The 72,089-nt window shown below is 29.9% G+C and overlaps 5 protein-coding genes, 1 long non-coding RNA gene and 1 pseudogene across 6 annotated transcripts in view; 5 read left to right on the top strand and 2 right to left on the bottom strand.

Moving 5' to 3' along the window:
• Positions 1 to 3,334, top strand: part of LOC114409968 (mitochondrial import inner membrane translocase subunit TIM8-like) — a 3,763-nt gene extending 429 nt beyond the window's left edge. The window contains exon 2 of the mRNA XM_028373664.1: positions 2,888 to 3,334. Within this exon, the coding sequence (XP_028229465.1) occupies positions 2,888 to 3,076 (189 nt within the window). The 3' untranslated portion in view covers positions 3,077 to 3,334. The remainder of the gene's footprint in view (positions 1 to 2,887) is intronic.
• A 2,320-nt stretch (positions 3,335 to 5,654) lies between these two features.
• Positions 5,655 to 8,002, bottom strand: LOC114410887 (annotated as a pseudogene).
• A 1,386-nt stretch (positions 8,003 to 9,388) lies between these two features.
• Positions 9,389 to 11,221, bottom strand: LOC114409967 (probable protein S-acyltransferase 5; the record flags this gene model as incomplete). The annotated part of the gene is made up of 3 exons (XM_028373663.1): positions 9,389 to 9,601; positions 10,546 to 10,726; positions 11,096 to 11,221. Coding segments are annotated over 3 exons (375 nt in total), but the record flags the coding sequence as incomplete, so codon positions are not given.
• Positions 11,222 to 28,849: 17,628 nt separating this feature from the next.
• Positions 28,850 to 31,071, top strand: LOC114409966 (bidirectional sugar transporter SWEET12-like). The gene is made up of 6 exons (XM_028373662.1): positions 28,850 to 29,078; positions 29,201 to 29,237; positions 29,342 to 29,552; positions 29,678 to 29,839; positions 30,131 to 30,250; positions 30,371 to 31,071. Exons 1-6 carry the CDS (start codon positions 29,036 to 29,038, stop codon positions 30,746 to 30,748), a joined length of 951 nt encoding a protein of 316 aa, XP_028229463.1. The 5' UTR covers positions 28,850 to 29,035; the 3' UTR covers positions 30,749 to 31,071.
• Positions 31,072 to 39,672: 8,601 nt separating this feature from the next.
• Positions 39,673 to 42,595, top strand: LOC114409965 (bidirectional sugar transporter SWEET14-like). Its single transcript, XM_028373661.1, has 6 exons — positions 39,673 to 39,828; positions 40,497 to 40,533; positions 40,643 to 40,856; positions 40,972 to 41,133; positions 41,471 to 41,590; positions 42,001 to 42,595. Exons 1-6 carry the CDS (start codon positions 39,783 to 39,785, stop codon positions 42,268 to 42,270), a joined length of 849 nt encoding a protein of 282 aa, XP_028229462.1. The 5' UTR covers positions 39,673 to 39,782; the 3' UTR covers positions 42,271 to 42,595.
• A 7,583-nt stretch (positions 42,596 to 50,178) lies between these two features.
• LOC114409964 (bidirectional sugar transporter SWEET14-like) lies at positions 50,179 to 53,034 on the top strand. The gene is made up of 6 exons (XM_028373660.1): positions 50,179 to 50,363; positions 50,943 to 50,979; positions 51,081 to 51,294; positions 51,413 to 51,574; positions 51,800 to 51,919; positions 52,419 to 53,034. The coding sequence occupies exons 1-6, from the start codon at positions 50,318 to 50,320 to the stop codon at positions 52,614 to 52,616; spliced, it is 777 nt and encodes a 258-aa protein (XP_028229461.1). The 5' UTR covers positions 50,179 to 50,317; the 3' UTR covers positions 52,617 to 53,034.
• A 16,947-nt stretch (positions 53,035 to 69,981) lies between these two features.
• Positions 69,982 to 70,670, top strand: LOC114408214. Its single transcript, XR_003665856.1, has 2 exons — positions 69,982 to 70,172; positions 70,275 to 70,670. It is a non-coding gene; the product is annotated as an uncharacterized LOC114408214 (long non-coding RNA).
• Positions 70,671 to 72,089: the final 1,419 nt, after the last annotated feature.

Genomic DNA, 72,089 nt, shown 5'->3' with positions numbered 1-72,089 from the left:
TTTCTTCATTGACATCAGTGTATGCTTATGCTTGTTTTCTGACTTTAACTTTGGATTTGAGTGGTCATCGTTGTTAGTTATAAATTACATGAAATTTGATTATGTTTATTATAGCTACAAAATTCATATGAATTGTCATCCAAATTGCAAAATGAACAAACATTCTTATATAGATTGTGGAGGCACCTATTAGTTAGGTAATAGGTGATGAAGTTATGACAGTGCTATTTAATCATCCGTTAGTTTTCAGAATTTAAGAAAGTTAAGATGATTAGCTGTTTCAGCCTTGGCGATTTTTTTTCTTGACTGTGGCTTTTGGGAGTTATGCTTGACTATAATTTCAGTTGGTTAAATCCTCGCTTTACCTAAAATCGGATTCTACTTAGAGTTTGAAGAAATCGGAAGATAGATGGAAAATTTTGCATTTATAAGCTACACCTTTCATCTTCTTGTGTTGTGTTTAGTGGTGACAAATGAATCCATTTATCCATTATCCATCCACAATAAATTCATCCAATTCATCCATTACAAAAAAACAAAACAAAACAAATGGATGGATCCAAATTCATCCATTTAATTTTATGGATGGTTAATGATTCATCCGTTAATTTTCAAAATCCAACGGATCTTTTAATCAATACTTAATGGATTAAAATTGATCCAAATTAATAATAAAATAATTTGTGGATAATATTCGACCAACGTCGACTAGGATTTTTTTCGGTCGTAGTTGACTGGGACAATTTTTTGGCAGACATTGGCCTAAATTTTTTGGCCAATAATGTTTTTTGCTTGATATCGGTCAAGATTATCTTTCAGCTGACTTTGATTGAGGTTATTTTTCGATAGACATTGGCTGATGATGTTTTTCAATTGACGTCAATTGATGCTATTTTTCAGACGATGTTAGCTATGGTTTTTTTGGTCGACTTTGGGTAAGACTATTTTTTGGCTGACTTTGGCTGCTGATGTTTTTTCAGCCAACGTTGGTCGATGCTATCGTTCGGGCGATGTTGGTTAGGTTTTTTTGGCTGATTTTGGTCTATGTTATTTTTTGGCCGATGTCGTCCAGAGTTTTTTTTGTCGACTTTGGCTGATGATGTTTTTTAGTCGACGTCAACCAATGCTATTTTTTAGACGATGTCTGCTAGGGTATTATTTAGCCAACTTTGTTTGGGACTATTTTTTGGCCTATGTCGTCCAAAGTTTTTTGGCTAACATCAATTAATGATGTTTTTCAATTGACATCAATCGATGCTATTTTTCGGAAGATGCCGCCTAGGATTCTTTCGATCTTCTTTGGTCAGGGATATTTTTTAGCTGACGTCTTCTAGAGCTTTTTTGGGCTAATGTCGGTTGATGAATTTTTCGATCGACATTGGTCGAGGCTATTTTTGGATGATGCCAGCTAGGGTTTTATTTCGGTAGATGTCTTGCGAGGCCATTTTTTGGCCGACGTTGACTAGGGTTTTTGGTAGACATGGATCATGGTTATTTTTTTGCTGACATTGGTTAGGGTTTTTGGTTGACATCGATCATGTCTATTTTTTGTTGTCATCAACTAGGTTTTTTTTTTTGTTGATGTCGGTTAAGGCTTTTTAATGGCTGACATCAACCAATGTTTTTTTGATCAACGTTAGTTGGAGTTATTTTTTGGTTGAAGTTGACTAAAAAATATCACTGACTGACATCGTCCAAAAAAACCCTATGTCGACCATAAAATTGTCTCATCTGACAATCAATCAAATAAACCCTAGTTGATGTTAGTAAAAAAATAGCCTTGGTCAATCCCGACCAAAAAAAATCCTAGTCAATATCAACCAAAAAATGTTGTGTGCCAAAAATCATCATCAGTCGATGTGGGTAAAAAAGTAGCCTCAGTGGATGTCGACTGCAAAAACCCAGTTGATGCCAGCAAAAAATAATCCCGACCAATGCCGGAAAAAAAAAACCTAGTCGACATCGGCCAAAAACATAGCCTTGGTCTGATGTCGGCCTAAAAATAGCCTTAGCTGACGTCAATAAGAAAATCTTAGTCGATGCCAGCAAAACCAAGTCCTGGCTAATGTCAGCAATAAAACCTAGCTGATGTCGGCCAAAAAATAGTTTTGGCTGTTGTCGACCATAAAACCCTAACTAATGTCCGCCCAAAAACATTAACGACCAACATTAACCAGAAAAACCTAGCCGACCATGACCAAAAAAATATTTATGGCTGACATCAGTGGAAAAATAGCACAAGTCGACATCGGCAAAAAAACTTAGTTGATGTCAAACAAAAAAACATCGATCAACGTTAGATGAAAAATAGTCCCGACCGATGTTGACAAAAAATTAATCTCGATCGAGGTTAGCCAAAACAATTAAGTTTTAAATTTTTATTAAAAATAATTAAGTTTAAATTTTATATTCGTAGATGGATTGAATGGATTTTTTTTATTAAATGGATCAAATTGGATCGGATCCATGAAATATTTTTTAATGGATTATTTTAATCCAATCCATTAGGATATGAATTATTAGGATTTATCCTATCCCTCCATTTACCACCCCTAGTTCTGCTCTGTGTTTAATTTTTATTTTCGCTATTGTTGTATGTATACCTTACAATAATGAAAGTTTTAAACAAATCTGATTTAGTACTTCTATCCTTCCTTCGTTTTTGTGAGGATCATGATGCTTAAGTTTCATTAGTTGGCCACAGTCAGTTTATTATTATTATTATTGTTATTGCTTGGAGGATTATAATGGTACTCCTGTACGTACCACTTATTAGTAGGCAATCCCTTCTCTTAGTTTTTTTTTTCTCCTGCTTTCAGTATAAACAAAATTTTTTCCCTGCACCCCATTGAAGTATAATGCCCTTAATTATGCATCCAAATTGCAGGAAGAACAGCAAAGAGCCATGGTTAATGAAATGGTGGCAAAGCTAACGAGTGAATGCTGGGATAAATGCATCACGGGTACACCTGGGAATAAATTCAGTTCCAGTGAATCTAATTGTCTTTCAAACTGTGCTCACCGTTACTTGGAAATGAGCATGCTTATCATGAAAAGGTTTCAGAGTATGCAATGAAGATCGAGGGATATCAACGCGCTTTGTCAGTTAACAAATGTAATATTGAATTTCTCTTTTGCATGATCATTCATATTGGAATCTTATTATTTGGCAGCTTTTATTTCTTTGGATTAATATATATTTGTTGAGACTGTTGGGTCAAAATATTTAGTTTGCTTTTTGGCGTTCCTGAAATTTAGAGACAAATAATGCTGTGCCTATGGTTATGGCGGATAACGTATAGCTTATGTGACTGAAATCTATAGCTTTTTGCAATTTCAAATTGTCAGTCAAGCAAGCAAAAACAAATAATTTATACTACATGCATATACTTTTAAATTATAGAAAGTTTATATCATGATGAAATTTAAATTAGAAAATCTTGTTAGGCTTCTACAGTAGTTTTGTTGCTTCACAGATAAATGAGGAGTTTGGGTGGTTCCGCAAATGCAGTCATGATATTATTTTTGTTATCAAGCACTGGGTTAAAAGTAGTTCATGAAACCTGTAAAATAGAAAATTAGTGAACTGAAATTGGTGTTTCCTTTTTCCCTTTTCGTGCGAAAGGGGTCAAAGATCCTGATTATGCCGTGTGGCGAACTCTTATTTGGTTTTTCAGTGCAATCGAATTTTATTGATTTTTATGAATCTTCAAAGTGGTGTAGTTTGATCAAAATGGTAAATTCCATAAATGAAACTTCTGAATCGTATACTACAATAATCGAGCAATCAAACACTTTCTCTTCCTACCTCGCAGCCCGCAAAACTTTGCTTCCTACTGCTTGAATAGCAATTTCGTTGTATTCCCTGGATATTAACACTTTGCTTATGAATCTTGACAACATTCGGTTCCATGTAATAGTACTGAAGCATGGGACATGCCCATTGGAGGAACCCAGTGTAGGAACTGGACTGGAACCGGAAGGAAATCGAAAGTGAGGGACCTTTGAATCATCATGGAACAAACTCTTGTTCAAGTCCAACCTTTTTAATAATATTCGATTGTTAAGGCACGCTCCTCCGTTTGGTCAACTTACGCTGGAAATACACAATACCACAAAGACGAGGGAGGCCAAGCGTTTGTGTCCAATACGTTGTTTGGAACAAAGGGCTGTTGATGATTTCATTGGATTGTTTGTTGAGGGTGCTGAAACGTGGTAGCACTTCTGGAGGAAGCCGCAGAAAGATTTCGAACAGAGCATCGTTGCACAGCTCCACTGGTGGCGGTGGAGGAGAGGCACAAGGAGAAGAAGTTTTGAAGAAGGATTGCATGAATTTTAATATCCATTTCCAGCATTTGGAAAATGGCATTCTTTCTCTGCTATTTTGTATTTGTCAATTGGAGGATTCTCTGCTATGAGAAAAAACTTGGACATGAATCTGGAAAATTGTTGAAACCGAGGGTTCTGTCTTTCAATTTCGTGCTTTTTGTATGACCATTTGAGCTTAGTGCGATGTGGAGGTCAAACGTTTGGCAGGGAGACTAATAAGGCATACCTTTTATAATTTGTAGCATGAACATGACCCAAAATGTTATTATAATTTACAGATTATTACGCAAAATCATTAGATATGAAGATTCATATTTTATCTCGGTCAATCAACTTAAAATACATTCAAAATTTTAACCGTTCGATCTTCATTCAACAGTTATAAATAATGCATGGTGGTGTGACTACACTGAATCCATTTTCATGTAGGTGGCAATAGACTATAACCTCTATAGACAAACTTTGTTATCTTTGTAAGTATATATATATATATATATATATATATATATATATATATATATATAAAAACTTTTTTTAATAAATTGAAACAATAAGCTACTTGTTTCGTAGAGATTGATTGAGATTTTTTTTGCTGGATAGAGATTGATTGAAATCATGATTATGTGTGGCTTTCAAATCACACATTTCATTCAATTATTTTTATAAAATCTAATTAACTAATTTATCAAGATTATATAAACTAATTAATTTAGTTAGTAGTATTAAGGTCTACGAGTTTTTGAATTCTAATCACCACTTGTTTCCTTCGTAATTCTACCATCCAAAGAATAAAAATATTTTATTTCTTCTTCATTTTTCTCTTTAATATTTTTCATCATAATTCATCGTATCCAAACAAAGAGTTATGAAATAAGACTTATGTTGCTTACATAATTAAAACATAAAATAAAGTAAACCAAACTAACAAACACAATCAAGTTATGCTATCAATGAAATTCTCAAATAATAAAAGAAAAAAGCAAAAAAAATAAAAAATAAAATAAAATGCACATGTTGAAACTTGGCAGGATCACTTTCCACTACTTCTATTATTCTTCAATTGTACACAACTTCCACTTTCAAAAGAACTATATTATATCACCACATTAACTCCAAAGAATCCAATACCTAACAATCAATCAATGCTACAAGGTCCAGTTAAATCTCATATTTAACCAAAACACATGCATTACCTCCCATTTTTCCACCCAAAATTCTTGTAGTTTTAATTTGAGATGTGACATACAATCATTCACACATTATTTTTTATATTTATCTTTCTCCATCACATCATTTATTACATCTCAAATTTTTTTCTTTCTCTCTTTTAGTTATACAAATAATATTTCTCTTATAATTTACATTTTGAATTTTTCTGACATTAACATTATGGAGTCCCTTCTGTTGAGTTGCCACTAGACTCACTACTACCATCACTGGTGATCCTGTCTTAAACATCAGGACTTATGTCCCATTTTCTTTGCTGCTTCTGTCCCACAACGATAGCCTTAGAAATGAAGCAACTTCTGTTTGCCCCCCTTCTGTGTGAAGCATCCTGCTCAAATCCACAGACATATTATCACCTATTCCACTGCCCTTTCCATGTTCCTCATCATTGGTAAACTCATCTGCATAATCACTTTCCTCCTCCTCTTCCTCAAATTCATTGTACACTCGGGTGGTCCCTAGTTAAAGGTCTCCTGCTGTTTTTCTCATCATAGGGCTCAGGGATTTAACAACTCTTCTTCTAGATGAATCTGATGGTTCCTTTGGAATTGGAATCTTGGACCTGACGTTGTTCTTGGATGGAGGAATGCAGGAGCAAAATATTTCTCTGAAGTTTGCAGCTACTCCTTTGTTATAAGGGTTGGATTGTTGATCATACCGGTATCTAAAATTTTCATAAGTAGACTGCATATGAAACAAAAGGAACAGTCATTAAGTGTGTAAGAAAACTGTACTAGAAATGCACATTAGTTTTTCATAGATAAAGCATGCAAACCATTACATATATTATGTTTGAGAAATGCTAGCAATTCATTTTTTATCACACTCTTTGTTATTGGCTGAAATTTGTTGAAAAATATTAATTTTGTGGGTCTCACATCTTATTTAACGAGTTTCACTTATCATTTTGTAGTTTCTAATAAGTTTTAACCAATTGTAAAGAGTATGTTATAAGGAGTGTGATAGAGAGTGTGTTACTAGCACTCTTCATTATATTAAGGTTTCCAAATGTGGAACGCAGGAGGTGATCAGAATTATTCGGAAACAACCAGAAAAAAAGTAAAAACTAAAAGGGGTTGTTAGTTAAATGATGTCCGAACCTGGTTTTTGCTAATTAGATATGTGTGGAAAACAGTGAGGCCACCAACAAACCAGACAGAAATGAAGGAGTATATTATTAGTGCAATGGAAGCAGGAGTTTTGATCATTGCTTTCCAAATTGATATCTCCTCTGAGTCCATGATTCTCTTAATGTAGACCCAGCAAAAGCCATGAACATATAAACAAAGAAGGGTTGCAGAGAAAACAAACATGTAGTAGAATCTGTAATTTCTCTGCCACCATACATAAAAGCAAAGAAGCAAAAAATAATTCTGAATTAGCAACTTCTTGATCATATCGACTACAAATATAATTGTGTATTATTAACTATACATGTATGAAATCAGACAATACCAGCTTACATGTAAAGAACACTCCATTGCTAATTTTTTACAAACTAGAAGAAAAGTGTATTCAGGAATATGATACAAAGCAATAGTAAGAATTTAAATAGAAACACAAAACTTAGAGGGAGCTGAAGCTATGATGATTCTACAATCTATGAGCCGTTTCTATCCCTAGTTCGGTAGCAATTTCTGTTGTTTGTAAATCACATGTAGTTTTAAGAACTACTTGATGCTTTCCATCAACGTACTACAATATTCTCGGCTTTCTGCCTCCAAGTACTAAAGACATCTCTACAAGTAGTATATTCATTTAATTGCATACCCCTTTTCAATAGCAATTTTGAATCTATTCATATCTATTTTTATGCAATAGTTGCAATGAAAAACAGAAACACAGACCAAAGAATGAACATTATAGATAAAATGAACATTAAAAGGAAAAAACACAAGAATTGTTCTTCTAGATCATAATATAATGATAGAAAAAGACTGTGAGATTGGGATATGTAAACATTAGTCCCTTACCAATCCAATGCAATGACCAACCCAAGGGCAGTGAAGATCAAATCGCTCCACGCAGTTATCACATACTGAACAATGAGAACAACGGGGAGATCTATACAGCATGCAGGTGTCAATATTTTATCTTCACAGATACTTCATTGACAACTACTTCCTTTGCTCGCGGCAAATGTGGCCGTAGGGTTTGTTCATTGTTGACATTGGCACCCCCTTCATATTCATTCAGAATTGGAGGATTAGCATTACGGGGCACTATGCCAGGATCTCTTCCTGAGGTCACTAGAAGGGTGATCAGAACCTGGGAATACGTTTTTAAGACTTTAGGAGTACAGGGGTGAATGAAAAAGATTAGAATAATTGTATTCAAAATGTAATCTACATCAAAATCAGAAGCATTGCACTAGATTAGAATACTGTGTAAAATTATGTACCAGAGTTGCAAACAAGGAACTATATTGGTGCAACTGCTTAATCATTTTTTTCTCTAAAAGCCAATTCTATAGAATTCACTAAATAGACACCACAAATTATCTCTTATTTTAATTCTCTTTTTTAATTTGGTTTTGATCCATAACCCTATTCCTTCACTATACATGGCAAACTACATAAAAAGTAATATTTTCACTATTCATGCTAATAAATAAATCAAATCCGAATTACATTACATGTTTTAATAAAAGCAGAGTCTCATTAGAGTAGTTCCACAATCTTGTTCCAGAGAGTAATGAGAATGACTGTACAATTTTGGACCATCTTTTATGACATGCAACGATTTCTTCTACAATATAATATTATTGCTTAAATGAAATGTTAGGTCGACCATGTATGAAATGGTTGCTCAGCTGAAAAAAATAAGTTATGTAATCCTCTTTGTTAAGACTTCCCACGTTAATTAAAAATATGGTCAAAAGACTTCTTAAAGGACTTGGGTAATTCTTCTTCTTTGAACTAGTTTTTAAGAATGGGTTAAGCCAACCAGCTAGGTTCGTTTTTAATATAGTAATTTATCCATCTATTTTTAATGTTGGGCTATTTGCAAATGTCTATTCCGAAAGCACCAAAATATCCGATCTTGGACATAAGGGGGATGTATAAAGATATCTCACCTTGGTTAGGATTACGGGTAGAATGCTCTTAAAAAGATTTAGGCCATCTTATGTTACCCTTAGTTGTTTTCTAGTATTTCTTTTTTCTTTTTTATGCGTATGATTGGAAGGAGTAAAATATTATCTTAAATATTATTAAGACTGATATTTTTTATGAGATTCGAAGAGACTTAAAGTTAAAGGTGGTTTTTTTTTCTTCTAATAAGATTTTTTTTTATATACAAAATTCAAATTCTTGACTCCTTCCTTGATTCAAGTCTATTATTATTTGGACCATAGAACATTATATTAAAATTATTAAGAATAATTTCTTTCAAAAGATCTAAAGACACTTAAAGGTAAACTATTCAAGTCTATTATTATTCTTGAACCCTTCACTACTTGCTTAATTAAGGGACTCCAACCCATCACCACCTGGTATAGGGGTGTTTAAAAAAAACTAGTTTTGAAAAAAATAACCATAACTAACAATAACTAGTTATATAAAAAAGTAATTATAAAATCATAATCAATTTTATAAAAATAATTATTTTAAATAATTTTTTTTATTTAAAAAATAATTGTAATTATGAAACTTTAACTAGTTTTATAAAAATAGTCATTTCAAATAACTTAATTTTATTCATCCATAATTATAACTAGTTATAACTAGTTGTATTAAATCGATCTTTAAAAATAATAATCAATTATATCAAATTATAATTAGTTATATAAAATTAGATATGGTTATAGTTATAATTATTATAACCATTTATAATCTAGTTATTTATTAATTATGGTTATTTAAATAATCAAACCATGAGCATCCCAACTTATCCAACCACTTGGATTTTCTACTGCCCTTTTAAGTTGGTATAACTTTATTCAACTATGATTATATCAGAACCCAACAGGTTTTGCTTCACTTCAAATTGGCTCCCTCCTCCGGCCTCCCATTCCTTTTCCTTCCAATTCCCACCCTCCTTCCGTCTACCTCACAAATAAATACCAAATTCTGTCAGCAATTGGTATTTATATGACAGGGCAGCAGTATAATTTTAATATAAGAAATTCACAAAGTTTATAAAATCATTTAGGACTCTTAGCATAATCCAGATATACAACAACAACGCCTTATCCCACTAGGTGGGGTCGGCTACATGGATCAACTTCCGCCATAATGTTCTATCACGTACCATACTTCTATCCAGATATAATGCCTATAAATATTATTTATATAGAGAAAATATGGAAGCTGTCAATGTCAGAACCATACGTGATAACAATTGGAATTCAACGCTGCAATTCCAATATAAAATTAAGCAATGATTAGTTCATTAGGCCTCTTCAGCCATTCTCTTGTATAAAATATTTGAAATAGCTATAAATGACAATGTCCAATGATGACAAGTTAATCGACAAGGTTAGAACAAAAATTCTCATGATGGCAAGCACTACAATAATCCGATGCAGGCTTTGTAAAATATACAGTGTGATAGTGGTAATGTAAACATAGTACTAATGGATGAAGATGGCAAAATGAGTCTTTCTGGATGGTTTCAAGCCTATTTCTAAATGTCAAGTCATCCAAGATTCGTTGTAGGATTTTCAAGAGAGAAGCTATTTCTAAATGTGAAAGTCTTGAAGTTCTGCTTCTGTATTTTGTAGGTTAAAGTTTAGGTAGGCCTATGAGGTCTAAGTCTAAAAACAGTTACCAAAAATTGTGAAATTGTGCAAGGTTTTCCCTTCAACAATTTGCATCTCGAAGCAAGACATGTAGCAATAGCGCTTCACATGTAAAACCAGAAACATTATGATTCTGCAAAACTTAAATGGAAAAGCTAGGCCATGGAAAACCTCTTCTATTAGGGGACAAGAACAATTAATGAGTGGGCATATTAAACAAATCACGGTTACAGAATAGAAGGACTTACAAACACTGTGAAGAATAACAACGATCAATATTGAATATCCCCAGTGATGAGGAAAATCATCCAACAAATTCCTCGCCACAAAAGCAGAGAAAACAGCAACAGGGGCAACGATAAGAAATATTGTCAAAAATATAGATTTCCCATCAGGTCCAAATATAAGCCTCCCCCTAAGACAAAATTCCTGAAAAAAAATTCAGCAGCCACAAAAATTCAAGACACAAATAATAACACTTAACTGCATTCAAACAGTACAAAAGCTTATCTTTGAATATAATAGATAAGTAAGTTTTAAGATGTGAGTTTTCTAGTTATGAGACCCTCAAAAGTAAATATCTAAATTATCAACACACCAAGGGAAACTTGACAATCAATAATACCCTTTAGTTTATTACTAAAACATGGTCTAATAGAATAAGAATCCAGGCACAAGCACACACATAAATCAATTCAGAATTGAATTTGTACACAGGTAGAAGAAACTTAAAAAGGGTAATTGAGCTTAAAACTGGTGGTGGAATAGAAACAGTGATAGAATATCACGTAAACTTACATTATTGCCTTTCCAAGCACAGTAAGTTCTGACCAGAGGAGTATCTCCGGCAACCGCCGCAGTTGGAGTTCGCCGGCACCAGAGGCTGCACTGCAAGCATTGGTTTTGAGATTTGCATGTGAATGATTGAATGAATAATCACGATTATTACTATGTTAATTCAAAGAACAAGATAAAAGTCTACCTTTTGATTTAGGATGATACATAAGTTATTATAAATTTGATATTATATTTTATTTTCGCCTATAAAAAAAAGGAAAGGTCAAAGTCGGTTTTTTTGTGTGTCATCTTTATTTTATTTAATTTGGAAAAAAATGTGATTTATTGCAACTGCCAAAAGGAACAGTTGTGTTAGTTGGGTTGGATAGGTTAATTAGTTGACTTTCTTGAAACAATGTGGCTTACTTGTTAGATTGCGAACCCACCAATAATTTGGCAGATCCACCGTCCTTGTTGAACCGCCAGTCAATTAATACTACAAAACACAAAACTCTACTCATTTCAAAACAAATTAGCAAATGGTTAAGAATTGTTTAATCGTGGCGTAGTAAAATAATAGCAGTAATAATTAAATATATTATAAATCATATCTTTATAACATTAAAAATAAAAATTAAATTATTGTTTTATTGATTCTTCACATTCAAAATATATACAAATGTCTAAATGAAATATATTATAATACTTAGATCTAAGTTTTATTAATGTAGTACATATAATAATATCAAAGTTTACATCTAAATAAATAAAAAAAACAATGTCCTATTAAGAGCATGTAGTGAGTTTTTTTTTTCTCTAATTTTTATAAGTTTTACTTGTTTTTGACTCATTTTTTTAGTTTTTTTTTACCATTTTTCTCTTTCTCAAGTGGTTTATTCAAACTAAATTCTAGATTGGTTCACAAAATTCTCGGTCCAACCAACTGGTTTGGTTCGATTTTTAAATCATAGGGTTTTAGCTTTTCGTTATTTTCATAAATAAAATAGTTTTATCTTTTTTTTATCGTTATTAAATAATATAATTGTTATTTTTTAAACTTATATCATTAAAAGGAGAGTAAAATACTAAATAATAAAGAAAATAATAAATAAACTAAACAAAGAATAACGAATTAACTATCATCTTTTATGTACCGGGGGGAGAATGTTGTAATAGAATAAGGATAAAGTTTAATATTGACTAAAATATTTTTTAATTCCTCTAAAATTTTAATAGTTAAGTTCTAGTTCTCTAAAATCTTTTGTCCATTTTTATTCCTTTTAATTTTAAACTCTATCATTTTTTGTCCTTTAGACCGTATCTGAATCAACTTTTGTCTCTATTAAAGCACTTTTTAAATCAATTGGGGTATTAAAAGTGGTTCATTTCAAAATTAGAGAGACCAAAAATGGGAAAGAAAAATTTAGAGGGACTAAAACTGAACTTTTAAAATTTTATAGAGACAAAAAATATATTTTATCTCTTAATTTTTAAATACTATTACGGTAAAAGCTTTTATACTATCAACCAATTGAAAATGAAGGCAATATGACTTTTAATAAGTTATTGTTAAAATGGATAAACTTATCATATGTAGCAATTTGTAATAACAATATAAGAACTTATAAGGTTAACTTGGTAGTGAAGAGAGAAGAAAAGAGTAAAAGTGGTGAATAAAGACAAATGAAGAAGGGGGCGATTAGGAGTCATGACTGGAGAGCATTCTCTCTTCTTGCATCTCAAAACTCTCTAGTATCTAAAACACTTTTTGTTTCCTTTAAGCCTTTTTTCTCCTTGTGTCCCTTTTCCATTCCATCAAATAAAACTAATTCATTTCCTTCCTTCTCCTAAACTTAAACCACCATATGGCCGGCGAAGTAAAAACCAAAGGCAATGCAACTTACTCCTTCGACAACTACGTCACGACCATCTTGCATTTGCCATGGCTCTGGCCCTTATCCCATGTCAGAATACTAGCGGATGGCGGTGGCATAGTCGTTGTTGGAGTAAGTTACGTTGCCTTTGGCTTTGACTTCATCGGCCATAGGGTGATTTGAGTTTAGAAGAGGAAAGGAGAGAATTAGTTTGATTTGATGAAATGGAAAGAGGAGGTGAGTGATCCTTGCTTCTATGTATCTCTAGGTCCAATGGAAAAATCAAAGTTACATAGTTCTTTTGTAGAAAATATTTGTGTATTGATATTTTTAATTTTGTTATTAGTTTTATGTTTTTTTTAATTGTGATTTTTTTTAGTAATTTAAATTTGATTTAATAGTTTCAATTTAGAGATAAGTTTTAAAATTAAAACATCAAGTCATCATGTCTTGTGTTCTAAAATTTTAGGATTAAGAAGATGTAACATCCAATTAATCATTCCTCTAATAATCATTTTGGTTATCATTATGATTAAAAAAGTAAAAAGATTTTAATAGTTATGAATTATGTATTATTTGTGTAGGAAATTTTTACATTAATTATGATTGAAATTGATTAAGGGAGAAATTTGAATACACAAAGTTGTCATAACTTATCTCCAAAATTTTGGAAGGTAAAAAAGATATAAAATAAAATGTGTTTTTAGTCCCTAAATTATTTACCGTTTTTATTTTTTGTCCTTCAACTAAATATTGACTGGTCTTGATCCTCAAACCATTTTTTTGTTTCATTTTTGTTTATATCGTTAAATTTTTCTATCAAATGATGGTGTGATAATCAATTTGTAACATTTTTCTAATGATTTTTAACTATTAGAAATTACGTACAGAATCATTCTAATTATCATTTTCTAGCACCACTAAAAATCATCAGAAATTACTTCCATAACAATAGCACTAAAAGTTTCAAATTTAACCTCAATCCTCTATGCAAAACAGCTTACAAATTTTAATTATTTCCTATTTTATTTTATTATACGTATATTCAGAATTTTATGGAAATGTGTAAAAAAAAAAAGTCTGATTCTTTTTAAGATATTGAAAGAGAAAAGAACCAAAAAGAAAACATCCGAAAGTAACTGCTTTCTCATAACTAGATATGTTTTGTTTTTCAACTCACAACAAGAATGATAACAATGATAAAAACAAAATAAAAATGGTTGAAGTGGTGGAATGACCTGACAGTTTCACTTTCGTTGCAATCCCAAGAAAAAAATTAGATGAGATTGTGGCTAATTGAAGAAATTTGGGTACGTTGATGATGGGATTGAGAATTAGAAAGAAAAAAAAAAAGAAGGAAGGGAGAGAATGATAGAAAATGGGTTAGTGGAAGATTGGCATTACAAACAAGCGACGGCTACTTGAGGATCTCTTCTCCGGTGACATCGTGGAGTCTGAGGCGGCGGAGCGTGACGACCTCACAGAAGAAGAGGAAGAAGGAAAGGACCCTGCTTCATGTTTTCCAGATCTCATGGGACTGAAATTTGAGGACAAAGGAGTTAGATATGAGTGTTTGCGAGAATGATCTGCTAGGTCAACTGATGTAGGCAACGACCATGACGGTGGTGATTGAGGAGTCCGTGGCGGTGGTGCCGATTCATCCCTCCTCGATCTAAACTCACTTTTCTCTCTTAAAAACATAAAACCTAGGTTTGCTTTTTCTTTTTTTCGATTTCTATTTTTTTCTATTTCTAATGTTTATCATCTTTTGTTTTCATCCTTTTAATAAACTTATAAAGTGGTTTAAATTCTTCTTTCATATTAGATTAATTTAATAGATGATACACTTGCCTTTGATATTGAAGTAAACAAAGCAATTTTTGGCTGCTTGAAAATGGTAACCAAACCAAATTTTGAATGATGCTGTAAATTATTTTTGCGGAATTTTAACCTCTAGAAAAAAATTGTAACAATTGATTGTCACCACTGGAAAAACTTAATGATAGAGAAAAAAAATTAAACCAAAAAATAGTTTATCATGATCCCTCAATGTTAAATTGAGGGACTAAAAACAAAAATAATAAATAATTTAAGAATTAAAAACATATTTTACCTTTTTTATATCAAATCAAACTTCTATTTCACATTAACAATTTTTTTAAGAAAAGGAATTCAGATAATTTATGTGAAAGTTTGAAATATTTTTATGTCACTGTAACTTTTTTATGATTTTATGAGAGAAGAAAAAACAAAGTAAAATATATTCACCAAACAAAAGTACGTACCCGTACATAAAATAAAATATTGAAATCATAAAACAGTTAAAAGAAAATAAAATGGCAACCTAAGCAAGCAGTACAGAATGGCACGCCAATTGAGCATGGGAGGATATATATATGAAGTAATAATATTTATAGAATGAAAGAACGAAAGAAAAACAAACAAACAAAACACTAAATGAAATAAAAAGAAGTGGCAACAAAGCAAACTGTGCAAGGTTTTTAGCAGCTCAAATGATATCAGTAGTGATTAAAACGAAAATAATGGAAAAACAAAAAGAAAAAGAGAGAAGAGTCAGAAGCAGTGGGATCAAGGAACGAGATGTTTGGAAACGACTCTTAAAAAACTTGACCATGATGAGTTTGGTGCTGCAGAACCCGACTTAGTAGTGCAAACTCCATTTATGTTCTCACTCCAAATAATCATGTCAGGGACATGTGGATTAATATTGAGATTGCGTTGTTTCAGCGTTGAAGGAATTTGAGATGCCCCATGTTGGAAAACATCATTTATCCTAAAACAAATGTCTTGGATATCAATATAGAAGACCTTTGTACATAGAGGGCCTTAGCTTCTTTCAGCCATGCTTATGCCAAAAAGATAGATTTTTCCCCTGATCCAATGCCAAAAGTGAAACATTGCTTTCAATATAACATTCGAACGACAGAAGCCCAAAACATTTTTGATTGATATCCAAAGAAGAAAATCTTCACTGCATGCCCAACTTCGACGTCACAACCTCAAAAGGACAGAGATAACGACTCAGTCTCATGCATGTGTTGGTCACATGCCCAACAACGTTGTCGAGTGTCGGTTTTCTCATGATTCCCTCTCCCAGCGAATTAGGGCAGAGGCAACAACAGTGCCTTGAGTCGAGAGCGTGAAAAGTAGAGAACATGACGCAATTAAAGTTTTTAATTAGTTGTTATTTAATTAAAACAGTATTACATGACGTGGTAAAATGTAGAGATGTATTAGTTGTCTATGTAAAGTATCTTTCAAACAATATGTTACTGGTTAGCCTTCCAATAAAAAGATAATATCTCTTTTTCATTTGTTAAATAAATTCAATTCCTATTTTTCTCTTTCTGAATTTTTTTAATCAACATAATAAATATATTTTTCCATCAATAATGTATCACGTTACTCATCACTAGTCACTAATCACTATGGATCAATGGATATCATAATCATATCCAAAAAAAATAAAAATGATACCATACTCAAGTAGGAATATTTGACTTCAACGCACTCAATAAAATAAATCTATCGGAACATAGTAAGAATGCTATTAAAGAGAATAAATTATATTATAAGAAATAAAAATAACAATACCTTTTTTGTGGAATTGAATATATTTAACAAATAAGAAAGATATATTATCTTTTTTTTTATGAAAAAATGAATCTTTTTAATAAATAAGAGAGATGATTTATTTTGATTGAAAGTGATTCTATTGATCTAAATAAGAAAAATATATTAAATTTTGAAAGAATCATTAATAATATATTGATCTAAATTATGTAAACATAAGTAATTAATTTTTCTTATTGTGTACAATGTTGCACACGTTAAGTAACCGTTAAGAAATACCACTCCACTTTTAAATTTTCATATCACTAATAGATACACATATAAATTTATGTTATACTTTAACTTATTTTAAAATTTCAATTCATCTCCTAAATTATGTTATCAACTAAATGATTTAAATTCATTTTAAACTTTAATTATTTTTTTGTCATAATTGAATAGAGAAGGAATTGCAAGGGAAAACATCCCCTTGATAAATTACAATTTTTAGATTCTACATGTACGAGGGGTTTACAAGACAAATTAATTATCCTTCACAAACTTGTGTCAGATTTGAAAAGAAAATGTCCCTCGTTAAACTCAATTTGGTGATCTATCTTGCAAGGGTTTTGCATGGGATACTACTTTTACAAAACAACAATGGAATCAAGAGGAAAACAAGCCCTCACTAACTTTAAATTTTTTTGTTTTCAATTATCATGTTTCCATTAGCAAAGGATTTGTGAGGGAAAAATTCCTTCACTAAATAATTTTCTATGCTTGCATGGGAATAGCAAGGGAAAAATGTTTCTTAGCTAATTCTTCACCAATTTGTGATGGATTAGTAGGTGATTTTTCCTTCATGAATGTTTCACTAATTGACGAAGAATTAGCGAGAAAAACATTCTCTCTCTAAAAATTGTGTGTGTGTGTGTTTTTTTCTTTCTTTCAAATCCTTGACCACATATTTTCTATAAGTTATCTTGTTCAAGTCAAAAGTATTTATAGTATGATAAGGTTTGTTCTTTCATTGACGTTTAATTTTTTCTATCCATAAAATTTGAATGATTAAAGATAATGAATTATGTATTGAAATTAACAACTTGTTAGTGTAAATTTATTTAATCTATTTCAAATATTATTTTTTTAAAAAAATGGGCCGACTGAGATTTCCTTTTCAATTTCAACTGCAATTATTAATTCAAAGGATATTGGTGCAACTATAATTTCTTTTTTCAAATTGTCAAGTTGATTTTATTTTTTGCTCCAGAATTTTATTTCATTATTTATGTTCTTGTTTTTGTTGTTTGGGCCAACAGATGTGGATTGAACGAGGTCGGCCTGAGAAGTGAACAGAAAATCCAAAGAGAGAGAAAAAGGATGGCCCACTACAATAAACGTACTACGAAATGATCCAATTTCAATACGCCCAACTAGACACCAAGAGAAAAACAACGGAATGAGAATGATTTCATGATCAAAGCAAAAATTTTCCGAATCATAACCTACACCACGCAAAAAAAAAAAAAAAATTCTCTCTTGTTCTCTGCAATGGATCTAAATTATGAAAAATAGGAAAACTGAAATGGAATGGAAGTATATATTGATGTATATAATCATGGTCGTTACCTAATTCCAATTGAAGAAAAGAACAATTCAGAAAAAAATTCTGGAATTGTCTTTGCCATTATTATGCCGGAACTCTACAGTCACGTGGAATTTTCTTCTGAAATTTCAAGGCTGACCTGTCCATGAATACCATGAGACATGAGTCTATGTGGTTTGGACTTCATTGTATTACATTTTGTTTTCGATAGGTCTTAATTTGTTGCTACCGTAGCCTCGTCAGGTACACGATAATTAGATAAGATCTATTGATATTTCATCATATAGTAAATCTTTGCGCACATGGCATGACAGGTTCATGGGACCTTCTCATTAATTAATTCCCTCTGAATGAGACTCTTTTATAAACTTCCATTAAGCAAAGGCTATCTGCAAGAAAAAGAATCCAAAAAATATGTGTCACATTGCATTGCCCTTAAATGAATTGGTTTCAAGTGGATGAATTGGAGGTGATAGTAAATTGCCTTAACCCTCCGCCAAAGTAATCTATTTCATAGCCTCACATTTAGGGCATTGATGTTTACCAACACTCTCTGATCTCTCTCAAACAACACCCACATTAACTCACTCATAAAGGCACCTAGCTAACCCTATTATTAACTCTGTAATATAGGACTTTGCAAAACCCTCGTTATTCTTCCTACGTCAAGCAATCCATGTCTTCGCAATTTTTTAGTAATAATGAATATACTACCTACTGTAGTAGTATCTAAATTGGTCTATTGCATTTCAATGGTTTTGGTTAATGCATCAAGTTATAGTACTTTGGGTTAGCTAGCAGATACATCCTATTGGTTACTTGATTCTATATACGAGAACGAAAATGGACACGAGTTCAAGTTGTTGATCGCAGGAATTGCGAAGCGGCAACTTGTGAATGGTCCAGGTGGCTTCCAATTATTTCATGATATTGAAGTGTTATCATGAATTATGTTAGGAGTAATTATACTTAAAGTCAAGTTAACTAGTATCTTAAATGCATATGTAAAGTTAAGAGATTAATAAATATATATATATATTTTTTATAAAAATCAAACTAGTAATTAAATTAGAAAGAGTTAATATTATATCAATGGATCATTGATTAAATACATGGATAATCAATATGATATAATGTAGTTCACAGATAACTTTATTTTTTATATATACAATTAAAGATTTGATCTCTTAAATAAACATAGTAAATTTTAATATTTTGAGAAATTAATTCTTGATTCTCAATCGATGTATATCCTGATGAGTTAAAAAACAAAATAAAAACAAACTCATCAAATCGGTAAAACATTGATTTCATATACTAAACAATGGTGAAACTCGTTTCTACATTGTGTGATCAGTAATTCAGTACTGAGTTTGTCAGAAGACTGAAACAATGGGAGACAGACTGCAGCGTGTAACAGACCTTTGACTGTTGTGAAACGATTCTTCTTTGGACTCCGCTGGAAGGAAATTAAATCACATAGGTCAATCTAGTTTATGGCTAGTTTGATGACATCAATGTGAAATTATAAACACATTTGATCCAACTATTAAATTGAATAAACTATGAGACAGTTTCCAGTCAAATTGGGATGGTCCAGCAATTAGGTTTGAGTCGAGTTTAAAATTCGGAATTAGCAGTAACTTTTCATTTTTTTTTCACTTTTAATTTTGTTTGTGTAAGGTGTTAAAGGTTACTTATCAGTATTCTATTTATATTTTAATAGTTCAGTCTTAAATATTATATTGATGTAATCCATCACTCGTACATTTATTATCTGTCATTTTTATGAAAATAAAAAAAATATAAAATTTCATATATAAGCGATGAATTCTATTTTTAATTATTATTTAAGATGAATATGTCAAAATAAGATTGAATCGAGCTCAGTCCTACGTGTACGTGACAATAATGTTACAAGGGTATTAGTTAATAGGTACACAGTTACGAGAGGGAGCAGTAAAAAATGATGCAATTAACCAATTAATTAATTGTATGAAAAGCATTTGCATGGTTGACATTAAGAAGAGGTTCATGTTAAGATGTGGGTCCCCCTCCTATCATTGTGGAAACAGATATAGATTCGGAGTCATGAGATGATATCTAATGTTCGCCACAAATGCCAACCCAATAATTATAACAGTAAGCTCCCAAATTTATCAGCTGATTTAAACACCGTACTTTGTTTCTTGGTAGTGAAAGAAAGAAAGACCAAGTTACTAGATCTTTGACGTACACAAGCACCACTCAACGCAATTAAGTTTCAATGTGAGTCAAAAGACAGCAATGGGTAGCCAACGCTATCTCTAGAATTTCCAAGAGTTATTTGGAAGATAAATGTAACTTCACCATACATCAATTTCATTATTATTCTATTTTTTTTTTATTTTTATAGCCACGGATCTTTTTATGAAAATTTTATAATTGAATAATTCTAATTTCACTTTTAATTGACTATGAAAAATTGAAAGTGATCAAATTATATACATAGATCATATTACTCAATCGGTCTTTATTTATAAGATATAATTAACAGATTTTCCCCTTATTATAACACTTTATTTTATCTTTATTGTGAATTACTTAATTTTTGACTTAATATATTCTTATTTATTTTAATCTATAATTAAATGCTACTTTGAAAAAAATATTACATTTAAAAATAAATTTAATGTCAATACTTAAATCAACTAGTTTTCTTAATAAGTGTAATTTAGTCAACTATGTCTTATTAATGGAGGGAGTGTGATATAGATAATTCACTTCAAGAGATTAATATTTTTATCATTAAATTTGTTATGCGCTAACGGTTAGGTATGTGAAAGATGAAAAATTAAAATTTTCCTTAAATTTATAAAATATGAAATAAATTAATTCTATCATTAGTTTTTTTCATTAATTGAAACGATTGTGTCTACCTAGCAGGCAATGATGTGACAATTGACCGTTACCATGTGTCATCATCTACATCACTATCACGTGTCAAAAAATTAACTTTTTGATTTAATATTTGAATTTAACAATTTATTGTCATTTTAATTACAGAACTTAACTACTTAGTGACATTTTGATTTCTAAACTTAATTATATATTATCATTTTGGTCCATGAAAGTATTTTTAAATTTTTAATTAAGTGTCACACTTCATATAAGAGTTATCATAGCGATAGTATATATGACATTTGTCTATAGTTATAACAATTATTTATGGTGATGAAAATTAAATGAAAAAAATTGTCAAATATAGAAATCAGAAGTGTTATATTTTATATTTGACATCACTATTAATTAATTTATTTATTATAATTTATTAAGTTAAAATTCTAACAAATAATATTATGACAGTGACACACAATAATATAACTGAATTGAAATGAAATAAACATAAGAAAATTAAATTAGTTTTCATAAGAATCAAATTAAAAATGTGTATTGTGTAAATGTTTAAATACTAACAAATAATTTATTTTTAAAAGTCAATATATTTATTTAATTAAGTAGGAAATTAAAAAGCAGAGATACAAAGTGAATTATTTTATTCGACCAAAATTTAAGACTAAATTAGATATCTTTGTTTTTCACCTTTTATTGGAATTTTTTATTTTGTATACGGTAACATAACTAATATAATGAGTAAACTATATTTTATACTTAATTTTGTAGATAGTATATATTGTATACTCCAACAAGACAGGCGACAAGTACCTTATTCATTAAGAATATATTGGATAAATTATATTTTATGCTCAATTTTTTAGGTCATGTTTTTAATTTATAATGAGTCATGTTCTCTAATACTCAATAGTTGAACAACGATGTAAAATTTGCAAAAGAATATATAAGAAAATCATTTTAACACTTTTATTTTTCATGTTCCCTTATATTCAATCGTTATAATGGGTCAAGTTTATTTTAAGTATCTTTTCATCATTAATATTTTTTAATAAAATAGATTAATTAATTAATTAATCTAACATTCTATACATATTAATAATATATAAGATAATAACTTAATTTGCATAAAATATTTGATTTGAAACCTTATATAATCTTGTTAGTAATGTCCTAGATTTAACACTTACTATGATGATGTAATCACTCATAAATTAGTTTCATATTTATAATATAATTTAAATGACAGAATTACAAAAAAATAGAAGTGAGATCAAAATATGATAATATTTATGCTAATAATTTCATGCAATATGAGATTTAATTGAAAATTTAGAAGTACTTTTAGAGACAAAATTAACAATATGTGTTAAGTTTAGGAACCAAAATATCAATAAGTGATTAAATTTGAAGACCAAATCAAAATTAACTTTTTGACATGTAACAACCAAATGGATAACATATGACAATAGTTAACTGTCACATCATTATTAGAAAAGTGTCATACATGAATAGCCCATTTGAGTTAATGGGGAAAATTAATGGTAAAATTAATTTGTCTCACTTCTTATAAATTCAAAGACAAAATTTTAATTTTTTATCTTTAGTCTTAATTGTTAAAACCTAACAAATTCAAAAACAAAAATAAATATTTAGTCTCACTTCAATTGTACAATGATAAAGAAGAATAAAAGAAATACAAAAATTTAAAAATTGAACAACCTTATTTTGTTTGAAAAAAAAACTGTTTAATAAAATACTATTTATTATATTCGATAATAATAGTAATTAATTTATAAGAGAGAAAAATTAAGAGAAAAATAGCCTATAATGTTTAGCTTCTAAATGATAATTAATATAGCTATTAAAAATAAAATTATTTAGAAAAATTTTAACAAATAATTTAGAATATAATTGACAATTGATAATGGTTTAAATTTAAAATAACTAAAAATATAAATGACAAGTGACGATTAGATAAATGACATATAATAATTATTAGCGGTCACATCATCATAAAAAAATATCATACAGATACAACCGTTTAATAGAAAAAACTTATAATATTTAGCTTGTAAATGATAATTAATATAGTTATTAAAAATAAAATTATTTAGGAAAATTTTAACAAATAATTTAGAAATAGAATTCACAATTGATAATAATTATAGCATATTATTAGGTGTTTAATTTTGGCGTCATCATTTTAAAAAGAGTTTCACCTGTTGAAGAAATGATTAATAGTACAATAAGCCTTTTTACGAATTCGTACAACATAATTCGTACTGAATAGCTTGACTGCCCTCCTAATTATATACCGCCACTCTAGCTAGCTAGATACATATAATTAAAGAAAACGTGACAAAAGAAGATAAATAGAAAAACAAGAAAAAATAAATAGAAAAGTATAGTTTCGTTTCTTCTTTTATTATTTGAAGAAAGAGAGGAAAATTGATAAACATTAATTTTTAACTTGGTTAAAAAATGTGAGGAAATATGTTTGCATTAAAGAATTTCTATATTGATCTTTTTAATACAATGGTAAATAAATAGACAAATTTATCGTTTTAAATTAAATTTTCTCTCATTTTCATTTTCTATTCACGGAAAGAGAAAAAACAATGACGTGGTTTTTCTTTCTTATCTTTCGAATTAGACAATAAAAAATGATAACCTATTTCTCTTTTATTTCCTCCCAATTAATCATAGCGCAAACCTCTAATCAATGAACGTGCACGAACTAACACCCGATTGAGAAAGAGAAAAAAAAATCTCACCATATATGGTATCTATTGCCATTAGCCCCTGATCTGTCTCCAAACGTGGACAAGAATCCAAAAAAAAAAATAGCCAATTTTTCCATTCATTCATATTCAGAAAAGTGTCGCATTCTTTGTAATTCCAAAACATGGTGCATGTTGGAGAGATGACGAGAGTTCGAGCATTAGCTAGCACGACGGCATTGGTCAATGTTCAATTCAATCAAGTCATCGAATGGTGACACTATTTCAGTAATCTCCAGCTTGTTCCAGGTGTCCCTCCACGTACACACTCCTACGATATATTCAGCAACAGAAAAAGAAACCATGCAAGACAACGTTCTCAGACTTATTAGCCACATAATTAGAAAAGCCAAAATCATTCACAACAATTATTATATATTCAGTTATGTGTAGACATAAAAAAAATCATTCAATCATATATGGTTAGTGATGCAAAAATATGATGGAACCATCTTAGCAGTTCTAACCACATGAGTATGTACACGTATGAATTTTAATTATAAATAATATCGTCAGGTAATTTACCACTCAGAAAAATAATAAGGACCCAACACGATACGAAACTCGTTTTCTTTAGCTGTTTTTTTTTTTTGGCCCAAATCATCCGTAGTGCATGATTGGTGGGTAGAAGTACATTTTACTTATCATATTATATTGTTTTTATTAATAGAATTTGCATGGGTAAAACAGGAAAATCTGAAAAATAATTTGCCTTTATGTTTGTATCGGATCAATGAGGATTAAAAGAAAGAATTTGGAAATGTAAAAACAAATTATTTTAAACGAGTTTTTAGACAAAAATATTTTACTTTACTTTGTTTTTAGCTAAAATCAATTTTACTAAATTAGTATTGTTCAAAATTAATTTGGTAATTGCTGGTTTGAATGAACACGTACGTAGGTAGTTGGCGTAAGGAATATAAATTTCCGTACGAATTATAAAACACATGCATGCACATGACGATGAAACAATCCCACAAATGTCCATAATAAACCAAAAATATATTTTGACGTCTAATATTTGTTCTTTAAAACAAGCCCCATGGAACACATTTAACATAAGTTCACCATATATTGATCATTATTAGACGGAGACTTCCTTGTTTGTGGCTGTTAACATCATTTTAAACACACTTTCTCTACAAAAAGTGTAAGGTAAAACCTTTGAACTCTGACAACTTTCTAAAGTGGAGTTAGTTCGGGACGCTGTGTTGAATCCAGCTGAGCCATAGAGACTGTTAATCAATAATTGTTTCGAGTCTCTGAAGTTTGAACGCGACACCATAACATATATATTAGTATTACAGTTACCACGCATGAAAAATATTACATTAGTTTTATTAGAAGTATTATATTTTAAGAGTGACAACGATTTGATAATTTGTTTTTATCTAAATACATTAAGTAATACAAATGAATTAAACAACAACCCACAAGTGATTTCTCGATCAATGAGTAATACCGGTTACATGAATCAAATAATGATATAATGTTTTATCATAAATTATGGAAAAAGATAAAATATTAACCTTCCAAATCATTATTAATAATGTTTCTCCCTTTGTTTCTAGAGTTGGGTTATATTCCATTTAATCTACTTTTGTTATCAGTACAAGTTTCGTTCAAACATTCTAAAATCACTACCAAATTGGCAATGTTTTGAGAATACCTTTTTATCATAGATGCTATCAACTTTATTTTTTCCCTCAGAGTTAATGTTTAATTTTTTTAAATATTAATCTCTCAATAGTTTTTTAAATATTTTTTTTATGAAATTCATTATTAAAAATATAACACAGTTATTAATGTTTTGTAAGTACTTTATTTTCTAAACGATTTTAATAAAAATGTGATGATGTTTAAGATTTTTAAACAGAATTTAGACATTCTAAAAAAATAATAATAACCCATAGGTACGTTTATCTGAAAAAATAATAATAATAACCCGTACGTGCACGAACGCCAGCAGGATAGGGTTGGCCTCTTAGCCCAAAATATCCCAGTCTTATAATTTTAATCTGAATAAATTATTGAAACCTGCGGTGAAACGCAATTAATGCTAATCATGGGGGATGCGCTAAGATATGGATTAATTGTTGGGAAAGAATCTTTGCGTGTTAAATTTTTACATGATATGCTAATTAAGCACTAGTAATTGATCGACTAATAATATAGTATTTTTTTTTCAGAAGAATTAAATAAATAGAATTTTATAAAGTTTATAAATATTTATTAAAAGATAAACTAACTAAATTTTTTTCAGTGAATTATTTTAACTTTGTTTCTATTTTTTGCTTGTTACAACACATTAATTTTTCTATTTTTAAGAAAACTACACAAAATCTTTCTTATTTACGAAAATGCGACGCTTAAATTTAAAACATTTATTTTTACGTGAATTTAATAAAAATATCCTTATTATAGATTTTGGCTCATTATACAAAAACCTTTTCTATTTTTTAAACATTAAAAATTCCCCTTTATTTTATAAATGCGTTGCAACTTAATTTTTATACTATAGGGACATTTAAAATTATTAAATATTCAAATAAGAAAAATATAGTTGGAATAACATGCAAAAATAATTAATAACTTTGTATCTTCAAAACATATAATTAAGATTATTTTTAATGGTTGAATGCAAATCTAAATAAATCTTGAAATAGTTTTTGTTATCTTGAAGATGTTGAAATTATTGAATATTACATTACTAATTTCAAAGTTTTTCTATTAAACAGAGATTAATCGTAATATATTTTTAAAACAGAAAGAGTTTTGTGTAATGAATCAAAATCTATAGTAAAAACATTTTTGTTAAAATCTATGTAAAAATAAAGGCTTTAGTAGTACATTACAAAAATAATAAAAAATTATATAGCTTTTAAAAATAAAAGATATATTATATAGGAAGTGTAAAATGAAAAAGTATGTTAGATCGAGTAATTTATTCATTTCTTAAGAATAGAATCATGTGAAATTTAACATAAAAAGTCCCCTTAACTACCAATAACAACACCGATCGATATATTTATTAAATCTTAAAATGTTATCCACCTTGTTATACCTCATTTTAAGACTTGTTTTTGTACCCACCACTTTGGAGTCCAATTATACCTACTAAAGTTACCCGTCACCAAGTGCAATTTATAAATTGGATTTTCAGGGGGTTCTTCTGTTATCGTGTATCATGAGGTACATGCTGCAACATAAAAATAATATGTACTGTTTCTATATATCATCATAATTATTTAAACAAATATGTTAAACAAATAATTATTTTTTATTTCTTAGAATAAATAATTTGTCATTTTTTTATCAATAAATATATTAGTTGTTAATTTGTTAAATTTTGTTAGTGAGATAAATTTAAATTCATGATCTTTCCATTTAATCCATTTAACCATTAAGTCAATTTTATATATAACTTCAAATAATCAATCAATTAACTATACACAAAAAGTTTTACATTAACATCTAATTACTAAAACTGTCATGTGTAATATACTTTTTTTTTCTTATACAATTATCTTAAAAATCATATATCCTTATAATCTCTAATTAGTTGTTACTGTAAATTCTTAAACTAACAATATATAAAAATTAAAGTCGATTCTTTTTATCATGTAACTAACAGCATGCACTATCATACCTTTTAAATATCTTTCTATTTCCTTCCTTTAAAAAAATATCACTTTTTTCTTCTTTGAAATTTTTTATTCATCCGGACACAATCCTTTGTGTACTGTCGAACAAAGCAGCTTCAAAGCAAGTGAGTTTCCTCCATAATATATTATCAAACTAGTAGATACATATAACTATCATCGGATGAGAGGGTGCCACTTGGTTTAATCATCAGAAGGACTTTGCATTCCACTGTTCACGCGTGCACAGTCAAAAGCTATGAGATAGAGCGCAATAACAAAAACAGTTTGATCAAGATATGTATGATATATATGAATCATAAACCATTCAGCAAACAAATTTTTAAAAAATGAATCACAAACATGTAAAGCAATAGTGAATAAATCTAATCTCATTTTTTACAGGTGTCCTGTTTTCATCTCTAAATCATGAAATTTTGTTGACCTAATGAGTCACCTTTTGATTAATAGTGCAGGTGATTCGGCTAGGGCAGTTTGGCGGCCTGGTCTACATCGAAGTAACACAAATATATAAATTAAAAGGGAGATTATTACCAATAAAAAAAATAGTAGATATCAAATTTTTTATTACCTTTCTTATATTTTCATTTTTATCCCGTTGTTATAAAATATCATTAAACAAATTTTTTGTTATCTATTAAGAGAAGCATAATTCTCTGTTTATTAACATTATTTGAACAAGAACAATGAAAATAAAATTTGGATTCCTTGAAAAAATGTCTAAAAAGAATGTTTTTTGAGTGTTGAAGAATCGAAATAATGGTGATGTGTCTCGCTAGGAAGGGGGGAGGGTGGTGTTTAAGGCTGTGAAAAGAAAAGAAAAGAAAAACTTCAAAAGAGACATATTAGGTACGTAAGCGATTTTGAGTAAACGGTTGGCCCAAGTATTAATTGTAGAACGACATTGCACCTACACTTACAATAATAATAATATATTGAGTTGGCATCGTATAGATCATTGTTATTTTTCATTTACTTATATAGATTCATCGTTATTATTTCTTGATTTAATAACGCTTTTAATCTCGCGCATGAAGTAGTATACATTAAAGGCCTATTTTTTTTTTTAAAATAATTATTTTAGGAAGTTATTAATTTTACTTCGTAAAAAGATTGAATAATTTTTCTAGAAGTTTCCTAGTTTTTAAAAACTTACATAATTATTAAAGAATAATTAAATATATTTTATTTAAAATACTTTGATTTTCAAAATATAAAAAGATAACCTTAAATAATATAATATAAGATATGATTATTTTTTTCCACAGTATCAAATTTGGTTTTGGCTTTTGTGTGGCTTTCAAAGCTATGTATTGGAAAACAATTATTCATAGTTTCATAATCTCCATGCAAACTTGTTACTTGTCCATCCCCACTCCATCATGCATGAGCTAGCCACAACCTTATATATAGGGGGTTCTATCATCCTCTATACTCGTGGTAGTTGTGTGACACAGAAATTAAGCTAGAGCTACATAGTTTTTTTCTTTTCTCACCTTCCTTCTCTCCCTTCAGACAAGGGACGAAAAATCAGAGAGAGAGAGAGAGAGAGAGAGAGAAATTCCAAAACCATGTCGTCCCACAGTCATCTAAGTTTCGCCTTTGGGGTTCTAGGTATCTACACAGAAACTTGATCATTTGCATTCTCTTCTTTCCCACTACTTCATATGAATTAAGGTTACAGAAGATGTGACATTCTTTTAAATTCGTTCCTTATTTTCTTGTAAATGTTGCAGGTAACATCGCCTCCTTCGTGTGCTTTCTGGCACCACTGTAAGTCTAAATGTTCATTCAATCAACTTTTCGGTTCATAAACTATATAATTAATCTTCAGACATTGATCTTTACTAATAAAAATATTAATACATATGTTACAGACCGACATTTTATAGAGTTTGTAAGAAGAAATCAACCGAAGGGTTCCAATCAATTCCATATGTGGCTGCACTCTTCAGTGCAATGCTTTGGATCTTTTATGCCTATGTGAAGACCGGAGAAATGCTTCTTATCACCATCAATGCATTCGGTTGCGTGATTGAGACCATTTACCTTGCCGTATTTATCACTTACTGCCCCAAGAAAGCTAGGGTACATACATATAATTAATACATCTTGGACTAAAATTATATAATTCAAACTTTACTCACCCTATGTACCTCATTAGTTATGGAAGATTTGTAACATTATTTGAAACTGTGTTTTTCAACTTGCAGATGTCGACATTGAGGATGATTGTTTTGTTAAATTTTGGGGGATTTTGCACGATTGTTCTCTTAACCCACCTACTAGCAGAAGGAGAGGGCCGTGTCAAGCTTCTAGGATGGATTTGCGTAGTATTTGCTACTAGTGTTTTTGCAGCACCTTTAAGCATTATTGTGAGTATCTTACTTGATCACAACCTACAACTTTCTTACTTATTTTTAATTTTTCATGTCCCGTGCTATTAAATTAATTAAGAATAAATTAACAGTCTAACAGACACAATTTTTTTTTTTTTATCGATTTTCATAATAATTATTTTAAAAGTTAAATTAAGAATATTTTTTATTGGTTAATAACATATCTTGACATGCATACAAAATTGGTTGATATATTTTAATATATTGTGTGTAATTATATTCTAGACTAATCGTGGGTGCATGGTTAATTTTGTTAAAAAATTTCAGAGGGTGGTTATTCGGACCAAAAGCGTAGAGTTCCTTCCTTTCCCTCTTTCACTTCTCCTTCTGATAAGCGCAATTATGTGGCTGTTATACGGTATTTCCCTGAAGGATATCTATGTTACGGTAAGTTTTCATGTTCATGCACGAACCATTGTGTGTTTCGGGTACCTACTAATTTGTCTTTATGGATAATGCAAACACATATATATGACACTGTCTTGTTTTTTTGTTTTTTCTGGACAGCTCCCGAACGTTGTGGGGCTAACATTTGGAGTCATTCAGATCGGTCTCTATGCAATGTACAGAAACAACAAGCCCGTAAAGGATCAGAAGCTACCAGAACACAAAGGGGATATTGTTGACAACAACAATGAAAGCGTTATTGCTCCAACAGTGAATGGTGAAAAACAAGAACAAGAAGTGAAGCCTCAGGGTGGAATTATAGAGACTGGGGAGAAGAAGGAAGAGAATAATAAGCAAGATCAACAACAACCTGAGGAGAATAAGAAGTTTGACCAAGTTGTTCATGAACAAACGAAACTCAACAACAAGAATACAAACAACATCAACGACGATGACAACAACAAAACAGGGGAAAGGGTGATCAGTTGCGAAGTTTGATGGAATTGGAAGATCAGTGTTGTTGTCTCAATCTCTATCTCTCTCTATTTTACGTGTAAAATTAGTAAAACGTGCGAAAAGGGGCAGAGACGGTGTAGATATCGTTGCCTAGTTATTTCTATCTCTACAGTTATTTTAACTTATTTTGGTTCACTGTTTATCTAATTTCTGTTTTGTTTACCCACACTAATTAATTGTGCCCCTAAATATAGGGAATTTCATGGAAAGAGAATCCTATATGGTGATATATTACTATTATTATAACATGAATTTTAGTTGTAAAAGTTTAATTATTCCAAGCATGAAGCACCTTTCATACTCAAGCGCTGATCGAGTTTGCATGAAGACAGTGATAATGTATTTTCTTCTTTTTTATGAGTAATTCTTTTTGTGCTGTTTTTTTTTTGGTACACAAAATTTTATACTATTGAAAAGCCTTCGTGTCTTAATTTAAGATAACCATGTCGCAACTAGGGACAAAATTTTAGCAAAACTTGCAAGGGACACAGACCACTCAAACGCCAATTCGCCGCAAAGGTCAAATCAAGTAGAGCATAGTTAATATTGTATGTTTTGCTCTGTTCTTTTGCTTTGCCTTTGTTTTCCCCCACAAAATTAAATCGTGGGAGTGCTTTGTTAAGCAGTTAGTTAATTTTATGATCCCATGAAAGGTTAACTCTTCACTCAGAAATAAACAATAATAAAAGTTATATATTTGGCAAGCTAATACACGCATATAAATTAAAGGTGGGTAAGCGTATTTTTCTTGATAAAGATCTCTGATTAAGGATTGCAGATTTCTAATCGCTTCATCCATAATAGTAACAAGATAATGGCAAGGACCATAACTAAGATATTGGAAGATCATATGAATTATATCTATAACGTCATCTGAGTTGTGGGGGGAGGGGGGTTCTTAGAATTTTCATGTGTTTAACCCCCTTTTGTTTTTTAATTAGAAGAGAAAGATTTTTTTAGTATAAAGGATACTCTAACTCATATTACAAAAATTTAAGTGGCTTTAAGTGATATCATAGGTAAATATGATCCCATTTGATTCTAACATGATATTAACAAGAAAAACACACTTTTATTGGATTCTAGTTTGAGTTCAATTTCAATTTTTTTTCTTGTTTTACCAAAGTGAAGGTGCGAATATATTGGATTTAACTAGTATCCACCAATTCCACGAGAGTCAAAAAGTGATATCATAGTTAAATATGATATCGTTTGATTCTAACCTGATTTTAATAAGAAAAACACACTTTAATGATTTGTGTTTGGGTTAAGTTTTTCTTAATTTGCAAAAGTGGATGTAGGAATATGAATCTTAGGATGTAATAACTAGTTGCTACCAAAATCCACTCCAAAGTAAAAATTGTGTGTATTAGTGCATAGTGCAATTGGGTAGTAAAGATTATTTTTTCCAAGCAATGATATCTCTCAATTGATAGTTAGAAAAATTAATTTCTTTCAAAGTATAAAGATGATCAAAATGCATTTTGTTTCTCCTAATAAAGTCTTTTACATTAAGAATAGAATCTTTGAGAAAACAACATACATAAGGAAGTTAGCCATCTTACACTTCTATTTTTATAATTATTAAAAATATAAAATAATTATTATAATAGTTAAATAATTAAAATTATGATTGTTGAAAAATTACCTTAATTGAGATCACCCCAAACTTGTCTTAACTATATCATCTTTGAAGCACTTTTATTGTGTTTGGATGTGAGAGAATGTGTTTAATTAGTCTCACATTGACTAAAGATAAATAACCAATATAGTCTATATAAAAATTGAACAATGGACAATGTAGTCTATATATAGATACATTGTTGGGCCACTTGCATGGTCACACTTCAAGCCCATAGTTTGGGGTGTGAGGAGTGTGTTACAAGGTACTCTAGTTGCAATCATCCTTGACTCACCTTAATTACAACTTCTTAGGATATGTTTAGACCCACATCAATTAAAGACATGAACAATGTAGTCCTTATAAAGCTTGGATATCCTTACCTTACAAGCTAATTTTGTGTGATTGAATTAGACTCTAAGTCCAAATTCAATAACAACTACAACAATGATAATTAACAACCATGTGTGCATGTGCGGGCATGTGTGTAATTATTTTTATACTTAAATGTGATTAACACTAAGCACTTTATAGAGTAGGTAAGAAACCCATTAGTTGAAGAACAAAGTCTTTTTTTATTTGCATAAATCATCTAAGTATTCTGGGAATCATAGTGAGTAGTTTAACCAAATACTGAATTAAGTGCAATGTAGGTTGGGGAAAAAAAATACTCAATTAAAGGTAAAGAAATATTTTTCTCTATAAAGAAAAAAAATAGAAAAACATTATTGTTTGAGTATTGTAGTATAAATACATAGTGTGATATCGAAATCACCCTCCTTCCCCTTCCTAGTCCTTATATATGGCTAGCTAGCTACCTATATAATGCGATTAAGAAATTCGTCGATTTCAAGAATGTAGTTCAACTTAAACTCCTCTTGATTTAATCATGAAAAAAAAAATTATGAATGGGGAAAGTGGATTGACTGTCTATACATATAATGTAGACTTTCATGAATCTTGCCATGCATTATATAATGCATATGGACAAATTTAGCTTTCATATATTTGTTTTATTCGGTTTAACTTGGGCTCCATCAATGTTGAGACCAGACCTATATTCAACAACCTTTTGTGAAAAAGATACCCAAAATCAAGGAACAAAATCAATCCGTATAGGAAAAGGTCCGCTAAATGAGAGGCCTATTATAGATCAAGCCAATTGAAAAATAACTTCTTAATTAGATTTCTAATTAATGTAATGGTTTTAGAGTTTTGGTTATAAACAAAGTTAACTACTCACTCAATTCTAAATTCTTTTTACTGCTAAGTTAATCATTCATTTGCAGTACAATAACATCAAAATAATTCAATGGTGGAAGTACATTTGGCATGTTATTAAGGCTGGCTTTTGAGGTAAAGATACTTAATAATTCTAAATCTTTCAACAAAATCTTCTTACTTATTAATTATACATATCGGTATTAAATATTATTTAAGTTTTCAAGAATATATTTACTTTTTTTTCTACAAAGTATTACAAAAAAATGTTAGGAAGATATATGTACACCACTCAATACTTATTTCCCCCTCATGGTATGTACATTGGCATGATATGTACATTGACATCAACATGGCAAGCTAATATTTTATTTAATTATTTATTATAAAACTATTAGACAAGATGATTTATCAAAATGATCACTCATTTTTGTCATGATTTATATTTTTAGTCCCTAAAATACTCGTTAGACTAGTATTATTTTCACATAATTTGTATTAGTATTTTTCAATTATATAAGATTTTTTCCTCAATTTTTATAAAAATAATTTATAATTTACTAATTAGTTATGACTCAAACACTGATCATTTTACTTATAATTATTAACTAACTTTTCATATTAAAAATAACCACACTATGTATCTTTTCATTCTTTTTTAAATTTAATAATTGATGACGTAATTATCTATATTTTATTTATTGTGCTAAAACAAAAGTGACAGTAAAAATATTATCTTGAAGAAACAAGAGATGGAAATTAGACTTCTCAAATAGCCTTAAGAATTGAAATCAGTTTGAATTAAAATATCTTGTTTGGTAGTTGGATAAAACAAAATAGTAAAACCCTTGCAAAATAAAATTATATGTTAAGGATAACAAAGAGGTTTAGTTACTAGTCTTTGATACGAGATCCTTGATATTTTGAATAATTAAAACATAGCGATAAAGGTGTAAAAAAAAAAAAAGATGTGCAGTGATAAACTGTTGAGTTATAATTAATTAATAAATTATAAGCTACTTGAAATAAATTATGAAAAAATGTTATATGATTGTAAAATAATAATATAAAATATGCAAAAGTAATAATTAATTAACTATTATGTTTAACCATCTAAGTCAATGGAAGAAACTAAAAATACAAATGAATTTTTTTTTAGAAACTATTCACCAAACTTTATTAAAAAACTAACTATATCAAAATCCCTAAAATTATTGTGCACAACTTAGAAACTCTCAACAAATTAATTTAACCTTATTTATATTAACATAGATAAAGCGCCGCGCAAATCATTTGCCAGGAAATACTGTCGATGAAAGGCTGCCAACCAGAGTTCAAAGTGAACTTGAATTATTGTCAAAATAAATTAAATAACACCAGAGTTGGTGAAACGTTTATATGGTGAAGGGTGTATTTAGTGAGGTAGAGGAGCCACACCCAGCCCTTTGGAGCAACAAGGAGGTAATTAAGGTCATTAATTAATAAGTAATTCTATGGCAAGCTTCACTCCTCCTTGCAACATAAACTATAATGACTTGTTAGGCTTAAACCCACATCGCCACACATCATAAGGATTCACCGTGTGGACCCTCCAAAAATTATCAGTAATGGTACAAGCAGGGACCGAAGCCAGGATAGGGGTAATTGGGTGGCCATTTGTAAAAAATAAAGTTATTCTAAAAATATACAGACATCAAATTTCATACAAATATTTATGTTTATGTGTTTTTTTTAAATAATTCAAGAACCTAGAATAATAAAAAATATATTTACATAAAAACAAAATTAAACATTTTTATAAAGATCAAAGATTACAAGAGTTAATCATTAATTTCACATTCTACGAAGAACATTGTGAATTTATAATAAAAATTGGTATCTATGTTGTGTGAGCTAATCAGAAGTGTTTCCAATATTTGTACCAAAAAATTAGTATCTATTTTAGATTAAAAAATATATAATAATAATAAATAAGAAAAAATAAATTTGTGTATTCGAATGCTTGTTCTCCAAGTAACAAAATTTTTCTTCAATAGTGAATAATGTGAAGACTTTAGGTATATTCACATCAAAACCAATATTTGATATTAACTTTTTTATGAGTGAAATTCTAAAGAATAAACTTTCTTTTTACCTTTTTTTTTTTTGCTTTTCAGGTTTAAAAATTAGGCCTGAACTTTTTCTAGTTTATGTATGGTATACTTTGTTCTCAGTTAGATATGTTTGTGTTTATAATGTTAAAGAGATATGAATTTGATTTTTTTTTAAAAAATGAGAGATAATTTCATATATCTCTATCTTTATATTTAAAAATAAAATTATCTCATATCATTTTATATTAAGAAGTTTTATTCCATCGTTTGCATCTCAAGATTAACTTTAGAGTATAATATTACTGTCAAACTCTAATAAGTTAACACATTATATTTAACCAATGAATGACTTAAGAAATTTTTTTCTTCATTCATTCAATTTCCCTGGTCAATGGCTTAATTCTATCATAGAGCTCAAACTTATTAGTTAGAGTTGATGGATTCCTTTTCGATTAAATATTAATTCTACAAGTATTTAATTATATCCAATATTCATTCAAATAATGTCCTAAGACATTAGGTGTCCAAAATTAAAATATAACAAATAACTTATTAATTATTATAATAATATCAGGTAAAAAAAACTATTATATTTCTTCTTGAGAATTTCTTATTGACATATCATGGTAATATTAACTATTAAGAATTCTCAATTGAGTTAGTTCATATATATATATATATATATATATATATATATATATATATATATTGATCTATCCAGTTAATGTCCTATTCACAATAATCCTATGATTAATAACCATGTAGATTAAAATTATGAAGGACTTGCTTCTCATTATCATAATTTCTATCAAGATAACAAGTCTCTAATTTTAATCAAAGATTTGTCAAATTAACAATTTAATAAAACAATAAATATGATAATAAAATAAAGAATATTTTTTTTTACAAAAATTGATAATATGATGGGTTGGATCTTGTATATACATATTTATTCTCAACATGTCGACCATATTTTGTTTTTATAAAAAATCATACTCTTTGTGTCACAAAATAAATATCATGTAAGAAGAAAAATAAGTCTAAAAAAAGTGTTATTTTAATTTTTCAATGTAATATTAATTACTTTTTTAATTAATACTCCTAATAAATATCACTTTATTAGTTTTTCAATGATACTTGAATATTATATCTAAAGGAAAAAATAATACACTTATATCTATAATAAAGACTATAAAAAATAAAATAATTTGTTAAAAAAAATAATACTTAAATATCATTATTTTCACACCCAAACTCGCAAATAAAAATAGGACTTTAATTTTTATGCATGTTAGTATAAAAAATTTACTCTATCAACTAATTAAAAATCATCATAAATATAATTTTAACATGTATATTAAAAGTTAGTTGTCATTTCTTTGTAGTGCTTTTTTGTTATTTTGTTTCCTACTTTTACGGGCATCCATTATTTATTTTGAGAGCACTATATATACTACTGTGAATGAATACAGTAAGCAGAGTTTATCCGTCATTTTTTTTCCTCTTAATGGGAGGTTTCCTTGTTTCTGATAAGATTTTGAGTGTCTTTAGATAGAGAATTTTAATTGAGAAAAATAATTTATTAGAGAATTTTAAATTTTTGTAATCTAAATTTCATTGTTTGGATGTCTTTTTATAAATAATTTGAATTTTTGGAATTTTAAAACAAAATTTTAAACAACTAAAAATTTGAAATTTTAATTTCCTTTTGAAAAGGTGTGAAATTGAAATTCTCTTCTTGATAAAAGAATCTTTTAAAAGGTTTGTGTATTTCCTTTGTAACCTCCATCCTCTCTCCCATCGGAAAGTTTCCAAAGTCCCGTTCTTGAACTTGCAACTCTTTCCTCACATCAATGATCCTTTTTTTCAAGAAACACTGAGCTCGTGGAGCATCGATCGAGTGTGGGCGTAAAAGAACACGTAAAACTGCACTCACCAGTCAGGAGAGTAGACGTTGCTATCCATCACGTGGCGGAGGTACTCGCCGGCACGGAGGGCCTAGATCATGTCTTGCGTCGTTGATTGAATGTTGTGGTGGTGGTGTGGTGGTGTACGCCATCGTGTTTCGATTCTCCTACAATTTCTCATGCTGGATCAATATTCTTCTCTTTAGAAGCACAACAACCATATCTTCTCTTCTCTTTGTATTCATTTCCTTTCACTCTCACAATTTTAATTTTTTTTATCCAAACACAATTTTAAAAATAAAAGAATTTCAATTGAAGTATTTAAAATTCTTAAAATTTAAAATTTCTCAGAATTTAAAATTTTCTCATCCAAACACACTCTTAAGGAATTAGTGTGTCCCTATCAAGTAATGAAAAAATAATTAATAAAAATAAATTCAAAGGAGCTTAAACAATAATTTTTTTACTTTTTACTCTCTATATGATATAATTAGTTGAAATTGTTATTTGCATGAATGGGAGTGTCAAGTTGGTTACAGAACCAATGGCTTGTTTTTCATAGCTAACATGCATCGATCATGATGGAAGGCACTAATAATTCACCAAGGTATTGGTCACAGTATTGTGCGGTGGAGCTAACACGTATTAGAGGGGCAGCAAAAAGCACTTTCGGCTAAATTGATTTTTTTTAACCATAGCAATTAGGATCATAGCAATTAGCATCTTTGTCTTTCCGGTTGAATCTTGAGATATTCCCAAAGATTTTTTATCCTTTGAGATTAATTATCGATCCGAAACTTAATTAATCATACTTAAAATTCCTCATTTCTATCTAATAGTTTATTTTAGGAAATCAAATCCAGGATTTTTTTGCCACAAACACTCAGTATGTGTGCCAACCAAGCTAAATTGGCTTTATTGCTTTAAGCAAACTACTCATTTTGATTGATGGTGGTAAGAGTATAACCAAAGGCGGGTTTGAAGTGGTTTTGCAGAGGAGAAACATGATTAATAAATTAAGCACTTAGGACAAAGGTGAGACACGTGATCGGAGAAACATGCAGCAAGCACGTATGGGCAAGTTATTTTTTTAGAATTACCAGAATGGAATCTTGATTGGCCATTTTAACAAGATTCGAAGACAGATTATGCAGCTTTGTTATTCAATCTCTGAAGTTAATTGCATTGTTAATTTCTTAGGTGTGTTAAAATGGATCGTTAGCTTCTTTTTCTTTTTGGGGGTGCGTGTTGGAGTTATGGCAACAACTATATTCGTACCGAAGATGATATACAAGGACCAAGTGTGAAGCTGTCATAGTTTCTTTAGCATTTTAGGGTCTAGCTATTGTGAGGTCTTTTTGTAGTTACTGCCAGGTAATTTTGCAATTCTTTCTTGTCAGTTGGACCTAATTGCTTGGGGTGGATCCCAACTCACAACTTGTGATCAATTCCAAATCTGAATTATTATAATTAATTTTTATTTTTGAGAAAGCAAACATTTATTTGACATCACATCTCTCACGAATTATTGCTTATATGTTACCAAGTTAACTAAGTGTGATAAATAAAAGGAGAAGATTAATTTGATCTAACGGAGACATTTAACTTTAAGTTACCAAAATAAAAAATAAACTTAAGGACTAAACTAAAACAAAATATATAGTTAAAAAATATATAGTTTCTTTCATCACCTCCTTTTTCTTTTTTTCTCTTCATCAAATCACTTTTTTTTCTTTTCTTTTCATAATTGGGATGGGTGTAAAACATTTTTATGTAGCAATTAAGTAAACATTGATATACAGACACTTTCACTCTAGTTGACACTTAGAGAGAGAGAAAAAAAAATGATATATATATATATATATATATATATATATATATATATATATATATATATATATGACAAATAACATAATATAATAAGAAAAGAAAGATATGAAAAAAATTGAAGTGTTGATAAAATATTTAAAATGGAGTGTTGACATATCACTTTCCTCATCAACTTGACTTGCCTTCTCTTTTTTGCGCAGTATAAATAGGCTCGCACTCTTGCCATAACGACTCGTGCAATTGAAAGAGAGAGAGATAGCCTGAAGTGAGGGTTTTCACTTGGTGGTGACCACCTAGAGTGAGGGAACTGAAATTTAGAGAGACTCCAATTAGATTCAAGAGAGATGGCCATTCACCACGAAACTTGGGCTTTCGTTTTCGGTCTTCTAGGTAGATACTAGCTCGCTATATCCCGCTATCACAGTATCACGTAGTACTATCATATTTTGCATAGTTTTTAGCATCGCATTATCCTTCTTTGTCCTCTACTTTAAGCATCCTGGTTTGAGCAAACTCCTTGTATTTGTATGCCTAACATCGCGAATACATAAAATTGACGTTAGTTTTTTACTATTGAGAAATTTTATGTTCTATATTGTTTCTATATTTTTATTAATTTATTATATGGGTAGTTTCAGAGGACATGATGATAACTAGAACCACATGTGGTATGCAGATTGCATGATATTTTTCTAGTTTTCGAAAACTGATAAATTATACTCCATGGGATTTCTATTATAAGTAAAAAAAAACATATTTCATACTTATTAAGAATTAATAAGCAAGATATCGACATTAAATTTTATTAATCTCATACTATTCTTCCTAAATTATCTTTCTTATTTATTGCACATAAAAAGGTAAAAATTGATGATAGTGGTGCAACCAAAGGGTCGTGCATTAAATTTTGCTGCAATGCAAAACTGAACTTCGTCAGTCATAGTAGAAAAATTGCCTCCAAAAAATTTGCAACATGGTAGAAATAATAATAATAATTTATTACAATTTGTTCACCAGTACTGATGGATGTTTCTTGTATTTTTGCTGTGTTATTATAGGCAACGTGATCTCCTTTATGGTGTTCCTTGCTCCATTGTAAGTGATATTTTCTACTTTAGCATACTCATTGTACGTAATTCATGAATGAGAGCGTCATATAATTATTTTTTCAATCTATATATTAATTATATTTGATAAAATGCAGACCAACTTTTTACCAAATCTACAAGAAGAAATCATCCGAAGGGTTTCAATCACTACCTTATGTTGTTGCACTGTTCAGTTCAATGCTCTGGATCTATTATGCATTTGTCAAAAAGGATGCTAGCCTCCTTCTCATTACTATTAACTCCTTTGGATGTGTGATAGAGACAATTTACCTAGCCATCTTCCTTGTTTACGCCCCAAGTAAAACCAGGGTATTCCTTTTAATAACTCCTAATATATTCTTGACATTCTTTCTTTTCCTTAATTTCTACATTTTTTTTTCAAGAGAGAAAAATTAATTAGTTTTCCTTTTATTAAATGCCACAGCTTTGGACCATCAAGCTTCTTCTCATGTTGAATGTTTTTGGGTTCGGAGCGATGCTTCTTTCAACCCTATACCTTACAACGGGTTCCAAACGTCTTACTGTGATAGGATGGATTTGTCTTGTTTTCAACATAAGCGTTTTTGCTGCTCCTCTTTGCATTATGGTAAGAATTTAGGAGCAGATTATTTAAATCATATCATAAAAGAAAATGATTACGTATACTTTTATTTTCAGTGTTTCTTTTTCAGAAGCTACTACTTTTTGCTTCTGAAAAAATATTAAAGATTTTTTACTTTTTTTCTTGAAAAAATGTTCTTTATTAAAAATATTCAAACAAATCCTCTTAATAGTATTAGTAGGAGATAATTTATTACTTCTTTTCTTTTTCGATGAAAATTTTGTGTATGAAGGTGTAGAGAAATTTCATCGTCAACATTTTTGCATTTTTTTCTTCTTATGCGCTCAAAGATAAATTAAACTCTTATGATTGATACATGCAGAAACGTGTCATAAAGACGAAGAGCGTGGAATTTATGCCCTTCAGTTTGTCCTTCTCTTTGACCATAAATGCTGTTATGTGGTTCTTCTATGGCCTTCTCCTCAAGGACTACTACATCGCTGTAAGTTAATTTCAATACTTTTATTTTTACGAGATAGCTCAATTCAATAATGCTACGTGCGGTTAGAACTTAGGCATATATTCACATTATACCATTTATACTGACCACTAAACTTTTGTCTTATTCCAACTAAGGCTTTTCCTTTATCACTTTTATCATTTCTTTTTATTTGTTGATCCCATAACTTTTCGTTATGCACAGCTTAATGAAGTAATAATGCCAATTTAATTATAACTATTTATTAAAGGTGTGCGTATCCCACTAATGTTGAGTTCACATGAAAAAAAAATCTAATGGAAACATGGCCCCCCGTTCTATTATTATTTAATTTGGTCCATGAATTTTTTAAATTTTCAATTTCATATTTCAATTTTAAAGAAAAAAAATTGATATTTGCATTTGTGATGCAGCTACCAAATACGCTTGGGTTTCTATTCGGCATAATTCAGATGGTGTTGTATTTGATTTATAGAAACGCCAAGAAAGATGAGCCAATGAAATTGGAAGAACTAAATAGTCATATTATTAACGTTGGGAAGCTGAGCAGAATGGAACCCTCTGAGCCGAATCATGCAACAAAAAATGGTACTGTGACTGAGATAACTATTGAGGATCCAAATGGAAAAGAAACAGAAGAGGGAAACTTGAAGAACATCATGAATTCGGCTAGCAATGTGTGATTAATTAACCAATGAACAAGTCCAAAGAGAAAGAAAGAAAAAAGCAAAAAAAAAAAAAAATGAGGTCAAAAAATATTTTAACATAAAAGTACAATCACTCTACTTGGCCAAGTGGGGCCTCTTCTCAACCCAAGAACAGTACGAGTACTTTGGAGTTTAATTAGGGTTCTTCTTTTGATTAATGCATTTGCCTTAATTTGTAGTTGTCATATGTTAGCTGGTCATATGTTAGCATGAGCATCTCTCTTTGGCCTCTTCCATCGCTCTCACTGTAGTAAAACGTGTAACAACGAATGTATCTTCTCTTCTTTCATTGTATTCCTCAGTCAAACTCGTCAATTCTCTCTTTCCTTTGAACGCGTAATAATATATGTTCATGTGATGGGCTGATAAAAAAAATGTTCAAGTGATGGAAATGGAAATTAATTATTTTACTAATTATATGCAACTTATTAGACTAAAGAGCACACTTTTATTTGTTTTCATATGCTACAATCATCGTTATCCTTATATTAAATTTTATATTGTTTGGTAAAACATGATTAAATTATGCATCAAAGTGAAGTAGATAGTGGAGGGTCTTCTCTCTTCTTTTATGATGTAATATAGGGGACAGATATAAAGACCACCCTAAAAAGTAAAATATGTATATCTTCATGACGGAAGCTAACAATCATTGGCAGAAATTAAAGACCCGACACTAGGTCTATTGATGTGAATCGGCTGTCATTACAATTTATCAATGAAAAGACATATAAGATTAATTTATTGGTAAAAAAAATCATGAATTTAAATTTTTTAGTTAATAAAAATAAATAATATTAACAATTAATATTTATTAATAAAAAACAATTTATTCACCAAAAGGAAAAGTTTTAAAAAAAGTATAAGAAAATTAAATGATAAGAGAATTGATGTGATTAGAGATCATAGATTTTAAAGAATGAGGATTATTTTATAAAAGTAACTCATTGAATGGATTGATTTGGAAAAATACAATAAAAGTGTAGATGTGCTATATTTATATAGAGCTTATCAGAATTAACAACTATTCTATTATTAAGAAGTGCTAATGTCATATTTTTTCTCTCACACATACTATTTAATACACTTTATTGTTGTTTAAAATTTATTAAGAATTATAAAATCAAAAAAGAAAATCATTAAGTACAAAGTGGAATATAATTAAAAAAATATGATTTTTTACAAATTTTAATCACTAATAAAGAGTGTGATGTTAACATTTCTCTTAAAATTAATGTTAATCACATCCAATTATTTATAAAAGTGTCACCGTATATTTATCAACATCATTTTTCATATAAATTAATGTTAATTGAACGATGTAATATGTATATTTTTTAGTAGTATCAATATCAAATAATTATCTGAAATTATTAAGCCTATCTGAAATTACTAAGCCTAAGGTTTAGAACGCCAAAACTATGATTGCCCCTTGTTACTATATACTTTTGAAAATATTTAATTCATTTTTCAAACTCCTTTTCCATTTATATTTTCAAAATTTTTAGATATAACTTAGGAAGAAAAGAGGGTACTGCATTTCAAGGCCAAGGCCATATGTACTACAAACCTTAATGAGGATTCCTTCTATGCATCCTTGCATAATTTCAATTAACTGAATAGTTTAAATTTAGGTTGAGACTCAGATCAATTCAATAATTGATTCTTGTATTAGTTAATGAATCAAATAAATCAAACTTGAATTGAAAATTTAACTCGACACATACACACATATGAGAAGAAATCAAATTATTTTAAAAGTAATTTTAAAAGATCTATCCTTCTTTTACATTATTTATTTTCTTGAAATCTAATAATGAAAAATATCTACTTTTTACAATCATTAAATTTCAAAAAAATAAATAGTAGAGATGGAAAGTAAGTCTTTTAAAATTGCTTTTAAAGTGAGTTAAATCCTCCTCCTCTCTCTCTATATATAGAGAGAGATTAAAACTTAAGGGTGAAAAGTGATAATATATTTTTACAAGGTTAGAAGGTTAATTAGAGAAGTTCACCCAAAAATTTATTCAAACCTTAATTCTTTAAGTGAGGGAACCTTGATTTATTTATTTATTTATTTATTTTAATGTCAATCTTTGAATTAGTGTAAAAGAAACCTTTGTGAGACAATTAAGATACTTACAAAATTGGCTGTGATATTTTTAATAATATGGTTTTCTTATGAGATATCATAATTTTTTCAAAGTTGTTTGTGATTTTTTAAAAATGTTATAGATATTGTCCGATAATATATATTCATTAAAGTTTTAGAATAAATATCATACTTTTGTTACAGAAAATATCATGTTTAACTCTAATTAATTTTAGCATTATAAATTTGATGCTAATCATGAACAAAGTAATTTAATTATGCGATTTTTCCTATATTAAATTCAAATAATTAATGTATGAATATACTAATTCTCCTGCATAATTCTTGCATTGGTTTATGAATCAAATAAATCGAAATTGAGTTGAAAATTTAGCTCGACATGTACACGCACATATGAAGAAGGATCAAGTTATTTTAAAAGACTTATTCATCTTTTTTACTAATCATTTTCTTAAAATTTAATAATTAAGAATAACTACTCATTACAATCATTAAATTTTTTTAAAAAAATATAGAGATGAAAAATAAGTCTTTTAAAATTACTCTTAGAATAACTTAAATCCTCCTCTCTTTATATATAGAGATTAAAATTTAAGGATGAAAAGTGATGATATATTTATACAAAGTTAGATGTTTAGAGAGACTCATAAATTTATTGAAACCTTAATTATTTAAGAGGGAACCTTAGTTTTTTTATTCTACTATCAATTCTTGAATTAGTGTAAAAGACAACCTTTGTGACTTGCAAAATTGTCTGATATTTTTAATAATATGATTTTTTTAATGAGATATCATCTATGATTTTTTCAAAGTTGTTTGTGATTTATTTTTTGTAAATGTTATAGATATTGTCCGATTATATATATATATATATATATATATATATATATATGAATAATATGATATATTAATTAAAGTTTTAGAACAAATATCATACTTTTGTTACAGAAAATATCATGTTTAACTCTAACAATTAATTTTAGTATTATAAATTTGATGCGACTCATTATCCTGTAAGTAAAAGGATTGCACAAAATCCATTATCGCACATGTAGGGGGGTAAATCGACGGGATTTGTATTACGATAAGTCCATTAGGTATATTGCTTTGACTATATAATGCCCACCTTACCGCTTTAATTGGGAAACCACAACCTGAGTAACTAATTTGGGTCTTTGTTTTGTGTACGTGGTTTATGAACCAAACGAGATGATTTGGATTTATTCCTCAATCCTAACCCAATAACTTGTTATTATCTATTCATCAATCTTGGATTTGAACACAAATGTATGTAAACCGCAAAATTCTCATCTAATATTTTTCCATGTCATGATCTTGAACTAGCTAGTATCTAACCCTGATCAATATCATGCCTATCTGATAATAGCACATCATTGGCATAATTCATGGGAACTATCCTAGCTATCTCAAATTAGCCATCGTCATATTATATAATTAGGGCAAACCACTCTATGACATTGATGTTTTATTATTATCAAATGTTATTTTAGATTTTAGAATATTAATGAATTTTTTTATTTAAATAATGTCAGTTATATACTTATATATAATTTTAAATTTTTAATATATATCAAGTCAAATCAAACCAAATATTGATGCATCGGTTGAACCACTTATCCACTAATCCTAGGAACTCGACCAGGTCAATGACCGGATTTCACACCTATGCAACATACCATATATTGATTGAAAGTTATTATTTTTCATTATTTTATACTGAAAATATACACACTAGAAAAATATATGAATGAAGTAGTATAACTAATAAGTCTAATTTTTGCATACATATATTATTGACCGTCCCTTTTAATTAGTTTTTCTTTATTGTGTTTTCACTCTCATATTTTTTTTCTTCAGTCAAAACATATATTCTATATATATATATATATATTAATAATTAGTCTCAGTTTCAATTATTTTGTAATCTTTAAAATATTATTTATATCTAAAATATTATGAAATCTGCTAATTAATTATTAGATAGAATAAATAATAGCACGAACACAAAATATTAAATAAAAAAATTGTATTCCGAGAAGAACACCAAAAGCTATGCGCCCAAGTGAGAAAGAGTAGGAAGCTAACATTTTGCTTGAACTTTTTTATATTTGTAATCTTAGCCATTAATATGTCCAATGATTTAGAATGGTGCAGGAGAGAAGCTGGAGACAATTTGGCCGGAGAGGATCTAGATCCGTAAAAGTTACCAAATTTAAAAAAATTAATAGATTTTTTTTTCCATCTTGGTTAATATTATTTTCTATGCAGTCGCTGTTTCTTTAAAGGGTAACGAATTAACCTAACCATATTCAGCTTGGTAATTTCAACTTGTTTGTGATTTAGGATATTCAGATGGTGAATGGGATAAGTGATTGGTGCATAATTAAATTACCCACTTGGATAAATGAATTGAATGCATGGTTGAGAATCCACGTACGCTCGATCCACGTAAACAACACTAAATGAAAGAAACTCCAAAATGCGGTAAAGAAGTGGCACACACCCCTAAGCCATAACAACCCAAAGCTATATATATTTGCTACACACTTCCATCTTTATTTTCCTTAAATAAGTTGTGAGGGACCTATCAAAAACCAACATAAATACCATATATCCTACGAAACTCTTCTCTATTATACATTTCTAGATTAATTTCTAGTAAGAGTAGTGTGATTTGTGACTGCTCGCATAGGTCAACAAGCAAATTAAGGCTTTTTCTTGTTTAAGTAAGTTAGCATATTCTCGATGGTGTGTTTCATTTGCTCCTAGCTTTATGCCAAACTAGTTAAGATCCGAAGCTCCAAATGCGATTACGCATTGAAAAAGCTCCCCCTATAGCTACCTGCTAGCTAGAGCTAACTGTCTAGTGCGATTGCGAAATTCACTGATTCAACAATTCATGTAGCTCAAACTTCTCTTGATTTAATCATACAAAAAAGATTATGAACTGGCAGAAAGTGGGTTCAGTCTCTCTCTCTCTCTCTCTATATATATATATATATAATGTAGAGTTTCATGCATCCTATAAATTGCATGGTGCATTATACAGTGCAGCTGGCCAAATTTGGCTTTGGTGAATTTGTGTTGAGTCCAGAATTTTATTCAACAACCTTTTGTGAGAAAGAAACCCGAAAGGAACTAAAATGAATACCTATAGGGAAAGATAGCGTCCGGGACCCCAGGACCTTTTCTTATAGATCAAGCCAGATTTTCTAGTTATAATTAAGTCAAGTTAACTCACTCAATTGTAAATGTTATTTTACAGCTAAGTTATTAATCACAAGTAGTTCATTTGCTGTATCATACTAGAAGGAGATAGTGATATCATTAAAATAATTGGGTGGTGGAAGTATCATTCCGTGTGTTAAGGCTTTTGGCGGCTGCATGGCGACCGAATTATAGATAGATTGGGGGAAATTATAAATATTAACTCATTTTTTCTTTTAATATTTTTATTTTTTTATCACTTGATTATCATATCTATCACATTTCTTCTCTATTTTTCTCTCTCTCTTTCTCTCCCTCTTTTTTCTATTTTTCTAATTCATTCAATTTTACAAGAAATTATTAGATAGTCATAATCTCGACTAATTTTCACATAATGTATATTTAAAATTTTAAATTTAAGAAAATAATTAATAATACTTCATTACATATCATGAAAAAGTAATTGTTCATGAATATCTAATAATTTCTTTTATTTTAGGGCGGGCATAGATCAAGATCGAAAATGCTTGATTTTAGCGTGGAATAACTGTAGTTGATATTAGTCTTTAAATTTAATTAGAATATTTTTACAATGTAAAGATTTTTTACATTGTCATTATCTAATTATGAAATATCATATAGGATAACATTGACTTTTGTAATATAATAATTAGTTTGAAAATTATATTTAGAGTGGTTTTTAATTAATTAATAATATAAGTTTTTTTAATCTAAGTGTATTTCATGTAAATCTTATTATAAAAAGAGTAAGTTTAGTTTTCTTGTTAACTGTGCCCACATAAAATTTAGTTAATGAAAAAGTATGAAAAGAATGGATAAAAAAATGAGTTGTTGACATTGTTATTCATAAGTTAAATTAATCCTTTAATCATTAAACTATTTGCAGAAGCTTTAAATAATTCCTATATTGTAAACTTTTGTAATTAAGTACCTGAATTTATAAAAAAAAAATATTTGAATTTCAGAGATCTTTTAAAATTAAGGAGTTTATCTAAAAGAAACTCAAATATTTTTGGTACTTATAACTATTTGATTTTAAGAAAAAAAATACATCATAATATATACTTCGATGGAATCTCCTGAACTATTTGAATTTTTAAAAAACGTATCTTTATGCTTTGATGGAATCCTATCAAAACTCTAGGCAAGGACTAACTTTAAGTTTAGGAATCTAATTAAAAAAATCAAGTTACAGGCCTATTAAAAAACCCTCAAATAATTTGAAGACAACCAAATTAATTTATCGTTATTTATATTAATATCGACTAAGGGCAATGCAAATCATTTGCCTGGAAATACTGTAGACCAAAGGCGACAAACCAGAGTTCAAAGTGAACTTGAATTATTGACTAAACAAACTAAATAACAGCAAAGATGGTGATAAAGGTTACAGCCGTAACACTTTCATGGTGAAGAGAATTGAATGTTAAGTGACACATAGGAGCTACAGCCGGCCGTTGGGATCAACAAGGAGGTAATTATTAATTAACGTAATCAGCAAGTACCAAGTGGGGGATTTTTTCATTTCAGTTATGATATATGGACATACACTCAATTATATGAAACATCTACTCCCTAGCTTGATTCGTAACTCATTATAATAATCTTTCAATTAATTCATGATATTAAATCATTCAATTAATTATATTATTATTTTAAAATTATTATTTTTTTATTTTTATCAACTTAATTATTTTTCATTAAATTTTAGAAAAAAAAAATTAAGTAATCACATATAAAGAAAATAATAATTAATACATTTAAAAATAAGAAAAAGATCTTATAAAAAGAAATAAATAATTTTTTTAAAGAATGATCTTATAATTAGAAACAGAGAGAATATCTATCACTCATTATTTTCTAAATTTATTTCTTTATATCATATCTTAATATCTATATATATTTTCTCATTTATCTCTTTTACTAAGTGTCAATTAACATTTTAGGTGTTTAATTAATTAATTTTCATATCAGGAATTGTTAACTAATTCTCATTAATTAACTGTTTAAAAGTTATGAAAGAAATATATATTTGTATATACCGCTAATTAAATGTATACTATTAAAAAAAACTAAGTAAAGTACGTAATTGATATGATTCTGCGGCAATTTTCACTCCGCTTGGTACAGAAACTATGATGAGTTGTAAGGCTTAAAGCCACATCGTGGGTTAAACGTCACAAAGTATAAAGATTCATAAGTGTGGACCCCACATGAGTTTTGTGCATGCACAGGTAATATGGTAGAAGCCAACCCGAGTTACCCCTAGAGAGGGCGTCCTTGTGGAAGACATAAACCAAAATTGGGGATAGAGAAGGGAATAGGGTAATTAAGAGAAGTGTTTGGATTTGATTTGGGGGGTTAAAGTAAATAGTGTTTTTTGGGTGGTGGAACAACAACTGGAAAGTACTCTTAAACTAAAGCTACACATACATTATTATGATACCATGCATTCCTATTTAGCAATTTGTTGCCTTTGCCATACTTTTCTTTTGAGCTCTATAAATAGGTTCCCACTCTTGCCATAACAACTCGTGGAATTGAAAGAGAGATAATTAGAGGGGTTTTCTCTTTGAGAGAATCGTATCTTACAACTTTTCGTGACCACTTTTAGTGAGGGAAGAGAAGCTAAGAGAGAGACTCCAATTAGATTCAAGAGAGATGGCCATCAGCCATGAAACTTGGGCTTTCATTTTCGGTCTTCTAGGTAGATACTAGCTCTCCATATCCCCATGCCAGTTTATATTATCACTTTTATTTTATTTTATTCTTAATTAACTTAGTTCTACCTCTATCACCTACTATCATATTTTTCATCATTTTTAGCATGGCACTATCCTCCTTTGTCATGCATCTACTTACGGAAGTTTGGTTTGAGCAAACTTCCTGCAGTTGTACAACATGGAAATACGTAAAATTAACCTTAGTTTTTAACTATTTCGAACTGTATATAATATTTATTTTATTAATTTATAATATGGTGGAAACTGGAACCATATGTGGCATGCAGATTGCATGACATTTTTCCAGTTTACGAAGAATGATCAATTATAATACTTGAAAGCGACACTAATGAATTACCATAGCAACAATTTAATTTAACTAACCGGTGTGCTTCTCTAATATAGTTATAACTTTTGGAATTAATTGTGTATGGTGTGAATTCAAATTTTGCATATTACTGACGGAATCAAAACCTGTTGATAGAAATAATAATAAAAATTGATTACTATTTGTTCCCCACTGCTGATGAATGTTTCTTGTGTTTTTGTTTGTGTTATTATAGGCAACGTGATCTCCTTTATGGTGTTCCTTGCTCCATTGTAAGTGATATTTTCTACTTTAGCATACTCGATAGTTGTGATTAGTTATCTGCTGAAGCGTTTTTTTTTTCTAACTATATATTAATTATATTTGAGTGCAGACCAACTTTTTACCAAATCTACAAGAAAAAATCATCCGAAGGGTTTCAATCACTACCTTATGTTGTTGCACTGTTCAGTTCAATGCTCTGGATCTATTACGCACTTGTGAAAAAGGATGCTAGCCTCCTTCTAATTACTATTAACTCCTTTGGGTGTGTGATAGAGACAATTTACCTTGCAATCTTCCTTGTTTACGCCCCAAGCAAAACCAGGGTACTACTCCTAATAACTCCTATATATTCTAGTCATTCTTTTCTTTTCCTTTCTAGATATATATATTTTTTTCAAGAATTAAAAAAATTATTAATTTTCCTTTTATTAAATGTCACAGCTTTGGACCATCAAGCTTCTTCTCATGTTGAATGTTTTTGGGTTTGGAGGGATGCTTCTTTCAACACTATACCTTACGACGGGTTCCAAACGTCTTTCTGTGATAGGATGGATTTGCCTTGTTTTCAACATAAGCGTTTTTGCTGCTCCACTTTGCATCATGGTAAGAATTTAGGAGACGAATATTTAAATCATCAAAGAACACAATTAGGTGTATACTTTAAATTTTTTAGTGTTTCTTTTTTAAAAGATTTTTTACTTTGTCTTAAAAAACTATTCTTAAAATAAAATCAAACCTTTAATAACATTATAGAATATGATTTATAATTTTTGCATTTTTTTCATATGCCCTCAGATAAACTATATTATTATATATTGATACATGCAGAAACGTGTCATAAAGACGAGGAGTGTGGAATTCATGCCTTTCAGTTTGTCCTTGTCTTTGACCATAAATGCTGTTATGTGGTTCTTCTATGGCCTTCTCCTCAAGGACTACTACATCGCAGTAAGTTCATTTCAATACTGCTACGTGCGGTTAATTAGGAGCATATTCATATTATATTGTCCATTAAATTTTTGTCTTATTCCTACCAAGACTTTTCCTTTACTACCACTTTAGTCCTTTCTTTTTATTTGTATCCCATAACTTTTCATTATGTCCGTATAATTAAGTTATAATGGCAATTTAGATAGAGAAATTAATTTTTTAATTGAGTTATAATGGCAATTTAGTTAGAGCAATTAATTAAATGTGTGCGCACTCCACTAATGTTCAGTTCCCATGAAATAAAATAAGTCAAACGGAAACATGGGCCCCTATTCTATTACTATTATTTAATTAGGAAAGGCTTAAATATCTATATGCCAGGCAATTTTTTTTTCATTAGAAAAAAAAGGCAATTTAATTTTATTCCTTTCAATTTGTTTTGACCTACCAAAAAAACTATTTTCAATAGGGAAGAAAAACAAAGAAATGATTTGATATTTGCTTTTGGATGATGCAGCTCCCAAATACTCTTGGGTTTCTATTTGGCATAATCCAGATGGTGCTGTATTTGGTTTATAGAAACGCCAAGCCACAAACATTGGAGGAGCCAACGAAGGTTCAGGAACTAAATGGTCATATTATTGACGTTGTGAAGCCAAATCATGCAACAAAAAATGGTCATGTGCCTGTGATTGAGATAGCTAGCAGTGTGTGAAAATGAAGCAATAATGAATCGAGTCCAAAGAGAAAGAAAAAAAATGAGGCCCCAAAATATTTAAGCTAAAAGTACGATTATTACTTAATTACTTTGCCAAGTGGGGCCTCATCTTAACGCAAGAACAGTACGTGAAGTTTGGTGTTTAGGGTTCTTTTAAGTAACGTGTTTGCCTCAATTTGTAGCAATAATATGTTAGGTGGTCAATTATGTTAGCATGAGAGTCTCTCTTTGGCCTCTTCCATCACTCTCACTGTAGTAAAACGTGTAACAACGTATCTTCTCTACTTCTTTCAGTGTGTGCCCTTAGTCAAACTCCTCAATTCTTGTACGCGTAATATATGTTCATGTGATGGAATTAATTATTATTTTACAAATTATGCAATTTATGAGACTAAAGAGCACACTTTTATTTGTTTCCATGTGCTACAATCGTCGTTATCCTTATGTTCAATTTTATATTGTTTTTGGTAAATCATGATTAAATTATGCATCAAAGCGATGTAGATAGTGGAGGAGGGTCTTCTTTCTTTCTTTTATGATCGATGTCATAGAGAAGGGGACAGATATAAAGATAACTCTAAAAAGTAAAAAATGCATATCTTCATGACGGAAGCTAATTAACAATCATTGGCAAAAAGACCCGACACTAAGATTGTAACATGCCAATTGGAAGTCGTTACACTCTATTCATCAAAAGGAAAGGTGTTGAAAATCAATGCCAATTATTTGAAATTAGTAGCTAAACCTGAGGATTAGAACCCCAAATCCGAGGATTATTATTATTTACTTTATATGTTTGCTCTAAATTTCAACTCCGAGATATATGCATAGCTAAACCTGAGGGAAAAAAAAAAGTCAAATGTATATTAGAGGACAAAGCGCAGGCAAATACGCACAGACCGACTTGTTTAGTTGTCTTTTAACTGTTTTTTTTTTGTTCTCTCTCTCTTTCTTATATTCATTTTAATTACCTTTTTCAGATCCTTTTTTTCCTTTCTATATTTTCACAGTATTATTATCAGATAAATCTTAGAAAGAGGAGAGGGTATTGCATTTGAAGGCCATGATTTTTTTCTATAAAAAAGACCGTTACTGCAAATTAAAGCATTATGCGGGTTGATTTGGTACATGCATAATGCCCATTGAGAGAAAATGATAGTATGGAAAATCAAACCTAAAACTATTTTGATATTTACTAGATTAAACAAACCATAAAAAACACAAATTAGTGTTGGCTTCAATTTTCTAAATATAGTTTGTACTTATCAAAATTTGAAGCTGATCGACGTCAAGATCGACGTGATCAAGATGGGTTCCACGATCTTGGACGTCGGACTTGAGATACCCTATGTTAGGAGAACACGAGGGGAAACCGGCAAAACAAATGACTTTGACGTTCAAATAAATACACAAATAAGTTGATAATGGAATGAAGAGGATGAGATAGAACCTGGTTGGTATTTATAGAGTGAGATGGGAACTTTGGGTCCTTACTTGTAGGGGTTATTACAATGGTATAACAACCATTGCATATAATTCTAGCTTGTAGATAATAACTAATAGATAAGTCGTGACTTATAATTTGTCTCTTATAGATAATTAAGTATCTATCACTTGATAAAAGAGTTGTAACATTATCATTAATATTCAAATATTGAAGTGTCTAGAGATAATCAGTTGGCCTAGTAGCTCGGCTGCTAAGGGAAATGTTTTCGTGCTCCTGTACCAGGGCTGACGCATGTATTGGAGTGTTATGTCACTTGACACATCCATTTTGTGGACCCTGGATAATACATAACCAAGGTAATTTGTTGCTTGTTAAGAGGAAATCTATGAAGGACTCTATGTAGTGGAGAGACTTTGTAAGGACGTGCGGGGAAAAGACACATGACCAATGGTTTGACAAAAATCTATGTTGAAGGGTGGGTGATGGAAGGTTAGTCCAATTTTGGAAGCAACCATGGACGGAAAATTACAAGCTTGAGGATAGGTATAGGAGAGTGTTTTTGAACTCAAACCAAAAAAGGATGAGGTGATAATTAATTGTGATGGGGTCGTGGGTGGTGGTAGTTGGGATAATATGTGTTTTTACATAATTAATATAATGTTAATATCTTCAAGTTCTATAATTTAATTCCTAATTTGTTGATTCCAAATTTCAACTTTCCAACTATTGAGCATTTAATTTTTATTAAGCATTAAAGAATTTCCACCATTTTCTATGATTATGGCAACAAAAATAATTCTTTCACCTTAAATAAGAAGAGATTGAGAATGGTCCTGTCATACACTCAAACCAAATCACCTGATAATCTGATATACATGCAATAGTGGAGTGATTTTTGAGTTGAGAAAATTTTCTTTCTTTTTGGATTCAACCAAAATTTATTTCTTCTTAAATAACAACAACTCTTGTTTTGATCTGTGATTGGCACTACGACTCTGTAAAGGCACACCCGCATTCTGCACATATTAACTTGCAGTTTTACCCAAAGCTTGTTGGCATGTGCTTGAGACTTGAGTTCTCCACTTTTTTCATTCGATGTTGCTATTTATATTTTTTTTGTTTTGGAAAATTGATAGCATTTGTAAATAATTAAATTAAATATGTTGTTAAAATGAAGAAGAATAGAGGACGTGGCTCACTGGCTTGGTAGCTAGTACTTTAGTTTTTTTTTAAGATAAAAAGAAAAATATGAATTGATCATCACCTATTACTTTAAGCCTTCAATTATTACTTTAGTTTTTTTTAAGATAAAAATAAAACTATTACTTTAACTAAATCTAGAGTGAAACAATGATTGTTTCAATTACTTACAATTTTTTTCTTGCAAGTTGATAATTGATATCATTAATTATTTTGGCTAATTTTGTAACTATTTTTTAAATTTTCTTTACAATGTTTGAATTTAGCTTTTGGAATTAGCAAATATGAGAACAAATATTCAACTTCGACCTCTACTTACAAGTGCCATTGTTTTTTTTTCTTGGTTTATTTGACTATTTGATTTGTTTTATAAAATGTTTCCTAAAAAGCTTTTATCTAGAGATGAAAAAAGAGAAAACGAGAGGGAGGAAGATTTAATAAAATCACAATAAGAAGCAATTGATAAATTTGTTTTTAAAAAAGTAGAATCTCATGAAAATATTAATCAATCAAATGAAAATTTTCTCAAAAACAATCATATAGGTGAGAATGATGACATTAATGAAAGTGAGTCTAATGGTATGCTAAATACATCCAATATGGAAAATCTTGACATTGATGAAGAACAACCAATTAATTCCTCATTTAGATATTTATGATCCCAAAAATTAAAATAATTTTGATGAAAAAATAAGGGATATGTTAGTTGAAAAGGAGCCTATATGAGAAATGAATCTTATTTTTCCTTTAGATAGCACTTCTAGACATTTTTCATATGCTTATTATTCTAGAAAGTTAAGCAATGACGAGATAAGTGATAGAAAATGGTTGGTTTATTCCAAACATGTTAACAAAGTGTATTGTTTTTGTTGAAATTTGTTCAAAGGTAATAACAAGAGTTTTAGCAAATGAGGGCCCAAAAGATTGAAAGCATATTAGAGAAAGACTTAGACAACATGAGAATAGTGTTAAGCATATGACTAACATGAATACTTGGAATGAATTAAGAGCAATATTAGATAAAAATCAAACAATTGATAAAAACTTGCAACAAGAGGTTATAATTGAGAGAGAATGTTGGAGACAAGTTTTATTTAGGATATTTTCAACTATGAAATGTCTTGCTAAGCATAATTTGACTTTTTGTGGTTCCAATGAAAAATTATATCAAGGTATTAATGGTAATTTTTTAGGCTTGATTGAAATGACTAAGGAATTTGATTTGATCATGTTAGACGCATTCAAAATCATAAAATTTATTATCATTATCAAGGGCATAAAATTCAAAATGAGATTATTTTCCTTTTGGCCCATAGTGTTAAAAGTTCCATCATAAAGATCATTAAAGAGGCAAAATATTTTTCTATAACTTTTTATTGTACCCCTGATGTGAGTCATCAAGAACAAATGACTCTAATAGTACAATGCATAAATATGTCAAATAATAAAATAAAAATTGAGGAGTATTTTTTTGAATTTTTAAAAATTGATTACACGTCTAGATTGAGACTTTTTAATGAATTACAATGTGTTGAAGTTTCTTGATTGTAATGTTAATGATGTGAGGGGTCAAGACTATGACAATGGTTCTAATATGAAAGAAAATCACCAAGGAGTTCAAAAATGATTTCATGAATTAAACCTAAAAGCATTATATATGCGTTGTGCTTGTCATAGTCTTAATCTTACTCTTAGTGATATGTCACATTCTTGTGTTAAAATTGTTTTCTTTTTTGGAGTTGTTCAACGTATATATTCATTATTTTCTAGTTCTCCAAAAAGATGAAATTTTTTGGCTTGATAATGTTCCGGGGTTAACTGTGAAATCTTTGTCTAATACTCATTGGGAAAGTCAAATTAAAAGGATTAAAGTTATTAGGTTTCAAGGTCCCCAAATAAGATTGGCTTTGCTGGAATTACATAAATCTTGTGATGATGCCAAGTCAAAAAGTGAAGCAAAGAGTTTGGTTAATGCACTTGAAAATTTTGAAATTTTACTTGGTATGATTATTTTGTATGACATCTTTTTTCCATTAATATGGTGCGTAAGAAATTACAATCTAAGTCTATGTGTGTTGACACTACCATAAAACAATTATAAGGGGCATTATTGTTTTTTGAGAAGTATAGAGATGAAGGTTTTGCATCTAGTATAGATGTTGCTAAAAGTATTGCACTTGATATGGATGTAGAGCCTATCTTTCCAACAAAACACTCTGTTATTAGGAAAAAAACAATTTGATGAAAGTAATGATGATGAAGTAATTCACTCAATTCTTGAGTTATTTAGAGTGAATTACTTTTTAATTGTTGTGGACATGTCAATTACCTCTATAAAGAACATATTTGAGCAATTGAAGACATTTGAAAGTATTTTTGGATTTTTATTTGATTCAAATAAGTTAAATTCATTAGATGATGATGAGTTGAGAAAATGTTGTGTTAATTTTCATCTTTCCTTTACTCATGAAAATTTACCGGATGTTAATCAAATGATTTTTTTCCTGAATTGAAAGCGTTGCAAATGACTTTGCTTGATAACTTAATCTCAACCATTGAAATTCTTGAGTTCATCAAAATTGTAGATTGTTATCCAAATGTCTTAATTGCTTGTAGAATTTTATTAATAGTGTCTGTGACTATAGCATCAACTAAAAGAAGTATTTCATAGCTAAAATTAATAAAAATTTATTTAAAGTTATCGATGTCACAAGAAAGGTTGTCTGACTTAACAATATTATCAATTGAAAATGATATGTTGGAAAACATCAATGTTGATGTTATCATTAATGATTTTGCATCTTGAAATGTTTGAAGAAATAACTTTTTATGAGTTTTATGTATTTTATTTTGTAAATGATAAGCGAGACGAAAATTTTACGAGTGAAGAAAATATTTTGTTGATGATAAAGATAACATTGAAGTTGATTGGAGAAAAAAAAGGTAATACATCTTTTCATTTGTTAAAATTATGGTATTTAATGTAATCAAACATAATTCTTTTAATAAAATTATGTTTAATTTTTAAAAATATATTTAATTTTTTAAAGATTTATATATAAAAGGCCCTTATCTATTGTTTTGCCCTAAACCCTTAAAATGTCAGGATCGGCTTAGGGGAGCTAAAGGAAGAAGGGAAAGACATTGGTATGCACATGTGATGTTCTTTTTCTCTTTTTGCTTTGTCTAGGTATTTCAAAAGTTTGAGTTTCAATTTTCTCTTTTTTAGAGGGAATTTGTTTCATTTGTGCTAGAGGCTTGCAATGGTTATGCTAGCTTCGATTTGGATGTGTGACAAAGGGTGGTCTTGGTTCGAGGTGTCGAGGCTCAATGGCACAATGAAGGAAAATAAGAGTTGTGTTGTGTTGCTGAAAATTGCCTCCAACAACTATAATGGAGGAGCATGATGGTGTATGTCATGACCCACCCCTGGGACATGACCGGCGCACAGACTATGACTTCCTTAGTCTGGCCAGCCTATCCTATACAACATAACCTGTAAAGAACACCATATATATATATATATATATATATATATATAGACAATTCCATATGCTGGTATCTCATCTCATCCATTTAGTAACAAAGTTGATTATAATTACTAATCATCAAGTGTCTCAAACATCATAAGTTCATCATCATCATAGCTTTACATTTTCAAAAATAAAAGGATTCTCTCTAAGCCTATTACTACCCTGGCCCATATAGCTGCATTATACTGGAGTTACAACCAAAATATCCATCAGACACAATGAGGACCTACCAAAAAGATAATCAAGTTCCTGAGTGTGTCAGCAAATCCCAAGAAATCGGTTACTCCACTACTGGGTATTTGAGAAAAGAAGTAACATAAAGGGGTAAGTCACAAGGACTTAGTGAGAGCATAATATACTAAGCAGACATGAAAGAGAGCACCATTTAACATGAATCTTTCCATTTCCAAAAGATATTAAAATAAAATTCTTGAAAGTAATGAACGAAAATAGACTCGCTTTTAGAAATCACTGTACGCAAAGAATATACATTTCAGAACTTCTCATAATCTGGTATTCAACATAATCACTTTAAATAATCAAGCATTTATTCTACTATGTGCACATAGACCACATTATCTCTTCGCTGTGGTGAATGGTAATTATATAACTACGGCATTTAGCTCGTAGGTTGCTTTATCTCTTTGTTGCAGCGAACGGAACATATAAATATACTATGAGAATTTAACTCATAGGATACATTATCTCTTCGTTGTAGCAAACGACATATATCATTTTACTATGAGAAATTAACTCATATGCTACATTATCTCTTCGTTGTAGCAAACGGCATATATCACTATATTATGAGAATTCAACTCATAGGCTACACTATCTCTTCGTTGTAGCAAACAACATATATCATTATACTATGAGAAATTATCTCATAGGCTACATTATCTCTTCGTTGTAGCAAACGACATATATCATTATACTATGAGAAATTAACTCATAAACTACATTATCTCTTCGTTGTAGCAAACGACATATATCATTCATGAACTCAACATAAATAAAATTAAACAAGCAGTTCAACATTCATCCTTATACATTATCAAGATCTCAAAATAAATTTCAAAGCTCACCAAAAACATATATGTTCGAAAGTATACTTGCCTCTCCATAAATGAACTTTAAGAACATCGCTAAGTATATTAGCTACTCACCTAAATAACGCAATCACTGACTTCTACCACTGTTAGGAAGGTCAACCACGGTATTTTCCACAGAACCTAAGCATTTAAATAATAGAACAAGGGATTAGACAAAATCCCCCAATTTTAGCAAACCTAGGGTTTTGAGAAAATCACAATAATCTCTAATACATAGTTTCTAACTCTTTTTCTCACATCCCATGACTAATCAGTGCTATAACATACTCATCTAACATAATGGGTCATAAATATTTACCTTAAAGAGATCAAATAGAAAAACCAAAGAAACACGTAGTGTTTTCCCTTTTTTCTCGTCACCTTCTCGTGCTTGGAAAAACCCAAAGATGCAAAAAGCTTGCAAATTTCGGAACTATGGAAGGAGATGAGTGAAGGATCGAAAGATTAAATTTTGGGGCAAAAGTGTTAGCTTTGAGAGGGGGTGGGCTGCTGCACAAAAAGAGAAAATGGAAGTTTCGGGAAAGGGGGAGAAGGGTCTCGGGAGTTTTTAAAAAAAATTGCAGGAGAATGGGTTTTGTTATGTTAACTTTTGTTGTTTAATATTATATTATTATTTAAGTGAAACGGTGTGTTTCAGTGTAGGAAAAAAGAGTAGGAATAGTACTAGAGTTTTCTGACAAAGACAAACACTACCAAATGACAATTTTTGTATCCTCTCTGCTTAACAATTTTGGCAACATAAACACATAGGGGACATTTGGTAGGAGGAAAAATGTTTTATTCCTAAAAATCATGAATCTTGGGAATTATGTTTCTTGAGAATGAATAAAATTTATTTGGTTGATGTTCGTGTGTCAGCAAGTATATCGATTCGCACAAGTAATATATTAAAACGGTAAGATCGAGTGTTGAGTCCATAGAAAATTTGTTTCACTCAGAAACTGTACATCCAGTATGCAAACATTTGTATAAACTAAAAGCAAAGTAAATATCAAGTTGAATTCTGTACTACAGTCTCTGTGAATAAAAACTAAATATCTAGAAACTTAGGGGTGAAAACAATTAAGTAAAAGTGTCGGGTTGTTCTACTGAATTTTCCTTGATGTTATTATGTATTTTTCCCTATTTAATGTTATCCTAGTGTTCTTATGCTGAGAAATTACTCAAACCAAGATCCCTCTAGTGAATGAGCTTAACTCTCTTTAAACCTCGTCCTTGATTCCTCAACAAACTCAGCCTAAAAGAGTTGCATTAAGTCTATAGCATAATATGAACTAAATCATTGCACTCCATTCATAGACATATAGATTTTTAGCTTGGTCTACCAAGTTCTAAGGCTTTAAAGCATTGCCCAATGCTAAAAATCCTAACTATACACACAAATGGGTGATCAAGCCATAAGCATGCAAAAATAAGCATAGATAGAAGCAATGAACATAGAAAAACAACATTAAATAAATAGTGAAAGATTACAAGAAATATGCTCTCAATACAAGAAGGAACAAAGTTTGGTCAAAGAAAAAGGCAAAGAATGGTTGAGGATGTCTCTTCCAACCTCTAAAACCCTAGTTTCACTCCTCTAACCTAAGCTCTCTTAGCTGTTCTCTTTTTGTCGCTTCAGCTTCCCTTTTTGCTCTGTTTTTCTCACTCCCCTTTTAGTTTCCGTCAACTTCAGTGTTTTAAAGGCTCTTGGACATTTCAGCTTCTGAAGGCTCGCTTAGCGAGACTGGCTCGCTAAGCGAGAGTAAGTGAATTTTGGCTTAGTGAGCTGGGCGTGCTAAGCGCGATAAGGGACAACGACCTCGCTGGGCGGGCTTGTGGCGCGCTGGGCGAGCACATCTCTGACTGATCCTCTTCTAATGTTTCCCAACCCGCTAAGCGAGTTGTATGCCTTGCTTAGCGGATGTCACTCGCTAAGCGAATCTGCCTCGCTTATCGAGTCATCAGCTACTTGAACCTTCTCTTCTTTTAGCTTGAAACTGAAGTGATTTCAACGTTAATTCACAAAATGAGAGTATCTACTATACAAAATCACATGAAATATATATACAATTCCTACAAAAAGAACCATAAATTGGAGGTAAGGTGCTAATTTCGTGCGAATATTCAATACAAAACTAAGTCGTGAATATCGACTAACAGTTGGTCATCAGAAATCTATAGATAAGTTTTCTAAGAATCAAAGAGTTATGCATGTTTTTACCGACTATTTTAATTATTTACCTCATTATATAATTTGCTAAAGAATAATATAATATTTTTAATGTAGTAAAAGAAAAATTAAACAATGGAAAGTAAGATTTTCACCTTTTTCCCATAGGAAAATTTTTGTAGAAAATTGATTAAAAAACATTTTCGAAAAATATTCTTTTCCAAAAATATTATTTTTTTAATACCAAACATGAAAAACTAAGTTTTTCAACCTATAATTTCCATAAAATCAGCAAAATTTCTTCTATCAAATGCCTCCAATGTCAACTTGATTAGCGACTACTTCTTGGTCATCACTTAGCCAAACTAAAATAGTTATTAGTTGTCTACCAGAGATTATAAATTTTAAAAAATGATTTTATGACAAGTTGAATTGATCTTGAGAGAGAAAAAAAATCAATTGAGTGATATTAATTAAGAGAAATTTATATTTTAAAACATACGTACGTTGAATAGTATTATCAAATTCAAACTAATTATCAACTCAACCAACATATGAACCAGCATATATTAAAAAAATTACAGCCTACAAAAACCATACTTTTAACAAATTATAAAATATTCATAATATACTTTTAAAAATTCCAAAAAAATAAAATCACAACACACTACTTTATTAAAAAAATCTTTGGGTTTTCGATTCACTAAAACCAGTTTATTTGGCCAACTCATTAGTTCACTCAAAAAGCTAATTGGGTCATATAAGTTCGATAACATTTTCGATCCAACGATGAATTATTAGATCGGTTATATCATTAATTTCTGGTTGGATTGATTTGACTGACTAGTCTAAACTAATTTTTATAACACTATTGTGAAGTGGTTTTTCTTTAATATTTGAATATAATTAATTATTTGAATTCATTTTTAAAATATCACTCTCAAAACATTAGATGTATTATAGTTAATTAGGTGCATAGTTGTCCATTAAGCGACTCGGACCGAGAACCAATAGTATAATCAGTATGAGTCATTCATTGGACCAGATATGTTCTTTATCTGGTTTGATCCAACCAACTTTGCGGTTGAAACAGTGAACTAATATTTTTTTTTTATAAAAAAAGCAAGTTTTAATCAAGACTTGAGAATTATTTAATTGACTAACTTATCCCTAGACCACCATGATTAATTAGTAAATTTATGACACAAATAATATATATATATATATATATATATATATATATATATGTATAGTTATTCATGTGATTTATATAATTACGTACTAATTTATTGATTCGACGGGTGATCCATCTATTTAGTACATTAATCAGATTGTTGATCGGTCTAATTTTTATAACACTGATTAGATCGATGTACCCTTAATTGAGTTTGTTTATTTAAATGTTTCTGTTTATCAGTTTTTTTTGGATAAGCTTCTGTTTTTTATTTTATTATTATTAGTGGATTAGTTGTTGATTAAGACTCTATAATATACGATCTTGTCCCATTTTATCTCCACAGCTTTCAATAATGGAACTTCTTGGAGTTTAACACCTTATCTCAATGATGAGAGTTCTTTCCGGTTTCCCTCACTCTGTTACTCTATCTCAACAAACATAAATTAATTTATTTAACATTTTTATTTTAGAATCTATTATAGATGTTATGAATAATGAACTGATATTTTGGTAGTTGTTTCTTAGGCTAATTAGGTGTATGTGCACACCATGTACAGAATTGACCAACCCATCATATTGTAATCAACCAAAATAAATGTAACCATTAATGAACTCTTTTATGCTTATTTAATCCTCCCAGAGGAAAGGGAACATGATATTTTATCAATAATATCAAATGACTTGAAACCCGGATATTTGTATACACCCCACCATATAAAGTTTTATGGTAGCTGCCGATGATACAGGGTAGGTATAGTGATCATTCCAAAATAATAGAATTTTGTTATATCCTTAAACTCCTTTTTAATAATTTTTCTCGTACTTTATAAAGTATTTATTGAATAATAAGCAAATACATTATTCAATATCTTGATAACAACATAAAATGTATTCATACTTTATTTATATATATATATATATTCAGAATTGGAAAGTAGGTGGGCAGTAGAAGAAGACAATCTGGATTTTTTCCCTCCTTTCTTTTTCTTTCTCTCTATCAACATTAAATCCGTGGGAAAAGGATTGATCACATACGTTTGTGCGGTTGATCTGCGTCTGCTTTTAGTAAGATGTCGCGTTCTGAACAAGATATGGAAAAAAAATTATGAAAGAGTTTGTTCCAAATGTCTCACAATATTGAATTGAAGTTTCGAAGTGGGGATAAACTCGATCAAAAAGAAAAAAGAAAGAAAAAAATCGGTAGGCAGAGGAAAATGCAAGATTAATAATTAAGAAGCACTAGCCAAATGTGAAACCAAAGAATGGGGCCACACAAAGAGAATAATAATGCCAAGAAAAGTGGCTCATGCGTCTCAAGATAAGCATTCTAGGGCATTACGCAAATGAATGAGCCAACAACAATCTCATTCTTAAAAGCTGCCCATGATTGTGTTGAGATGTAGATAACCTTCATGCCATGCACCAACAAAAAATATAAACATGGTTAGGTGTGGATTTTCCCATGCTCGATAATCTTACAAGCAGAGATAAGTGTGATGTAACAAACCAGTTTGTTTTGGAAGACTTTAAAGCTCCTTAAAACCCTCCCTTACCGTCTATGTCATCTATCAAACCCGTCTTCTTCTAATGCTTTATCTGTTTCTATAATCCACATACGTCAATAAAATGAAATATCGTTGTTCTTTTACATATGGGCATGGGGCTGCCACTTAGGCCTAAGATATAAATACATGATTACATTTTATTTTTTTTTGCTTTTTAATGTTTTCTAGTGGCTAACCTCAACTCTGTGCCAATCATTGCCTCATAATGGTGTCCTAGATATGTATGATTTTGGTAATTGATTTGATTTTTCAGGGACTAGCCCTATACCATGTGGCATGCATAAACTTTGGGTCGGGCCTAGCTTACCTCATGCTTTAATTCGACCATATCTTACTATTGTTCCTACTTTTTTTTGTCTTGTGCCGTACACAGTTACCGTGGCAGGAGATTTGTGGGTTCTGTTCAACTCATTTTGTGACACATCAACGATAAAAAAATTTATGTTCCTAAAAGTAATTTGTTAGTTCACAGTAATTGAACCAATGACATGTGCTACGTATCTTTTTAGTCTTTTTATTTTTCTGTCTATACCACATATTTTTTACTAGAAACATGACTCAGATAATATTATTAAGAATAATAAAAGTCTCTCTTTAAATATTTAACAAAGTTACATAATTGGAACTCTTACCTAAGATCTATGATTAAACTTAAGCTGGAATAATTTTAAATCAATTGATCCACTATTTGATGTTAACTTCTTGGTCTCAAGTCAAGTGCTCACATTTATTTAACCATGTGTAAAGTTAAAAATAAAAAACAAAGAGGTAAAGGCGTCTTAATAAATTTGATCTACTTTAAGTTGAAAGTGAGGGCATCGTTATTTTTATCATTATTTTGTCACTCTAGAGGAACTCAATCCTTAACAAATCTAATGAAACCTTGTTAATTTCGGAATATCAGATATCCTCAAGATGCACATGTCCTATCGTATCAAGCAAGATATTAATTGTAGATTTGAACAGAACGCACTAATGTGGATGCTTAGCGGTTATTGCATGATTAGATTTTATTTAGTTTAGTACAAAAATATCAATACCCAACATGAAAAAAGAATCCTCAAACGACAATTTTGGTCTCAAGCATATCGCTAATTAATGAATTTGTTTCTACTATATACAGCTTGCTCGCAGAGACACTAGCATTCGTTTTTGCTATCACATCCCTGACCAAAATTTGTTGCAAATAAACAGCGTACTAAGTATGATACAGTTGTCAATTTGTCGTGCAATACAATGGCTCAATATGAATGCCAAGACTTTGAACTTCTGGTCTAAAGGTGGAAATGAATTCAAGTTTTATTTCCTACAGCAAAGACTTTGGGACTTATAGTCTTAGTAGCAAGCATGTATACCCCTTGTAACTTCAATCAATTCAAGTTTTAACAAACTTGACATGAGCAATTAATAAAATATAATAAATTAATTAAATAAAACTGAAAATTAACAAAAAAAACAATAATATCTACTTTAACTGTGATTATCGAAGAATTGGAATTGGTTAGTGAAAGAAAATTAAAATTGCTGGTGACATTTTCATAAAATTAAAGTTTATTATTCTTTCAAAATATATGCAGTTTAAAGCAATGTACAACATTGAGATTCAAATTTAAGAAAATGTGACTGCATCTTACTATTACTCTTCATTATAATATTCAAACTATTATTACTCTATTTTTTCTCTCCTTTTAAAAATACTTAAAGTAAAGACAATAAAAAAAAAAACCATAACAAATCATCTTTTCTTGATGGTTTTTATAGCAATAAACAATCTGAAACAAAAACAAGTTTTTTTTAAGAGAGCAATAAACAAATTGAAACGAAAATAAGTCTTCTAAAGCAATTGATATTTTAAGATGAAATAATACCAATCAAATTGAACTCAAGATAACTATTCTAAATCTTTGTGAAAGGTTGAATTTATTATTTCATGTTTGCAGTTCTTGAAAAAGTGGAGGGTTTCTTCAAACAGTGTTAATTATTCAATTAAATGATGAACATATCTCCCTTTCTTCTTGAGAAACAAGTAAGCTATTTATTTATTTTTTACAAAATTATACTCAATTTTATGTGATAATTCGGTCAACATCTCTTTATTAATTGGGAGTAGAGTTTGCACAAATTGGATTTTAAAATACCCACCAAACGTGACTTAAAAGTTCCTCCAATTTAACTTTCACACAGAATTTAAAAATATTAATACACAATATAAAAACAGCTTTACTAGTAAAATTTGGTTGCAGACGTTAACACCCAAAACATATTCTCTTTCATGGGTATTACTTAACGTACCTCATTATTTGCTTTGATGCACCATCAGATAATGAGGTATCATTTTTTTGATAGCCCACTCCCTAATTGTATGTTTCCTTTATGGGCTGATTTTGTAGGGATTATATTCCCCTGTATAACCTTCTTGTAACGGCTTTGACATCTATCTTATAAAAAAAAATGTCACATTTATACTTGACTTTTGGACAAATTTTAATTCAATTGGTACTAATTAATCAATCTTATTTTTCATATGTTCAAATTTAAAGAAATAAAAACTTTATTGGAATACAACAATCACCAATTAATCGATCAAAACATTTTACCAAAAATTATAAATTCCCAAAGTTTCTTCTTTGAAACACAGGTCACATGTTCTAACATCCTTCAAATTTCCAACTCTTAATCTTTCAAATCATTTCATATCCCATTTTTTTTTTTGAAACCCTCGATTATTTAAGGGGAAAAAAACAGGGAGTTGCGGGTTTTATATAAAGTGAAACTAACAAGGCTTTATTGTAATAAAAAAATTGATTTAATTCAAAAATAATATTAAAAGACCATAATTCAATTAGTTAATAATTAACTGTATTAGTTAGTTAGTTAGTTATCTTTCTAATGATAGCTTTGCTTGTATATATAACAACTCTTGTAATCTTTTTTGATTGATTGATCAATGCACAATATTGTACAAGGAGAATTTTTTAGTTTTTTATTCTCCAAATTTAGTTCATGTTCTTTCATGGTATCATCCCTACACACGAAGCCTTTTTCGTTCATCATCCTACTGCATTTTTTCATCTAAAATTCAATTTCATTTTTTATTCTTCTTGCTTTTCTTGATAGATCATCAGCATTCAACCTCTGATCACCTTGTCAATTATGTCAATTCATATTTTCTTCATCCTGGAGAAAATCTTGCAGTTGTTCTTGTTTCGCCACCATTGACAGAAAGCAATTTTCATCAATGGGAACTTGATATGGTTGTGACACTTGAATCTAAGAACAAAGAGCATTTTCTTTTTGGCACACTTCATTGTCATCCACCGACAAATCCAATGCATTAAGCTTGACGGCGTTGCAATCGCATGATGATGTCATGGCTCACTCGTTCCATGAGTCCTGCTATAAAACAATCGGAGATGTGGATGGATTCAGCTTTTGAAATCTAAAAAGATCTCAAAGATCGAATCATAAGTACCTTGCTTACATTTCTGAGTGATAATAATAATAATTATTGATCATTCCAATCCAATGTCCCTGAATAATAGCTAAAGATTAAATAACTTTTCACTAACCAGTAAAACTCAAATGGAAATCTCAGATAACATGCCGTTCTATATTTGTTTGAAATGTCTGATGAAAAATATATCAAGTTGTCTAGCTAAGTTTTGCCCAATCAGGATATGGACACTCATACGTCCATCCACAGGTCCAGAGTAAGAATACAATGTTGCCATAGATCTTCATATCTGCAATTATAGAATCCCGAGAGAAGAAAATTTAGTGGTCAAGCTATCCGAGATTTAAAACCACAAGGGTAGTTACGAGGCAAGAAAGAACCCTCAGAATTACATGTTTCAAAAGTCACCGAAACAGAAGTATACCATGTAATTTAACTAATATGTCTCGTAATGGTCAATGTTTTTGCACCAAACAGCAATGGCATATGCAATGTCATACTCATGCAGAAAGTTCTTTTTGCTACAAAAACACAAGCAAGCAAAGATGAACAATCAGGAACTTTAAGTTCCTACTACGTTAAATAAATATTCAACCTAATTCTAATTTCCTCATGTCCTGAGAACACAGCATATAAACTGTAAATCCTGTTACGTCTTTTATGCGGCATTGAATCATAAAGGTCTGTTTTATTTTCTCTAATTATGGCCACCTGTGATGTAATAATGAAATGCTTGACTACAAGCAGATCTACCCTCAAAACAAAATTATTACGATGCCTATTCTAATTATAGAGTTTAGACAGATGCACATTGAGTACGAGCAAATCCACTCCTAACTTTCTTCAAGTCACCTGACCCATGCTAAACTATGTCGGAAACCCAAAAGGCAGGAATACAAACCAACATGCCCACAATATCTTAAAATCAAATGAAGTACAGTTTACAAAATGTGCAAATTTTTGTTAATCACTTATGTAGATAAGCTAGATTCTAGCTTTTAATTACTTTTCCTTTAGTTTGTGATTATGAATATACCATTCCAAATACCGAACTGACAAGAAAAAGGTCACTTCACATTATGTTCTTCAAATGTCGATGTAACCCTAAAGGATGCCAAAGAAAACATAGTCAGTAAATAACCTTAATGATACCATACTATAAAAAGGACAACCAAGTGCACAATCCTCCGACTTGGTGGCCACCTACAGAGAGACTGTTTTCAGGATTTGAATCTGTGACCTCTCTGGGTAAGAAGACAGCAACCTTATGGTTGCACCAAGGTTCAATCTCTAATAATATACCAAACTATGTTAACCAAAAGAAGAAGAAAATTAATGATTTGATATTGTTAATCATATATGGAACAATTGCAGGGATTTTCTTCAATAGACTCCCTCAGTCCCATTTTATTTGACGTTCAAAAAAATGTTAAAACCATCTATTGCAAATAATAGCAATAATAATAATAATAACCATCACAGGACATTACTCTGGTCCCCTTCCTTTTCTTATAGGTACGGTACCCGCCATGCATTTAACTGGTTGGTGATAATATTCAATAACTTATTGATGACTCACGAAGGGTACTGTTAAAAGCAGAGGTGGATTCGTGATTCCTTGAATTCGAGGACAAGGACCCTCCTGTATAAACTAAGTAAGGCAAATTCTTCTTCCTTCATTCATTCATTAATATTCCTTTTATACGCTGCCTTGATGCTACATTTCTAACAGATTTCTAACAACTAGTAACAAACTGATAATGGTTCTACCAACCTGAATATAGTTGTAACTAACAATCTTATTTGAATTCTATGGCAGTGCACTACTTCCTTGGGCAAAGCTTGCTTGTAGTGGCAATTCACACCAAGTCCTTCAGGTGACCAGGGCGCGTGATGTTCCTCTTGGGCTTCAGGTAAGGTTTCTCCTCTGGGTTGTTGCTATCAGGTATCATACCCATCTAGGAACCATAGCAATTAGCAACTTTCACTACCTTAATATGATTTTTTTTTTCCAGAAAAAATCGGGGCTAAAAAGCCCAAAGGAACAGAAAAAACTACACTGAAACTAAACGCGGAGACGCAGCTCTAACAGTGTCAAAAGGGAGCAATTGGGCCAAAAAAGAAGGCACCTGCTCAAACATCAAAAAATCCTCCTCCATCTGACAAACATGATTTGCTAAGGCATCAGCACACTTGTTAGCCTCTCTATACGAATGCTTGATGATCACTCTCAAATCAAGATTGAGTAACCTACAAATTGCTGATATAAAGCTCTAACCAGTAGAACCACCATCCTTGTTTCCCATAATACTCGAAACCACAGCTTTTGAGTCCACCTTAATGTGACTTTTTGTTGAGTGTTGATAGTATGAACTAATCAAACAGAGAATGAATACTTCAGGGTTCTAAGACTTGTCTTAATCACTTAAAATGACCGAAACTTACAATTAGACAAACAATCCAACATGAATGAATAGGCATGATTCTTACATAATACTCATAAGGTCGACCTTTGAATTCCTCAGCAACAACAAATTCACCTTTTAAATTGGTAGGTGAAAGGAAGATGTGTTTTCTCTCAATTGTCCCAGGTGTCAAATTTTACCTTTTAAATTGGTAGGTAGGCAAGGGGAAATGGAAAATGGGAAATGGTTTATACTTTATGAATTTTAATTCTTATTTGTTTGTATTTTTTATATAAAAATTAATAATAGATTGCAGTATTGCAATATATCAACAATAATGTGAATCGTAATTACGGAGGCCGTGGCCTAAGACCCAGTCGTACATTAAAGTTACAGGGATGCTGCTTTCGTTGTCATTTATATACTATGTTTCCAGGACTGGGAATCCCGGTTTTTTATCAAGCCTGCCTATAAAATAAAAAATACTAGTTTGATACTATTAGAATTTCCATATTCGATTTTAAAGTTCTAAGAATAATTATATGAACTTTAAACTCTGTAAATCAAGTCGAGTCACAATGTAAAAACTATTCCTTTCTTAAAATTAAAATAAAATATAATTCATATATTCTTAATTATAAGACATAATTGATTAATTTATATTTATTAAAGAAATTTGTTAACTTACTTATAAGCATTAAAGTTACAGTATTTTTTTATAAAAAATTATCCTTAACTTTATTAAAAAATTATTTATTTTCTTCAATCTTGTAGGAGATACAATGAAATAATTCAAGATATTTTAATAAAAAAATAATTAATATATAAAAGAGATGAAATGAAATCTTATAATAAAAAAAATATTCACTATATCTTATAAAATAGGAACAGAAAAATTTGTTAGCTATGTCTTATAATAAGAATAACTTTGAAAAAAAATTATCTCTTTTAATAAAACACGCATTAAATAAGTTTTCAATCAATTTAAAAATAAATAAAGAAAAATCTTAAGTGTAAAAAAATTTAATACTAATAACTATATTAACTTTTCTTAAAAAATTAAATTAATTAACTTTCATAATAAACACAAATTAGTAAACTATATCAAATTAGGACGGGGCCACGGCCAGTATTAAACACTAATATAAAACTCTCCATCATTAGAAACATACATTAAATTAAAGATCTTGCTAATTAGTATTATTAGGACTTTGGTTTAAAAAAATGAAAAAAAAATATTTATTATGTAAATTATTAATGAGCGTAAAAAAGATGATAAACCACACAAATTTTGGTCTCCCGATTTTTTTTTTCAGTTTAAGTAACTTAACCAATATGTTTTACACACTGATATTTGGCTTCAATTAATAAGAAAATATCCGAATTCGATTCTTTATAATAATTAATGCTGCGACAGAATTATCA

The sequence above is a fragment of the Glycine soja genome, chromosome 4 (genome assembly GCF_004193775.1).
Source record: "Glycine soja cultivar W05 chromosome 4, ASM419377v2, whole genome shotgun sequence".
Lineage (NCBI taxonomy): Eukaryota > Viridiplantae > Streptophyta > Magnoliopsida > Fabales > Fabaceae > Glycine > Glycine soja.
The sequence above is the reverse complement of the archived record's forward strand: the minus strand, read 5'-3'. Positions and strand labels throughout refer to the sequence as shown.

Coding starts and splice junctions, on each gene's coding strand:
- LOC114409966 (XM_028373662.1), top strand. CDS start 29,036: ATGTCGTCCCACAGTCATCTAAGTTTCGCCTTTGGGGTTCTAG. Junction 29,840..30,130: donor CAGCACCTTTAAGCATTATT/GTGAGTATCTTA, acceptor AAAAAATTTCAG/AGGGTGGTTATTCGGACCAA. Junction 30,251..30,370: donor TGAAGGATATCTATGTTACG/GTAAGTTTTCAT, acceptor TTTTCTGGACAG/CTCCCGAACGTTGTGGGGCT.
- LOC114409965 (XM_028373661.1), top strand. CDS start 39,783: ATGGCCATTCACCACGAAACTTGGGCTTTCGTTTTCGGTCTTCTAG. Junction 39,829..40,496: donor TTTCGTTTTCGGTCTTCTAG/GTAGATACTAGC, acceptor GTGTTATTATAG/GCAACGTGATCTCCTTTATG. Junction 40,857..40,971: donor ACGCCCCAAGTAAAACCAGG/GTATTCCTTTTA, acceptor TAAATGCCACAG/CTTTGGACCATCAAGCTTCT.
- LOC114409964 (XM_028373660.1), top strand. CDS start 50,318: ATGGCCATCAGCCATGAAACTTGGGCTTTCATTTTCGGTCTTCTAG. Junction 50,364..50,942: donor TTTCATTTTCGGTCTTCTAG/GTAGATACTAGC, acceptor GTGTTATTATAG/GCAACGTGATCTCCTTTATG. Junction 51,920..52,418: donor TCAAGGACTACTACATCGCA/GTAAGTTCATTT, acceptor TGGATGATGCAG/CTCCCAAATACTCTTGGGTT.